At 38.2% G+C, this 72,089-nt stretch overlaps 1 protein-coding gene across 1 annotated transcript; it reads right to left on the bottom strand.

The window, feature by feature from the left end:
• Nucleotides 1–23,321: 23,321 nt before the first annotated feature.
• slco4a1 (solute carrier organic anion transporter family, member 4A1) lies at nt 23,322–60,006 on the bottom strand. The gene is made up of 13 exons (XM_046869953.1): nt 59,835–60,006; nt 43,343–43,948; nt 41,933–42,308; nt 39,718–39,808; nt 38,992–39,113; nt 37,515–37,626; nt 35,415–35,569; nt 32,619–32,844; nt 30,973–31,135; nt 30,601–30,776; nt 30,422–30,486; nt 29,802–29,950; nt 23,322–25,583 (listed from the first exon to the last, which is right to left on the bottom strand). The coding sequence occupies exons 2-13, from the start codon at nt 43,754–43,756 to the stop codon at nt 25,404–25,406; spliced, it is 2,229 nt and encodes a 742-aa protein (XP_046725909.1). The 5' UTR covers nt 43,757–43,948; nt 59,835–60,006; the 3' UTR covers nt 23,322–25,403.
• Nucleotides 60,007–72,089: the final 12,083 nt, after the last annotated feature.

Genomic DNA, 72,089 nt, shown 5'->3' with positions numbered 1-72,089 from the left:
ATTTTGATTAACCCCCAATAAAAGATCATTTGTTTCTGTAAGACATCATCCTGGTTGTTGGTGACTGCTGAAGAAACAGTGCACAAAGCTTACAAAGCATGTTAAGGATATCACTGTTGAAAGGTATCAATCAGGAGAGGGGTACAAAATAATTTCTTAAGGATTAGATGCATCATGGGACACATTAAAGGCCATCATCAACAAGTGGAGAAAAGCACCACACTGACATCACTAAGAATAAGCCACCCCTCCAAATTTGACTAAAGGGCTTATCAGGGAGGCTGCCAGGAGAACTATGGCAGGAATATCTGGTACTAGAAATTCCTTGCATGTGACAAAACCTGCTTGCATTTTTCACAGGTGTGGGATTAAAGTAGAACATTGAGGCATAGATCTAAAAGATATGTATGAATAAGTATGTATTATAAGTTCATCCAAAGGACACCATGGTGAACATACTGGTGGTAGTATTATTATCTATCAGGGTGGTAGCTCTGTGGTTAAGGCTTTGGGTTACTGATGGAAAAGTCAGGGGTTCAAACCCCAGCACCACTAAACTGTCACTATTGGGTCTTTGAGCAAAACCCTGAACTGCACAGTTGAATTGAAAAAAAGATAGAAATATAAGTTGGTCTGGATAGGGGCATACGGTGTAAATCTTTGGTTTTGCTTCTCCAACTGGGACTTGGGTTAAAATAGAGGGATCTAGCATTTTCAATGTTTTGTAGCATTTTTGCATTGTAGAGTAGAAAAATTTTGATGTGTGAAATTGGTCTCTTAAAGGACTCAAACAAAATCACTGTGTGCTTTATTATGTGAATTTAAATGCAACCTTGGCTACAATGGTTTGAGAACTGTTTGCTCATAATAAAAAATAAACTGCAAAATAAAGTTAATTCAGCAGTTTCGTCAGTATATGAGAGCTATAATATCCCACAACCCGAAATGCCAAGCCATCTTATTGAGGCCACCAGCAGAACCCCCTGCAAGCTTTTCTACTGTCATAAGCAATTTTGACCACAACAGCTTGAGGAAAATTCTCCTCAAACATTTGCTGAAACTTTGCTGAATGCTGAATGCACTATGCATGTTTGACACTACTTTAAACAAAACAAAAAAAGTGCTTACACCTACAGTTAATGCTAATATGTACTATAAAATTGACATATTAACAAACGCCCTGGATATATATACTGTATATATATATATATATATATATATATATATATATATATATATATATATATATATATATATATACACAGTGTATGTATATATATATATATATATATATATATATATATATATATATATATATATATATATATATATATATACACAAAATATGTGATTTTTAAAGTTAATATGATTATTTATGTTACAGACCTCACACACTTTTGTATATGGTTCACTGTTTTTAATGCATTCCAATAATGCTATTTTCTTTGTTTCTTTTAATTCCTATTCTTATTAATTCCTGATTTGTTTCTACAGTTTTTTTCATCAGATGAAATAGCAATTTACCATATCTACATTAAAGTCTCATTAATTCAATCAAATAGGAAACACAAGGCAAAGATGAGACTAATTAGTCTAGTATCTTTATTGTATAGGTTGCAAAGATAAAATGTCATTTTCAATTAGGTTTTTGTACAAGTGTGTAAAGGATTTTTTGGCTAAAAATGTAACCTAATTTATTATTATTATTATTATTATTATTATTATTATTATTATTATTATTATTATTATTATTATTTAGTAGTAGTAGTTGTTGTAATGGTATTTGTATTAGTATTAGTATTGATTTAAAGGAGAATCCCAAGTCATCATCTATAACAAATATTGAACCAGAGATCTGCCCCCAAATGACTGGTATAACACTTAGTTGCAGAAATGATCATCCTTTATTGTTTAACTATCTATGAACTGAACTGCTTATAGTAATGATAGTCCTGGCGGTTACATTAATCATGCAGGCATGTGCCGAGTTCCAGCTAAGCATCTGTTAATGTCACTGATTCAGAAAGGATTGGGCAAATGTTTTTTATATATAATTTAAAAAATATATTAATAAAATATATATATACAGTGAGGAAAATAAGTATTTGAACACCCTGCTATTTTGCAAGTTCTCCCACTTAGAAATCATGGAGGGGTCTGAAATTGTCATCATAGGTGCATGTCCACTGTGAGAGACATAATCTAAAAAAAAAAATCCAGAAATAACAATGTATGATTTTTTAACTATTTATTTATATGATACAGCTGCAAATAAGTATTTGAACACCTGAGAAAGTCAATGTTAATATTTGGTACAGTAGCCTTTGTTTGCAATTACAGAGGTCAAACGTTTCCTGTAGTTTTTCACCAGGTTTGCACACACTGCAGGAGGGATTTTGGCAAACTCATCCACACAGATCTTCCCTAGATCAGTCAGGTTTCTGGCCTGTCGCTGAGAAACAGTTTGAGCTCCCTCCAAAGATTCTCTATTGGGTTTAGGTCTGGAGACTGGCTAGGCCATGCCAGAACCTTGATATGCTTCTTACAGAGCCACTCCTTGGTTATCCTGGCTGTGTGCTCTGGGTCATTGTCATGTTGGAAGACCCAGCCTCGACCCATCTTCAATGCTCTAACTGAGGGAAGTTGGTTGTTCCCCAAAATTTCGCAATACATGGCCCGGTCATCCTCTCCTTAATACAGTGCAGTCACCCTGTCCCATGTGCAGAAAAACACCCCCAAAGCATGATGCTACCACCCCCATGCTTCACAGTAGGGATGGTGTTCTTGGGATGGTACTCATCATTCTTCTTCCTCCAAACACTTTTAGTGGAATTATGACCCAAAAGTTCTATTTTGGTCTTATCTGACCACATGACTTTCTCCCATGACTCCTCTGGATCATCCAAATGGTCACTGGCAAACTCAAGACGTGCCTGGACATGTGCTGGTTTAAGCAGGGGAACCTTCCGTGCCATGCATGATTTCAAACCATGACGTCTTAGTGTATTACCAACAGTAACCTTGGAAACGGTGGTCCCAGCTCTTTTCAGGTCATTGACCAGCTCCCCCCGTGTAGTTCTGGGCTAATTTCTTACCTTCCTTAGGATCATTGAGACCCCACGAGGTGAGATCTTGCATGGCGCCCCAATCCCAGGGAGATTGACAGTCATGTTTAGCTTCTTCCATTTTCTAATGATTGCTCCAACAGAGGACCTTTTTTCACCAAGCTGCTTGGCAATTTCCCCGTAGCCCCTTCCAGCCTTGTGGAGGTGTACAATTTTGTCTCTAGTGTCTTTGGACAGCTCTTTGGTCTTGGCCATGTTAGTAGTAGGATTCTTACTGATTGTATGGGGTGGACAGGTGTCTTTATGCAGCTAACAACCTCAAACAGGTGCATCTAATTTAGGATAATAAATGTACTGGAGGTGGACATTCTAAAGGCAGACTAACAGGTCTTTGAGGGTCAGAATTCAAGCTGATAGACAGGTGTTCAACTACTTATTTGCAGCTGTATCATACAAATAAATAGTTAAAAAATCATATATTGTTATTTCTGGATTTTTTTTTTTTAGATTGTCTCTCACAGTGGACATGCACGTACGATGACAATTTCAGACCCCTCCATGATTTCTAATTGGGAGAACTTGCAAAATAGCAGGGTGTTCAAATACTTATTTTCCTCACTGTATATATATATATATATTTGTACTTCAGTAAATTTTTTGGCCATTTAAACAATTTTAAAAGTAATCATCTGTCCTGTTCATCAATGCATGACTGCTGAATTAATATTATTTTGTAAGTGGACCATACTTAATATGATATGTTTGGTGTTTAGCATTTATATAATATATAATAGTCTTTATATAATAGTCTTTCAGTTGCAGCTCTTTTGCTTCAAATTTCTTGCATACCTCCTATAGCAAAAAATGTGCAGCTAACATTATCAAGTACTAAAAATCTGTTGATCATTATATGGCTCTACACACATGATCTGCAGAATGTATGCACATGTATTCTCTGTTATCAATGTCTAAGAGGATGTAATATCAGTTTCATTGAATGATAATAATAATGACAATAATAATTTTTTTTATTATTTTATTGCAAGAGGTTGATAAAATTAACTGGTCATATCATAACCATTTAACAGATGACATTTTTTTTCTCATTTGGTTCTGTGTTTCTTAATTTGTCTTGAATTGTGTATCTTTCTTTCTAAGATGAGCTACTGCTTCAGACCTGTGCCTCTGTGTTGTTGTTTATACGTATAGATTTGCACTTACTTACCAAGTTGCCTTGGTTTGACACATTCTATTGATGTTAACTACATTGCATACAAAATCTTTTATAAAGAATGAACATGCTTACTACATGTACCCCAGGAAAAGAAAGTGCATCTAAGTTAATTTGGTTACTATACGTTTTTCTTTTACAGCTGCTTAGCTTTTTTATTATCTTTTTCTGATTTCACTAATTTACTGAAAAAAGGAGAAATTAACATTTACTTGGTAAATGTAAAACCATTGTTACACCATCATTACTGTATGTCTTCATAACAGATATCATGTTTACACTTGCAGGAAAACATGAAGAAAAGCAGGTCATTTCTGGATAAGTGGGATGGCAGATGCTGGCTTGAATCAGCTAACCCAGAGTATCCTGTGTGTTTGTGTTTGGCCCTAGGGAATTAAAGGCATGGTTAAATGATCTTTAACTTTAATCACACAGAGTCATGAAGTCTGTTGTATTTCAGACATGACCTTTAGAGCCGGCTTCACAACTACCATAGAGGTCTAACAGCACTTACAAAGAACTGTTCATTCACTCCTATATGTGAGGTGTGTGTGTGTGTGTGTGTGTGTGTGTGTGTGTGTGTGTGTGTGTGTGTGTGTTTTTACATCCTTTAATAGGGACTAAAAACTCTTTTTTAATGATAAGATCTTCTGTCATTTTTGACCTTTCAGGAACATTTAAAAATAAAATTTTTTTGAAGAATCATGCAAAAGAACTCAAATGACAGTTAGAGAGGATAAATGTGATAGGACCCTGAACAGGGTCATGGAAGACCTATATACTTTTACAGGAAACTTTACATTAGTGTGGGAACACTATTTTCATCTTCCAATATAATATTTGCTATCTTTAACTTATACACCTGTATTCATGTGAAAATGTATAAAGTTACCAGATATATATTATACATATGTTTAAATGAATGCACAATTCTGTGTAAATTTTTAATCACCAGTTTTTTGACTTACAGTATAAGTGATGAATTACACCATTATCATTTCATTTTTAAATAATAATATTATTAAATAATATTATACAAAAATCTAGAGACTTTCTAAAATCTAGAGATCTTTGTGTGAAAATCACTGGAGCTCACCGGTTATAGAAATGCTCAAACCAGCCTAGTACTACCAGTGATACCATGTTTGAAATAAATTAGATCACCTTTTTCCTGTATTCTGAGGTTTGTTGTGATTATTACTTGAAGCTACTGCCCCATACCTGCATGATTTTATATAATGCACTACCGCCACATGATTGGCCGATTAGATAATAGCATAAATGAATATCTGGACTGGTGTTTTTAATAAAGTGTTTATACATTTTACATTTATTCATTTGGAAGACATATTTGGTAATAATTTAGGAACCTTTTGCTTTTAGGCCAAAAGTGACAGGTTTCTAATTAGCAGACGAGAGCCAAAAACACTGATTGACCGCTGCCATGTAAAATGTCATCAAGCTAAAAACAGAAAACAAAGTATGCACATGAAATGCCTGCTTAAAACATTGTGTTTATGCCTAGGGGCACTTTTCAGAGAGAAATTCTGAATAAAGTGGCTATTTCCCAACCCTCAATGAACAGGATTGTGCAATCAGTGTACTGAGGCACATCAGACACCTGTGAAACAGGACTTGTATGTAATTGCCATTTTTTTTACAACTTTCATTTTAGTCACAGTTAAGTGCCATCAGAGAATAGATTGAGTAATATTAGTCCCAAGGTTTCCCCTTAAATTGAAATGATATGAAAACACAAAAAGCCATGAATACTGTGTTTGTTTTTTTCCGCATGTTGCTCATGGAAAGTGGCAAAATTATTGCTATCTCCCCTCCAAAGAATTTACATCATGTCTGGATGAATTAAAGAGATAGAACTGTTGTGCTTTTCTCACACTGCCTACTATACTGCAGCAGGTTCTTGCAATGGGTGACCAGAAATAAGTGTGTAAATGTGTGCACATGGTGCCTTGTTATGAATCTGCTTTTTGTTTTTTGTGTCACACCCAGTGTGGGAAAATTATTCCAGAATGCTTTTGGGGCTGAGAGAGTTAGGGAGAACCAGAGGGGACAGTGCGACGTCTATTGAGACGCGAACAGATCCCCCTGGGCTTTGCCGAATCTCTCCCAAATTTGCTCCACCACAAGAAGGTGGAGCAGCCATTCCCCGGATCTCATCCCCTGCCTCAACAGGGTGTCTGCTGCTTCGTTTAACCGACCCGGGATGTAAGCTGTCCTCACTGAGAGGAGCTCAGTGAGGGCATGGGTCCTGAGCCACCACTGAAGGGGACTCATGTACAGAAGGCCAAGTGGGATAACAGTGGGCACAGCTGCCATGAGTCCTAGCAGTTTCTGCTTGACAGTAAGAGGCTGTTCTTCTCTGACCTTCCTGATGGCCACGATGCGGGCAGGGGAATGCTGTGCGCTCAAAGTAGTCGAATTCCATATAATGCCGAAATAGGTGGTTCTCTGTTATGGAGAAAGCACACTCTTCCCGGCATTCAGCTGAAATCCCCAAACCTTCATGTGAGCGAGAACGACATCTTGATGCCGGACCGCTAACTGCTTTGATCAAGCTAATATCAACCAATGGTGATGTAGTTGAGGATGCAGATGCCCTGAAGTCTCAGAGAGACCAGAGCCGCATCGACAGATTTTGTGAAGGCGCGGGGTGAGAGGGCAAGGCCAAACGTGATGTCTGGAGGAAGGAACATCTTGTGAGAAGGAAGGATGGATACATGAAAGTACGCATCCTTTAGATCTACCGTGACAAACCAGTCCTCGGATCTGATTTGAGACACAACCTGCTTGAGGGTCAGCATCCTGAACGTAAGTCTCACGAGTGAGCGCTTCAGCTGACGTAGATCCAAAATAGGATGCAACCCACCATCCTTTATGGGATCTATGAAGTTCCCGGCTGTAGAACCCGGGTTCTCATTCTGATGGATGGACCTCCTCAATGGCCTCCTTCTTCAGGAGAGTGTTTATTTCTCGTTCCATGCCCAGAGCCTGCTCGGTTCCCACAAGAATTGGAAGAACCCTGCCGAAATGGGGCGGACGAGACTCGAAATGAATCGAGTAGCCTCGCTCTACAGTGGGCATGACCCACTGAGACACGTCTGGCAGAGCTTTCCAGGCTGCCAGGAAGTCTCTTAGGGGTGACGGTCTCTCGAGGGAAGTGCCCTGAAGCGACTCTAGGAGGCGGCGAGTTCTCCTGGACCACTACGAGACCGGGTGGAGACCGAGGAGGATGTTAGCTAGGTAACATCCTAGGTAAGGTAAACCTACTCACTATTATCACTACAGGTAGTCGTCGACTTACGACCTATGCAACTTACGACCATTCGACTTTACAACCACAATCGCTAGCCGCGGCATACGACAGTGCGTACCAGCTTCTGGCATTATTTCACAGTACTGTACATATAGCCTACTCTACTTACGACAAAATCATGTTACGATCGATTTGTCGGTCCCAATCGTGGTCATAAGTCGACCACCACCTGTATATTATTAACTAAAACTTGAAAATAGCATGTATGGAATAAAGATGTATTCACAATGAGCCACATGGAGGCAGTCTGAGAAGTTAGAGCTCAGTGCCATCTTTGTGGATAATGTTAAAAGGTAATTGACCTTAGCTGATGGCTAACTCTGACTGGTAATTCTCTAGCACCAGCATTACTCATTCCAAGTACAGTTCAGTTTAACTGTCAATCAACTGTAAACTTCAGTTCCGCTTAACTCTCAATCAACTGTCAGAAATGAAAGGCATACATAAATCTTGCTTCAAAGCATGGTTCTTTCTTTAAAAATAAGTGATAAATTCACCAGAGGAACTAGTAACTGTAAATGAAAATGAGGTTGCTGGGGCTTTTAGACCTCAGTACTGCTCAATTAACACTTAATTATTTCTCTCAGCTGGTTCCTAATCATGCTAATTACTGTTGAAGTATTTCATTAAGTAAGTTTGCTGCTAACAGCTGTAGCAGCAGCCTTGCTCTCATCAGCCTCCCTCTACCAGCTTGGAAAATGTAATGTAAATGAGTCTAGAACACCTTTTCTTAAGTACTGTCATTTCTCATTTCATGTCAAAGTTTTCTTTGCACCTGCTAATTCCCTTTTTTGGGGAGTTACATTATACACATTATCACGTTGGTAATGTGTAAATAGTGAACTACTTCACACCCACAATGGGCATTTCACAAACTTCACATAATTGTGTATAATATTGTGAATGTATAAGATTTCCACTTTACACTCACTGAAACTAGGATTTAAGCCCAAACCATGTTTAAGCATAACAGTGCTTCTGTGCACAAAGTGAGGTTTATAAAGACATCATTGTGCATGAAGTTCTTTTCAAAACACCGACCTCAGCACCACTGAACACCTTTGGGATGATTTGGAACACCGATTGTCTTTTTACCTACATTAGTGCCTGACCACAAATTCTCTTGGGTCTGAATGAGCAGAAATCCCCACAGCCTTCCCTGGAAAGTGAAGGTTTTTACTGTAACAAAGAGAGACTTATTCTGGAAATTAAATATTGATTTACATAGGATTATGGTGGTAAGTTGTCCAAAACATTTGACTACTAATTTGTTTCTTTATTGGGCAGTGTCCTTGCATTATTGAATAAATATTTGTATGATTATAAGTGACTTACAGGGAAACAAAAAATACTGTCTACATAGCAAAAAGTGTATTAAATTAATGCTCAAGCTCAAGCTAGCAGTCATGAATCAAGTAATAAAGTGCAAAACACTGCAAAAAAAAAAAAAAAACACACACAAGCTCACACATAAGAACCAATTATCTGTGTGTATAGACGTGTATGAAAAACTGATACCTTCAAATGGGTATTAATTAGATTACAGATAAAGATGATTTGTCACAATAATTTCTTGCACAGGAATCTCCTTCAGCACAGCTAAAAGGTCATAAAAAGGTTCAGGTTCAAGTGTACAGAGTCTACATGCTTAAACTACAAAATTATTTGTTTAAGATATGGCTAATTAGTATCAATAGTGAAGCAACATTCCATGATTTCTGAAGCTGCCTATATGGGAAAAGTGAATGTAGATATTTTGATATTATATATAAGTTTTTATTAAAGGCTACAATATTTACGATGAGCTCAAATTTCCCCCTCATATATTTTATAGAAAAAACTTTATCCTAGACATCAGTGGACGTTCCTGCAACTAAATTGATCTCTGATCATAACCTCTGTAATCAAACTTACTGGGTCAAACAAACGTGATCTTTTCTTACATAAAAATGCACTTTAAAAAAAAAAAAAATTAGATATTGCCCATAATTCTATCCCCGTGGAAACATTTATTACCGTTTAGATTTAAAGCATTCACCCCAACACATGTTGGCATTTTAAAGAAGTTATTTCACCTTAGTGTATGGTTTAGAGAATGGAAGGCATCAGAGGTGGGAAGTAACGACAAATAAGTAGTACAAATACTTCGTTACTGTACTTAAGTAGATTTTTTCGGTATGAGTACTTTACTCCACTATTTATTTTTCAGACAACTTTTTACTTTTACTCAATACATTTTTACACAAATATCTGAACTTTTTACTTCTTACATTTTCAAAACAGACTCGTTACTTTAGTTTTAATCCATTGATTTGGTGAAATATTGTTTTTTTATTTTCACTGCGCGCCGATTTCAGCCGAACAACCGATTTCCTGTTACTGAGCATCTTTTTCAATCCACTGGTGTATAAAGTACGGACTCTCACTTACCACAGATGTAGACTAGTTTACGAAGCTAAGAATCAGCAGGGCAGAAGGCAGTAAGAAGTTTGGGGTTAATGTGGATGAGACTGAGAACAGACACATTCCTGATCATCATCATCTTTTCTCTGCTTGTGTTCTATATGTGGATCTTCAGCCTGGACACATTCATTAGGTAACAACATTTTTAATTAGTTTTGTATTAATAAATAAATATAAACATATATATATATATATATGTTTATATTTATATTTATATTTAGCTGTCAAAATTAAAATTATTTTAAACGGCACAAAATTTTTTCCTTTCTTTACTTAGATATCAAATAAATAAATTAACTCCAGATAAAAATATTTTTACTTTTGTTTCATTTCTGAGTCTCAAATAAAACACCAAAATCCGCCATGATTCACACAATTTACCCTCTGGGTGGCGTTTTGTGGGTTTTTCCCTCATAATGGCGACAAAAACTTAAATTACTGTCTTTATTGATCGTACAGATAAAAACAATACATCATTCAAATCTGTAAAATGTCTATAATTTAATATTTATAAAAGATTCCTGACTTGACTTGAAGAGGTGCATTTTCTCCGGTATCACCTCATTAACTGTCCGTGTGGAAACATAGCAAAGGCTCTAAATGATGTCCACACGTCTCTGCACTGATATAGCCTTTATATTTATTCACTGTACATATGATTACATATACATCACATGCTGTAAATATGATACATGTTTAACACCTCCAAGCTGCCAGTTTTGGGCACCTGAGCAAGCCCTCTCTACAAACTCACTACTGCTCATTTAGTAAATGAGATCATTAAGAGTCGCTCAGGATAAACACTTCCAACAGGAAGTGGCTATATCTCGCTTTGTCTCTCTATTTTCTCTATCTAATTGTCTCTGTGTCTCTTTTAGTAAATGTCTCTGTCTCACTGTATATGTCTCTCTCTTGCTGTCTCTCTATTTGTTTCTCACTCTTTCTAAAGCTGTGTCTGTGTCTCTTTGTCTTTGTCTCTGTCTTTCCTGCTTATTTACATGTCTAACAAAGTTTTGAGTTTTGAAGTAATACCATTAGTGATCTATGATGAAAGACTTCCCTGGTTTGATTCTCACCTCTAGTTTCATATTGAACATTATAAGAAGTTTTTAAAAAGAGAACAATAAAAGATCATTAAAATTGGTTGCTGGCAAATCATGGTATATCAGTGGTGCAGGTGTTGGAGATGTGGTTCTTGTACCTGAGTCACTTCTTATAGACTTCGAGTTACTGAGAGAATGTACAGGAAGGAGAAGTTTTGACCCTCTACCATCATGATCTAAGAGAAAACGCTGGTCTCCTAACTATAGAAATGCCAAAAGTCCAATAAGCAAAGGCTTGTTTGCCTCTCCTGTGTTGGTGTAATGGTCAGTGAAGTGGTCACTGCTATCTGACTCACCTGGTTCGATTCCACCCCTTAGCTTTCCTTTAAATTGTTTTTAAAAAGTTTTTAAAAAGAACCAAAAAAGGTCCTAAAATCAGGTTCTTGCAGGAGATCCTGTGGCTCAATTGGGAGAGCTTTACCTTTGGGTTGAGAGGTTGCCGGTTCAAACCCTGGCCAGGGCTCAAAGTTAAAAGCGTGGAAGGTTACGTTGGCTGTAGTAAGGAAGGTGTCAGAAATGGCTGCGTGGGAGATTGGATGTGGTTTCGGAGGGTGTATCCTGAAGCAGGGGGGCAATATCTGGGCATCTTCCCCCCCCGGTGTCTGAGAAGCTGAAAACAAGGGGTTATGAAGCAAAAACGTTCAAAAAAGTATCGACTTAGGTTTTTGGCAGAATTTTTCCCTATATATGCAAAACTATCACCCTCACTTTTTCTGAGGCTGTGAAGCAGCAGGTCTTAACAACCTTTGTTTACAGTCAAGTACCTCATTGCTCATCAGACACTTCTTTCCACACAGCTTACCCAGTGTGGGGACAAGCCAGATTCAAACCAGCAACCTCTGAGCTCAGAGGCAAGGCTTTTATCACAAAGCCATCAAGTCCCACAACATACCTTATTTTTTGGGGGGGTTTATCGTTTGTTTCATGCTTCATAGCAAAAAATTCAGACCAGACAGAAACACAGAAAGCAGGATTCGAACCCTGAACCCCACCAACAGCAAAATACCAGTCTTAAACCACTGAACCATCAGGAAGGACTGGCTGCAATGATTGTTTAGAGCAGGTCTATCTTTTCTTTCAAACCATCAACACAAGAATATAATGCTAAAGACAGACATAGGAAGCAAACCCATAACGTGACTAGCAGGGACAAAGCAGGAATCAAACCCTGATTCACACCATTAGCGAGGCACCAGCATTAACCCACTGAACCATCAGGAAGGACAAGCTGGGAAGCTTGTTTAGAGCAGGTCTATCTTTCTTTTTAACCCATCAAAACAAGAATATGAAGATGTAGGAATCAGGAATTTAACCTACATCATGACTAGCAGACAGAAAGCCAGGTTTGAACCCTGACCACCAACATTAGCAAAGTACCAGCCCTTACCCACTAAGGCATCAGAAAAAAACAGGATGGGAAGCTTGATTAGAGCAGGTCTATCATTCTTTTCAAACCATCAACACAAGAATTTAACGGTAAAGAAAGATGTAGGAAGCGAATACAGATGTAAGTAGCACAAGTTGACCCCACATTGTAAATAACAGGAAGAAAGCAGGATTCGAACCATGCTCCCCACCACCAGCGAGATACCAACCTTAACCCATTGACCCATTGGTGAGGACAGGCTAGGAAGCTTATTTAGAGCAGGTCTATCTTTCTTTTCAACCCATTAAAAACAAAAATATATCGCTAAAGAAAGATGTAGGAAGTGTATCCTGATAGTGACTGCCAGACAGAAAGCATGATTTGAACCCTGAACCCCACCAAAAGCAAGAAACCTGCGTTAACCCACTGAACCATCAGGGACGACGGGCCAGGAAGGTTGTTTAGAGCAGGTCTATCTACCTTTAAACCATCAACACAAGAATATAAAGCTAAAGAAAGATTTAGGAAGCAGGAACATAACCTACATCGCAACTAGCAGGATTCAAACCCTGATCCTCACCCTGATCCTCACCATTAGCGAGGTACCAACCTTAACCCACTGAACTATGGAAGAGATCAGACTGGGAAACATGTTTAGATGAGGCACAAGCCTTAAACCACTGAGCGACCACTGCTGAAAAGCATTTTATTTTTAAAGCAATTAATCCAACACAGAAAGGACAGAATTGAAATGTTTTCAGAGGGGACAAGGTCCAGAAGTTTTATTTACCAACACAGCAACCAGCTCGACCAGGAATCAAGCTCTCAAACTTATCCTTGTGGGGATACTGACATTAACCCACTAGGCCAGGGGTGGGCAAACTCACGGGCCACAATGGGTTCTAAAATTTGACAGAGGGGCCGGGTCATATACAGTGCCCTCCACAATTATTGGCACCCCTGTTTAAGATGAGGTCATGGACTTCTAAAAATTCTCCTTTTTTTTAAACAGCATAAAACTCAAATGCAAAAAAAGAGAAAAATCCAACCTTTTATTTAAGTACATTACTTTGGTGGTAAAAAAATCACACATTTAGAAGAAGAAAAAAAAAACTTGAAATCATGTGTGCCACAATTATTGGCACCCCTGATGTTAATACTTTGTACAACCTCCTTTTGCCAACAAGACAGCACTTAATCTCCTCCTATAACATTTCACAAGATTGGAGAACACAGAGAGAGGGATTTTTGACCATTCTTCTTTGCACAATCTTTCTAGATCATCCAGTGTCCTGGGTCCTCTCTTATGCACTCTTCTCTTTAGCTCGCCCCACAGGTTTTCGATTGGGTTGAGGTCTGGGGACTGAGATGGCCATGGGAGGACCTTGAGTTTGTGACTGCTGAACCACTTTTGTGTAGATTTTGCCACATGTTTTGGATCATTATCCTGCTGAAAGACCCAATGACGACCCATCTTCAGCTTTCTGGCAGAGGCCATCAGGTTTTTATTTAGAATATCCTGGTACTTCAAAGCGTTCATAATGCCATGCACCCTAACAAGGTTCCCAGGGCCTTTGGAAGAGAAACAGGCCCACAACATCACAGATCCTCCACCATACTTCACGGTGGGCATGAGGTGCTTTTCGGCATACTCATCTTTTGTTTTACGCCAGACCCACTTAGAGTGTTTGTTGCCAAAAAGCTCAATCTTAGTCTCATCTGACCAAAGCACACGATCCCAGTTGAAGTCCCAGTACCGCTTAGCAAACTCCAGACGTTTACGTTTGTGAGTGTTAGTGAGAAAAGGCTTTTTCCTTGCATGCCTCCCAAACAGCTTGTTGGCATGTAGAGAGCGTCTGATGGTTGTTTTGGAGACTCTGTGACCCCAAGATGCCACTCTTTGATGCAATTCTGTGACGGTGAGCTTGGGAAATTTTTTTACTTCTCTTACCATCCTCCTCACTGTGCGTTGTGGCAAGATAAACTTGGGACCTCTTCCAGCCTTGTTTGTCACTGTTCCAGTTGTTTTAAACTTCTTAATGATTCCTCTGACTGTAGATACCGGCAAGTTAAGGCGAGTGGCTATTTTCTTGTAGCCATTGCCTGACTTATGAAGGTCGACACACATCTGCCTTACTTGAATGGTGTGTTCTCTTGTCTTTGCCATGTTGACAAATGGGTAAGAGAATTAGGCCTCTGTGTCACGTCATATTTATACCCCAGGGAAACAGGAAATCATGAATTACTAATTAAAAGTCCCTAGATACCCTGACCAACCTTGGCAACTACAGAAAAATATATATATAAAAAAAAAACAATTAAATTTTTCAGAGGAATTGTTAGGGGTGCCAATAATTGTGGGACACATGATTTCAAGTTTTTTTTTTCTAAATGTATGATTTTTTTTTACCACCAAAGTTATGTACTTAAATGAAAGGTTGGATTTTTCTCTTTTTTTGCATTTGGGTTTTATGTTGTTTTTAAAAAAAAGGAGAATTTTTAGAAGTCCACGACCACATCTTAAACAGGGGTGCCAATAATTATGGAGGGCACTGTGTATATATATATATATATATATATATATATATATATATATATATATATATATATATATATATATATATTCATCAAGTGGCAAAAGATCAATTTGCTGATCTTTTTATTTGCCAGTGCATCAATAAACACAGCAGAAAAACTCAAGTTCAGTTTCAGTAGGAACAGTGTTGTTGAACTCCTTATTTTGCCAGTTCATCAAAGTCTGGATTAAGTTTTGTTGTGGCAATTCTCAGGATAGATCCGAGGTGTTTGTTAGAAACTGTCGCAGTTTTTAAAGAGTATCAGATTACTGGTAAACTCTCTTAAGAGAAGAAAAAGTATTGCACCCGAACAACGTCAATGGAGCTGAAGTGCGACATCTTTAGGGGAAACATGGGCATTACAGGGGAAAGGTAAATGTTTACCCGTACCTATTTTAATCGAATCTATCTATCTATCTATGATGTGAGGTCCAGTTAACAGCTAAAACAGGTTGCAGTAATAACTACTTTTTACTCAAGTACATGTCAGAGCCAAAACTTCTTTACTTTCACTTAAGTAAAAAAGTTTAATCAGTACTTCAACTTTTACCCGAGTATTTTAAAACATGAGTATCTGTACTTCTACTTAAGTAAAGGATGTGTGTACTTTTGCCACCTCTGTAAGGCATACATGCAGACAGGTAGCATGGAAACCCATATCTTATGGCCCTGAAGCTATGATGCTGCCCTGCTCTTAAAAACCTGTTCATTATTTGATGACTAAAATTATGTGCTTATTATATTATAGCAGAAATCTGAGCTTCATTGTAAATGGAAGAGATCTAAAACTGGACACAGCCATGTAGTTGCGAGCCTCAGCTTTAAGAGATGATGCTTAAGATGCCAAGCAAAACAATTTTTATTATCTGGATGTCACTTCTAATAAGGCTGCAAATTTTAATGAAATGTTTTACATAGATGGCACCGCACTTACCATTCAATTACTTTTGTCACATTCTCCTTTCTCATCACACATATACACAACAGCTTTCACGGACAGGAGCTCTCCGTGTTTAAAACATTTGTTCTCGTTAAAATGACTCCTCTCATGCGTTGTGGTTTAACCTCTGCTGTAGCAAAAAAACATTTGAGGAGAATATAACTTAATCTGAAACATGAGTTTGGTAATGTAATCTTGACACTAGACATTTGTTGTAACTTTTAAGGAACTATTACAGGAAAAAAAAACAGGAAAAAAGGTGAAACGTGCTGAGCTGTAAAATGGGATCCAGTGCAATGAGAGAAACAATGGGAAAATTAGGAACATCTTCTTCTTCTTCTTTCGGCTGCTCCCATTAGGGTTCGCCACAGTGGATCATCCGTCTCCATACCACCCTGTCCTCTACATCTGCCTCTTTCACACCAACTACCTGCATGTCTTCCCTCACCACATCCATGAACCTCCTCCTTCCTCTTTTCCTCCTACCTGGTGGCTCCATCTCCAGCATTCTTCTACCAATATAATTCATGTCCCTTCTCTGCACATGTCCAAACCATCTCAATCTCGCCTCCCTCACCTTGTCACCAAAACATCCTACATGTGCTGTCCCTCTAATAAACTAATTTCTAATCTTGTCCATCCTCGTCACTCCCAACGAAAACCTTAACATCTTTAGCTCTGCTACCTCCAGCTCTGCCTCCTGCCTTTTACTCAATGCCACTGTCTCTAATCCATACAACATGGCAGGTCTCACCACAGTCCTATAAACTTTCCCTTTCATTCTTGCAGATACCCTACTATCACAAATCACTCCTGTCACTCTTCTCCACCCACTCCACCCTGCCTGCACCCTTTTTTTACTTCTCTAACACACTCTCCATTACTTTGCACTGTTGTACTCTGTCTTACTCCTACTGACTTTCATTCCCCTTCTCTCCAGCGCATATCTCCACCTCTCCAGGCTCTTCTCAACCTGCTCTCTACTCTCACCACAAATCATGATATCATCTGCAAACATCATAGTCCAGGGAGACTCCTGTCTGACCTCGTCCGTCAACCTGACCATCACCACTGCAAACAGGAAAGGGCTCAGGGCCGATCCTTGATGCAGTCCAACCTTCACTCTGAACCAGTCTGTCGTACCTACTGCACACTTCACTGCCGTCACACTGTCCTCATACATGTCCTGCACCACCCTTACATACTTCTCTGACACACCTGACTTCCTCATACAATACCACAACTCCTCTCTTGGCACTCTGTCGTACGCTTTCTCTAAATCCACAAATACACAATGCAATTCCTTCTGTCCTTCTCTATACTTTTCCATCAACATCCTCAAAGCAAATAATGTGTCTGTGGTGCTCTTCCTCGGCATGAAACCATACTGTTGCTCACAGATGGTCACCTCTTCTCTCAGCCTGGCTTCCACTACTCTTTCCCATAACTTCATGGTGTGACTGATCAACTTAATTCCCCTGTAGTTACTGCAGGTCTGCACATCTCCCTTATGCTTAAAGATCGGTACCAGCACACTCCTTCTCCATTCCTCAGGCATCCTCTCCCCTTCCAGAATCCTGTTAAACAATCTGGTTAAAAACTCCACTGCCATCTCTTCTAAACATCTCCACGCCTCTACCGGTATGTCATCTGGTCCAACCGACTTTCCATTCTTCATCCTTGTAATTGCTGCTCTCACTTCCTCCTTACTAATCCTATCCACTTCCTGCTTCACCAACTCCACATCATCCAACCTTCTCTCTCTCTGATTTTCCTCATTCATCAGCTGCTCAAAATACTCCCTCCACCTTCTCAACACACTCTCCTCACTAGTCAACACATTTCCCTCTCCATCCTTTATTGCTCTAACTTGCAGCACATCCTTCCCAGCTCAGTCCCTCTGCCTGGCCAATCGGTATAATCCTTTTCTCCTTCCTTAGTGTCCAACCTCTTATACAGCTCCTCATATGCCTTTTCCTTGGCTTTCGCCACATCCCTTTTACCTGCTGCCGCATCTCCTTGTAATCCTGCCTACTTTTCTCATCACTCTGTCGATCCAACTTCTGTTTTGCCAACCTCTTTCCCCTAATGCTCTCCTGCACCTCCTCATTCCACCACCACGTCTCCTTGTCTTGCTTTCTATTTCCAGATGTCACACCAAGTACTTTTCTAGCTGCCTCCTCATCACTCCTGCAGTAGTTCCCCAATCATCCGCACCTCTTTACCACCACCGAGCCCCTGTCTGACCTCTTCCCTGAACCTCACACTACACTCTTCCTCCTTCATTTTCCACCATCTTATTCTTCTTTCAATCCTTACATTCCTCCTCTTCTTCTTCGCCTCCAAAACCATCCTACAGACCACCATCCGATGCTGTCTAGCTACACTGTCCCCCGCCAACACCTTACAGTCTCCAATCTCCTTCAGGTTGCATCTCCTGCATAGCACATAGTCCACCTGTGTGCACTTTCCTCCACTCCTATACGTCACCCTATGATCCTCCTTCTTCTTAAAATACGTGTTCACCACTGCCATTTCCATCCTTTTAGCAAAATCTACCACCATCTGCCCTTCCACATTCCTCTCCTTAAAACCATACCTACCCATCACCTCCTCATCACCTCTGTTCACCTACATGCCCATTAAAGTCTGCCCCAATCACCAATCGTTCTTTCCTAGGAACACCATCTACCACGTCATCTAATTCACTCCAGAATCTTTCCTTTTCCTCCATCTCACAGCCAACTTGTGGAGCATAGGCACTGATGACATTTATCATCATCCCTTCAACTTCCACCTTCACGATCATCACCCTATCAGAAACTCTCTTCACCTCCAACACACTCTTACTGTACTCTTCCTTCAGAATCACCCCTACACCATTTCTCTTCCCATCCACACCATGATAAAACAGTTTAAATCCACCTCCAATGTTCCTGGCCTTACTCCCTTTCCACTTGGTCTCCTGAACACACAGCATATCTACCTTTCTTCTCTCCATCATATCAGCTATCTCTCTCCCTTTACCCTCATAGTACCAACATTTAAAGTACGGCACTAAGAGTGCACTGGCTTGTGCCCCCCTAATGGCTGGGTTGGGAAAATTAAGAACATATTAATGATATTGGGCTACAGAAAATAAGAATCTTATTCACCTAAAATGCTTCATATAATACAAACAATAGATTATATACTTAGTTGAATTAAACTGATTACATGGATTGATTTCATCAAATGAGAATAATATATCCCTCTATTATGCATCAGTGCAGCTGGTCATTTTCATCTAGGTGAATGGCATGTATTATGTGTTCTAGGCTCACAGATCTTATTAATGCTAATTCCTGCACTGATATTTCATCTCCAGTTCTTCATGAAATTCCATAATGTAGAAATCCAAATCCTCCAGAATGATCTCAGGAGAAAATTATGATGGGGTGAAAGTGTTCCAATAAAGAAAGATATCGGACATTTATTTAAAATAAATAAAGAGCTAAAACATTTCCCTATTGGATACAGAAGTCTATGGTTAGATTTAGGTGTCACAAATAATTAGCTGCATTAATATTTATGCCAATGGAAGGTCTTCAGAATAACAGTAAAACAAATGTGAAGATTAGATTCTCCTGATTTACTCCTGGGTTGGTAAGAGCATGAACTCTAGGAGCGGGAACCGAAAAGCAGCTTCTAGTGCCCTCTTGTGGAGAAATAATAAGTAAAAACCATTACAAGTGACGAAACACTTACAAGTCTTACAAGTCCTTTAAGTAGCTCTCAGGTCTTTATGTTGCTTTAGCCAATTTAATAGATTGTCTTCACAGGCAAAACCCCAAAAATGTACACTAAGAGTAAGCATTAAGATCTATTAATTGTTAACATACTCTAATAAGGCACACCTGAGTTACAAGAAAAAGTTGTAAAGTAAAAATGAAACCGGAAATTCTGACCAATTGTCTCATCTATATCTTGTTATTCCAATAGCAATATACAATATTTTGGTGCTCCAATACAAGTGAAGAAGCAGACTTTAGACAATAAACCTGTTGGCCTTGCAACTATATACAGGGAAAATTCAATTTTGAGGTTTTAGTCCAATTGCAAAGTATTGATGTGGTGTGTTATGTATCTCTGTAAAAGATGCCTGCTTTTGTCTAATTTTATATTTTTGAAAAAGAAAAAGATAGACAGAGATGATGATGACAATATTGATGATGATACTGTAACAGAGAATAATTTATTAAGTAGAAGTAAAATTATAGAAGTTAGTATAAGTATAATAAAGTCTCACCACAGTAGGAACATAGTTCAAGAGTTTTCAACACTCAAATATATTTTTTTAGCCACTTGATAATTCAGTGTGCTCTTTTTTTGTTTTGTTTTGTTTTCCTATGATTATTTTCTACATTTTTCTTTTCATCTGCAACCAACCTCATCAACAGTAGCAAGGACCAACATGTCTCTTATCTGCCTCCACTACCACTTACATTACAACATAACTGTAAACCACACACTGATATTTCATATATTAAAACAAACAACCAAGACTACTATGATGCACCCCTGCACCTTTGGACTTGTTTGGAAAATATTATCATTTGTAATTACTCACTTCACATACTCTGCACTAATAGTACAGTCAATGACTGTTTCTTTTTTTATTATCTTTTCCAAGTTTTTATATTTTTTAAAGCATCAGCACACCATGACAATTTCCTTGTACATGTGACCAATAAAACTTGGCAATAAAGGTGATTCTGATTTTCCTCCATCACAGTATAGATGTATTTTTTATTATAATGGGTCTTTTTTTCTCTCTAGATCAATATTATGGATATTTGTGTCTATTCATATATTAAATATTTTGTAATTTTTTTTGTAATCCAAACTATTCATTTAGGTTAACCAGTCCTTGTTGGTTGTGCAGGATGTCAGGATGTTCAAATAAACTCTGCAACAACTTCTTTTTTTTCGGGATTCGCTCATTAGGGGTCGCCACAGTGGATCATCTGTCTCCATACCCCACTGTCCTCTACATCTGCCTCTATCAGCCCAACTACCTGCATGTCTTCCCTCACCACATCCATAAACCTCCTCCTTGGCCTTCCTCTTTTCCTCCTTCCTGGTGGCTCCATCCTCAGCATTCTCCTACCGATATACCCCATGTCCCTCCTCTGCACATGTCTAAACCAGCTCAATCTTGCCTCCCTCACCTTGTCTCCAAAACGTCTTACATGCGCGGTCCCTCTAATAAACTCATTTCTAATCCTGTCCATCCTTGCCACTAACAACGAAAACCTCAACATCTTCAGCTCTGCTACCTCCAGCTCCACCTCCTGTTTTTTACTTGTTGCCACTGTCTCTAAACCATACACCACTGGTCTCACCACTGTCCTTCCTCTCATTCACACACATGTACTCTGTCTTACTCCTATTGATGTTCATTCCCCTTCTCTCCAGTGCATACCTCTACCTCTCCAGGCTCTTCTCAACCTGCTCCCTACTCTCACCACAAATAACAATATCATCCGCAAACATCATATTTCATGGAGACTCCTGTCTAACCTCGTCCGTCAACCTGTCCATCACCACTGCAAACAGGAAAAGGCTCAGAGCCGATCCTTGATGCAGTCCAACCTCCACCTTGAACCAGTCTGTCGTTCCTACTGCACACTTTACTGCTTTCACACTGCCCTCCTACATGTCCTGCACCTCCCTTTTATACTTTTCTGACACACCTGACTTCCTCATACAATACCACAACTCCTCTCTCGGCACCCTTTCGTATGTATTCTCTAAATCCACAAACACACAATGCAACTCCTTCTGACCTTCTCTATACTTCTCTATCAACATTCTCAAAGCAAAAAATGTGTCTGTAGTGCTCTTCCTCAGCATAAAACTATACTGTTGCTTACAGATGGTCACCACTTCCCTCAGCCTGGCTTCCACTACTCTTTTCCATAACTTCATGGTGTGACTGATCAATTTAATTCCCCTGTAGTTACTGCAGGTCTGCACATCTTCCTTGTTCTTAAAGATTGGTACCAGCACACTCCTTCTCCATTCCTCAGGCATCCTCTCACCTTCCAAAATCCTGTTAAACAATCTTGTTAAAAACTCAACTGCCATCTCTCCTAAACATCTCCATGCTTCTACCGGTGTGTCATCTGGTCCAACTGACTTTCAACTCTTCATCCTCCATTTATTGCTGCTCTCACTACCTCCTTACTAATCCTATCCACTTCCTGCTTTACCACCTCCACACTATCCAACCTTCTCTCTCTCTCTCTCATTTTCCTCGTTTATTAGCTGCTCAATATACTCCCTCCACCTTCTCAACAAACTCCCCTCACTAGTTAACACATTTCCATTTTCATCCTTTATTGCTCTAATTTGCAGCACATCCTTCCCAGCTCTGTCCCTCCGCCTGGCCAATTGGTACAAATCCCTTTTTTTCCCTCCTTAGTGTACAACTTCTCATACAGCTCCTCATATGCCTTTTCCTTGGCTTTCGCCACATACCTCTTTACCTGCTGCCGCGTCACATTGTACTCCTGCCTACTTTTCACATCACTCTGTCAATCCCAATTCTGTTTTGCCAACATCTTTCTCCTTATACTTTCCTGTACGTCCTCATTCCACAAAATCTACCACTATCTGCCCTTCAACATTCCTCTCCGTCCTCTGTTCCTTCACCTACATGCCCATTAAAATCTGCCCCAATCACCAATCACAAGCACTGTTGACATTTATCATCGCCCCTTCAACTTCTAGCTTCACATTCATCACCCTATCAGAAACATTCTTCACCTCCACTACACTCTTACTATACTCTTCCTTCAGAATCACCCCTACACCATTTATTTTCGTCCACACCATGAAAGAACAGTTTAAACCCACCTACAATGTTCCTAGCCTTACTCCATTTCCACTTGGTCTCCTGAACACACAACATATCTACCATTCTTCTCTCCATCATATCAGCTATCTCTCTCCCTTTACCAGTCATAGTACCAACATTTAAAGTACTAACCCTAACCTCCACTCTCCTACACTTTTACTTCCATGCTGTCTGTTTAGTCGTCTTTCTCCTCTCCTTCTCCTCCTTCGGCCAACAGTAGCCCAATTTCAACCGGTACCCTCTTGGCTAACGATACCTTTGGCGGTTGTTGGTAACCCGGTATGAATAAATAAACTCAACAACAACAACAATACTAATAAACATGACTCGGACACACGTTTGTGGATTTAGACTTCTTAAGAAAAAAATTTACTGAAACATTTGCATCAAAATAGTGATATTAAACAAAAGTCATCAAAACAAAACAGTCCCTTCTTACCCTCACCCGCATTGTGAATGGATTGTGATGGTTGTCGCTACTCAAATCTACAACTAACATCGAGAGAATTACATGAATTTATCACACACAAATGTTTACTGGGAAAAACATGATGGCATATTGAGGCATTGTTGCTTGCAGTTATTAGGGCAAACATTATAAATACAGAAAAGATAAACAATACAAACAAAAAAATCTGCTTTTATCAACCATCAAATTTTTTTTTCAATTTCATTTGTGCAAATCTTCGAAGAGTTTCTTGAGTGCATTTTTTTGGAGGATGAACCCAGTGAAGGTGTTCAATACTTTTTAAAAAATGTTTAAATGTTTGTTTGATATATATAAAATAGGATTATAACACAAATAAGTAAAAAAGTATATATATATATATATATATATGCTAATCATAAAACATTAAAAGTGCCACCTAATGCATTTGGTAGTTCGCAAATTTAAATGAAATGCATTTGTGAAATGGTACAGCGTAAAGGGATGTAGAAGGTCACAATGTGAAATAAAAAAATGATGACTTACTGAACTGCTGCTGTAAATTATAAATCAGCACAGTTCATATAGTTTATAATTCAAACAGGTAAGTTGATAACCAACAGGTTTTTGCTGCCACCTTTATTCTTTTCGTAAGCTGCAACATACACCAAATCCATAAGGCGATTCTCACCTGCATAGTCCTAAAAGACATATTTTGGCACTATAATTGTTTAAAACTGTAGGTCCTGTTTATACTTTTAGTTAGCCATTAAAAAACACATATATCGAGTCATGTGCTGAACACAGATAAGGGCTTGCATATGATACTAATATTGCAGCCTATATAACCAGACATGGTGTTCAGTGAATCAGTGATTTAGTTTTAGGACGTTAAAGTGCAAACAGAGTTGCAGGTTAGAAGAGTAAAGGCTCAGCAAGATCGGCACATAATCATCTGGACTGTTTGTTTCTTAAATAGTAGTCTAGCAAGACTCCTAAAAATACCAATAAATAGATGATCCATTGCAAGTACAGTAAGTCCATTTAAGGAGCTGTTGATTTAATTACTTTGGTGTCAATCATTTTAGCCAAATCTTATTTGTATAATTTATAGTGAATTAATAACTACTTTGAAATTTCTATGTGCTTTTAAATAGAATAAGTATTTATAGTAGAATGTCAATGTACTGTATATCTGATATACAGTATATAAAAAATGATGTGCAGCACTGTGGCGCAGTAGGTATCATTGCTGCCTCACAGTTGTAGGATAGATTATAACTTTGGGTTCTTCTGGGTTGTCTGTTTTCCCTCCACCTGTTAAGAGGTGGATTAGTTCATCTATATTGCCCCTATGTGTAAATAAGTGTGTGGATGTGTGTGCATGATAAACCCTGGATTCGCCATGACATTGACCAGATAACTGATAAATCAATTAATGAAGAGAAAAAATGAGCATAATACTGCCTATAATATTTGCACCGAATCAAAAATGACATTGCATACATTCTAGAAAAAAAAAGGTATTTTTGGCTGGGTGCCATGCAGTGTCCTCATGCTCCAAACACACTCAGTCCAGCTCATAAACAGTTAATTTTGCCTTGCATAAGATGGACTGGTTGTGTTAGGTGTTGGGCCTCTAGGATTAATCTTTGGATTTAATCTCTGATCTATGATAACTTGGGCTGGTTAAAAAGAATCTAAATATCCGAAATATACTGATCACACAGGGCTATTCAAACAGAAACATGAACTTCTTTCTGCATCTTTCATTATTCACCATTAATTCATTAAGAACAAATGTGATCCATCCGTTTGCAGCATCAGATGATCTTCATGTATCAGATGTATCAGATTTGTGCGAGGCATGTTCGGGCCAATTCGTGTGCAACTGAAGAAAAGACATAATAACCACAGTGCAGGTTTATATGCCATAAAGTTGATGGACGTGCACATATTCACACACACTCATGCAGGTGTGCGTTTGGAGTCGGAGGTCAAAACTTGGCATCTACGTTGACTATGATCTCAGGTGGGAGGTCCGTAACTGGCAGGTGTCCAACCGCTACACCTTTGTCTGCAGCACTGTGGTCTGTGTTCTCACAGCTGTTCTGTGAAGAATCTGGAGGAGGCTTGTATAGCACACTTGCCAACATGAAGAATACAGTGCCTAAAAACTGGGAGAGAAAAAAGAGAGAGAAGGAAAGAGAGCAATTATTACATTTCTCAGTAATTCATCAAAATTTATTCTATTCCCTGTATGACAGTGTATTTACTTCTAGTTCTAGTACTAATTCTTTACTTTTCAATTCATAGCAATAAAAGATAAACATTTGGCAGCCTGTAGAGCCCTGCCCGAACTTCCAAGGAAGTTGCTGAAATCTAAAAGAGATTCTAAATTATAATAGTAAATTACAAATGTACTAATATTATAAATTAATGACTGTGAAAATAAAAATATTTTGCAGAAAATGCATACATTTTTTAATTTAGGCATTGCTTTAAACCTGTCTTAGGTTTTTAGCTCTAAAGTCTAAAAGCTTGATATCTAAGTGTTTTGTAATCAAGCTCAGTTTGATCAGTTTGATTAAGCTCCTAGCAAAATGGATTTAAGATAAATAAATAATTTATTTTAATCAGGTGCTGGATATAAAATTAAGGAGATGCACATGTGCCATTACATCATAAAAACAGTGACAAAGTTTGTATAGTTCATGGTGGATCTTCTTCTTCTTCTTCTTTCGGCTGCTCCCATTAGGGGTCGCCACAGCGGATCATCCGTCTCCACACCACCCTGTCCTCTACATCTGCCTCTTTCACACCAACTACCTGCATGTCTTCCCTCACCACATCCATGAACCTCCTCCTTGGCCTTCCTCTTTTCCTCCTACCTGGTGGCTCCATCCTCAGCATTCTTCTACCAATATAATTCATGTCCCTCCTCTGCACATGTCCAAACCATCTTAATCTCGCCTCCTCACCTTGTCACCAAAACATCCTACATGTGTCCCTCTAATAAACTCATTTCTAATCTTGTCCATCCTTGTCACTCCCAACGAAAACCTTAACATCTTCAGCTCTGCTACCTCCAGCTCCACTTCCTGTCTTTTACTCAATGCCACTGTCTCTAAACCATACAACATCGCAGGTCTCACCACAGTCCTATAAACTTTCCCTTTCATTCTTGCAGATACCCTACTATCACAAATCACTCCTGTCACTCTTCTCCACCACTCCACCCTGCCTGCACTCTTTTCTTTACTTCTCTAACACAATCTCCATTACTTTGCACTGTTGACCCCAGGTACCTGAACTCCTCCACCTTCTCCACCTCTTCTCCTGCAACCGCATCACTCAACTGCCCTCCCTCTCATTCACACACATGTACTCTGTCTTACTCCTACTGACTTTCATTCCCCTTCTCTCCAGCGCATATCTCCACCTCTCCAGGCTCTTCTCAACCTGCTCCCTACTCTCACCACAAATCACAATATCATCCGCAAACATCATAGTCCAGGAGACTCCTGTCTGACCTCGTCCGTCAACCTGTCCATCACCACTGCAAACAGGAAAGGACTCAGGGCCGATCCTTGATGCAGTCCAACCTTCACCCTGAACCAGTCTGTCGTACCTACTGCACACTTCACTGCCGTCACACTGTCCTCATACATGTCCTGCACCACCCTCACATACTTCTCTGACACACCTGACTTCCTCATACAATACCACAACTCCTCTCTTGGCACTCTGTCGACGCTTTCTCTAAATCCACAAATACACAATGCAATTCCTTCTGTCCTTCTCTATACTTCTCCATCAACATCCTCAAAGCAAATAAGGCATCTGTGGTGCTCTTCCTCGGCATGAAACCATACTGTTGCTCACAGATGGTCACCTCTTCTCTCAGCCTGGCTTCCACTACTCTTTCCCATAACTTCATGGTGTGACTGATCAACTTAATTCCCCTGTAGTTACTGCAGGTCTGCACATCTCCTTTATGCTTAAAGATCGGTACCAGCACACTTCTTCTCCATTCCTCAGGCATCTTCTCACCTTCCAAAATCCTGTTAAACAATCTGGTTAAAACTCCACTGCCATCTCTCTAAACATCTCCACGCTTCTACCGGTATGTCATCTGGTCCAACCGACTTTCCACTCTTCATCCTCTTAATCGCTGCTCTCACTTCCTCCTTACTAATCCTATCCACTTCCTGCTTCACCAACTCCACATCATCCAACCTTCTCTCTCTCTGATTTTCCTCATTCATCAGCTGCTCAAAATACTCCCTCCACCTTCTCAACACACTCTCCTCACTAGTCAACACATTTCCTCTCCATCCTTTACTGCTCTAACTTGCAGTACATCCTTCCAGCTCGGTCCCTCTGCCTGGCCAATCGGTATAAATCCTTTTCTCCTTCCTTAGTGTCCAACCTCTCATACAGCTCCTCATATGCCTTTTCCTTGGCTTTCGCCACATCCCTCTTACCTGCTGCCGCATCTTCTTGTACTCCTGCCTACTTTTCTCATCACTCTGTCTATCCCACTTCTGTTTTGCCAACCTCTTTCTCCTTATGCTCTCCTGCACTTCCTCATTCCACCACCACGTCTCCTTGTCTTGCTTTCTATTTCCAGATGTCACACCAAGTACTTTTCTAGCTGCCTCCTCATCACTCCTGCAGTAGTTGCCCAATCATCCAACACCTCTTCAACACCACTGAGCCTCTGTCTGACCTCTTCCCTGAACCTCACACTACACTCTTCCTCCTTCAGTTTCCACCATCTTATTCTTCTTTCAGTCCTCACTCTCCTCCTCTTCTTCTTCGCCTCCAAAACCATCCTACAGACCACCATCCGATGCTGTCTAGCTACACTGTCCCCTGCCAACACCTTACAGTCTCCAATCTCCTTCAGGTTGCATCTCCTGCATAGCACATAGTCCACCTGTGTGCACCTTCCTCCACTCTTATACGCCACCCTATGATCCTCCTTCTTCTTAAAATAAGTGTTCACCACTGCCATTTCCATCCTTTTAGCAAAATCTACCACCATCTGCCCTTCCACATTCCTCTCCTTAAAACCATACCTACCCATCACCTCCTCATCACCTCTGTTCCTTCACCTACATGCCCATTAAAGTCTGCCCCAATCACCAATCGTTCTTTCCTAGGTACACCATCTACCACTTCATCTAATTCACTCCAGAATCTTTCCTTCTCCTCCATCTCACAGCCAACTTGTGGAGCATAGGCACTGATGACATTTATCATCATCCTTCAACTTCCACCTTCACGATCATCACCCTATCAGAAACTCTCTTCACCTCCACTACACTCTTACTGTACTCTTCCTTCAGAATCACCCCTACACCATTTCTCTTTCCATCCACACCATGATAAAACAGTTTAAATCCACCTCCAATGTTCCTGGCCTTACTCCCTTTCCACTTGGTCTCCTGAACACACAGCATATCTACCTTTCTCCTCTCCATCATATCAGCTACCTCTCCCTTTACCGTCATAGTACCAACATTTAAAGTACCAACCCGAACCTCCACTCTTCTACACTGCTCCTTTCCTGCCGTCTCTGTAGCGTCTTCCTCCTCTCCTTCTCCTCCTTGACCAACAGTAGCCCAATTTCCACGGTACCCTGTCGGCTAACGATACCTGTGGCGGTCGTTGTTAACCCGGGCCTCGACCGATCCGGTATGAAATTCTTATTTGTGATCCGCATATTTGATTTGGCACATGTTTTACGCTGGATGCCCTTCCTAACGCAACCCTCCCCATTTACCCGGGCTTGGGACCGGCACTAAGAGTGCACTGGCTTGTGCATCCATAATGGCTGGGTTTGTATAGTTCATGGTGGATAAAATGTAAAAATGTAAAAATTGTTTTAAAAACCTAATAAAAACAAAAAAACAAGTATGAAGAAATGTAATCAAATAAACAGACCTAACTAAATAATTTACCACCAATATTAGTGGGCAGTCATCAGTCAAATGTGTTAGTAAAGTTACTCAGGTAAGGAAACTAATGTGTTTAATGATATCTGAGTAAAGACCTGGTAAGCCTTTAATTGAAAAAAATAGAAAAAAACATGCTGCTATATTATAAGTAGCATAGCCATTATCTAATAAAAAGCAGACTGACTTTCAGTGGAGTCTGTTACAATCAAACTTTAAAATGTTGTAACTTTACTTACTGTTTGAGATACAGTACATGCAAAATAATAAACATTGCAGGTCAGAAATGCTTTTCAGGACTATAATTAATAGAAAATATCAGACTTTTCTGATACATAGATGCTAGTCAGGCTTGTTATCTTACCAAGCCTAAAAAGAGTGATAGCCAATGGTAAATTGGTCTAAATCAAGTGTCAAAATACATTGTGTTACCTTGTAGATGATGCCAGCAATAAGTGTGTACTGGCTCATGGCAGAATTCTGGTAAAGATAGCATGACCCACGTTCTCCACACCTTTCTTGCCATAGCAGACAAGAGATGTCAATCACTGAACCAAAAGCTATTGGACCGGGAATGCCACCTGCAATGATGTGGGAATAAGATACAAACCAGTAAGCTTAATCCTCACACACAGCATTAAAAGCATAAAAAAAAAAAAAAGAAATGAGCCATAGACTGTTTAACATTAACAATTATTTTAATGCTGCTTCTCTTATATTTGGTTCTTTATCTTTTATATCAAGTTAAATATTAAAAAGACAATGTGACTGCATGTGAGCACAGATAAACAAACCCAAAACATTGTAAGTTATGATAAATATCATACTATTGCCTTTTTACTTTCGGTCAATCTCAAATCAAAAGCCATTGTTATTTATCTTTATGTTGCTTTTCATATTCCAAAAGATTAAACTGTGCTTCATCAATCACAACATTTCCCCTTACCTTTCATAAAAATGCATTATTTTCCGACCCTTTAATATCTTCTGATATCACCATGTAGAAAGTACTATTAATGATATTATTGCAATTTCATGAGAGTTGAACGTACCCAGTGTTCGCACCACAATCCACTGAATGCCCAGTCCAAATGACCTCTGGCTGTCAGGAACACACCTTAAAGATTGATGAGACAAGCTCAGTGTGTGTGTGTGTGTGTGTGTGTGTGTGTGTGTGTGTGTGTGCACTAAAAAAGAAATGGTCTCTGTGGCCATGTGTTTTTTTTTTTACCTTAGAGTAGCTGTGAGTGCAGGAATACTGCACAGAAAGGTGAAGAAGATGATGACGAAGAAGAAGGTGAGGAAGGTTGGCATGTGGTTACAGGACGAGCTACACTTTCCTGCAATGGCCTGTCCTTTTAGGCCACTCGACATATTACCCATAATGCAGTTACAATCTGTAAACACCTGTGAACACACATGCACGTAGCTAATGATAAAACTGAGGCGATGCTTTTTGAAGAGCTCCTTTATTTTTGAAAAAAAAAAAAATCTTTATTCACTGTTATTTACACAATTTATTAAGTACGACTTATAAGAGTATAATATTAACTGAATTGCTCCATCAAGGTTAGTAAATGAGAGGGTGCATTGTATGCAGTACCTGTCGTTCTGCCTGCTTGTGTGTGTTGTTGAGAGCACTACAGCCAGCATGGCAGGGAGAGTAGTACATCACTCCATCAGCTCCACACACTGGGTTATACAGTGCCTCGACACAGTGACATTCTGCATTGCAGTGTGTGGTCAAGTTCTTATCTAGAACAAAACTGGACAGAAAGAAAGTGACAGTAAGAGAATAATGGAAGAGATAAGAGGGATTAAACTTGAAATGCTGGAAATGCACCACAACTACCGCTGATTGTACAACTAAGCTAATGTACGTATAATACATTTATGTTTTTTTTTTAGGAAGCCAACATAAACCAATAAGTAATCATTTTTGCATATATACATAATGCTTATAAGCACAATGCTTATATACAGTGCATCCAGAAATTAACTCTCTGCAGCACTCCACTAATTGGGCCTATATGAGAGAGTAGCCAGATGGAAGCCACTTCTCAGTAAAAGGCACAAGGCAGCCTGGCTGGAGCGTCATGTCGGGGGAAAACAAGGCATTGCTCATCACCTGGCCAATACCATTCCAATAGTAAGGCATGGTGGTGGCATCATGATTCTGTGGGGAGGTTTTTCAGCCGGAGGAACTGGGGGACTAATAAGGATTTAGGGAAAGATGAATGCAACAATGTACAGAGACATCCTTGATGAAAACTTGCTCCAGAGCGATCTGGACGTCAAACTGCAGCGACGCTACATCTAACAGGACAACAACCCTAAGCACACAGCCAATATAACAAAGGAATGGCTATGGGACAACTCTGTGAATGTCCTAGAGTGGCCCAGCCAGAGCCCAGACTTGTAACCTAATTAAACATCTCTGGAGAGATCTGAAAATGGCTGTGGACCGAAGCTCCCCATCGAACCTGATGGAGCTTGAGAGGTTCTGCAAAGAAGAATGGGAGAACCTGCCCAAAAAAAGGATGCCAAGCTTGTAGCATCATACTCAAAAAGAGTTGAGGCTGTAATTGGTGCCAAAGGTGTTTCAACAAAATATTGAGCAAAGTCTGTGAATATTTTTAATATATTGTGAATGTGAATACATTTAATTTATCTTTAATAAATGTGCAAAGATTTTAAACACACTTCTTTCACGATATCAATATGGGGTTTTGTTTGTAGTATTTTGAGGAAAATAATTAATTGAATCTATTTTGGAATAAGGCTGTAACATAAAATGTAGAAAAGTGAAGCGCTGTGAATACTTTCTGGATGCACTGTATTGTATTTAACATAAAGGAATCAACAAAGTGATTCAATACATTTTAAGCTCTATTTTTCCACCAAAATGCATTTTAATCAGCATATTATTGTCCATATTACAAAACTCTACATGCTGCTTTGTTACCTCTAATTTGAAAAATTAGGTTTTAGACATTTTTTTCCAAATCTGTAAATAAGGCTATTTAGATTCCATATTATTTGTGTAGTTATTTATATATCGTGCCCACTAATATTAACCACCCAGCTGTTTATATATTTCACAAACTGATGCTGTATTATGTTAGGGTAACACAATTAAAACTATTTATTTATTCATTTTATAAAATGATGTTAATAAAAGGCTAAATGATACAAAGTACATATTATGCTGTAGTACCTCAGATGGCCTGATGCTAAATGGTTGTGTACCTGTTGTCTGCATAGATGAAGCTTTGAGAGCTTCTCTGGTATGGTGTGGTTACTCCAGCCATGGGCACGTTGGGGCAGTGCAACAGAAAGATGAAGACGGCTGCAAGGCTCACCAGGGCACACAGCATGCAAAAGCGAATGATGCCACGGCAACGTAGGTTCATCTTCTTTACAATGTAGCCACCTAGAAAGGTACCGCCCCCTCCAGCGGGTACCACCATGTAACCTTTGGACAGAAATTGGTTTGTTACACACAGACATAGATTTAACATGGACATAGGCTTCACAACTACTGTAGACATGGGCTTTACAACAAAATGTCAAATAGTATCAACATGTCTTCGTAGTATCTTACCGTCAATTTATTACAATGGCTGTTTTTGGTGGACAGTCCAGCCTGTGTCTATGGGTTTAAGCCCATAGACACATCAGATTCACTTTTAACAACTTAAATCGGCTTTTAACACTTCAACATTTTAATGGACAGTGCTTTATTCACTCATTCGGCCTGTACCCATTGCTTCTCCATGTCTTTCAAAGGTGCAACCAACTGCTAGTCAACAAAACAATAATGAACATGAATTACATCCCAAACTTAAACATACATACATAGGGCTGAAACGATTCCAACGAGTAACTTGAGTAATTCAATTACAAAAAATAATCAAGGCAAATTATTAATTTTGTCCATTTAACTACACACAAAGTATTGTGTTTTCCACAGACCATTATTACTAAAGCACCACCCACTAAACTCTGAAGCACTCTGAATAGGTAAACACAGAAGACGCTGCAGAATGAAAAAATGAAGGAACAGGAAGAAAACAGTAAGGGGCGAGGAGAAGATTCGGGCTATAGAAAATGGCAGAATGTTTCCAATGTTTAGGACTATTTTAAACTAAAACATAAAGAAAAACACTGTACAGTGTGGGTACCATTTTTACAGCAATTGAAATGTATTTTTATGATTTTATTTTTATACAGTGCGTTCAAAGCTGGCAAAAAAATAATCGGATTTAGTTTGTGAGAATTTTTAAACAGCTTTCCAGAGACAAGTAAGCCAGATCATGAGTGTGCGAGATTTAATAAAATACATAAGTAAGAATAATTATGAGTTTAATTAAAAAAATAAACTTTCTTTTGGGTTTCTCCCATTAGGGGTCACCACAGCGGATCATCCGTATTCATGATCCGCATGTTTGATTTGCCAAATGTTTTTATGCTGGATGCCCTTCCTAATGCAACCCTCCCCATTTATCCGGGTTTTGGACCGGCACTAAGAGTGCACTGGTTTGTGCAACCCTAATGGCTGGGGTAGGTTCCGTGACCGAAATATTTTCTTAAAACTTACTCTACATGGCCACTGCAGAAGGACTTTTTAAACACAACTGTATTCGTATTTTTATGCAATATGGCAATTAAATACACTAAATGGGTTTAGATGGGTTCACTTAAACCCATTTATGCAGGTAACAAATAAAGGGAACAAATTATTTGTTTATTTTAAGAGACCGGACTTATTTTCTCTTTCTTTTTTAGGATTGCTCTTTAATAACGAAAGGTACTTCTTATCCAATTTCTCGATTAATCGATGGCATAATCGTTAGAATACTTGATTACAAAAACAATCGATAGCAGCAGCCCTAAACATATGAGAACCATTCTAAGTTATATTTATTTCTGTTTTTATTTTTGTCTTAATTTCGGTTTGTTTTTATTTAGGGCTAGCTAGCTAGCCATCACTATCTTCTATATTCTCAACATAGTAGACCAGAAAGAAGAGACTGTATGTTAAAGGCCGACATTCACTTTACCCTACACTGTTAAAACTTTTCAGGACAAAATTTACATAAGTCAATATGAACACTCCACTGCCTGTCTAGGAATGTTTATGTGTAATCCTGCTAGTCATTAACTACAGGCAAGTTTATAAATAATTACACATAGGATTTTTCAGATTAGATAAGTACAGAAGTGTAAAAAAAATACAAATAAAAAAGCAAACAAAAGTTAAATCTTTATATTCTTTTCTGGGTGTTATTCAGGAAATAAATGTTTGCCTTTATTTTTCATTTCTGACTAAACTGGCTAAAGCTGTTTGTTGAACTACAGGAAGAATTTAGCAGAATAAAACAGACTTGGTGAATGTGAAAATGGTGAAAAGGTGAAATTTGACCAAACTGGAGACAAAATGTGAAAGAAACTCTATTAATAACTTTTTGGAATACTTCACATGGGGGAGTGAAAATTTTGGAAAGTAAAAAGATAGCAGCTGATTATTCAAAGCAGAACTGACAAATGGGAATTTCTTTATTGTGTTGTCCATTTGTCTGAAAAATTAAGGAATAAAAAAATAAAGTCTACTTTACAGTTGGTTCTCTTAAACACCAATAATATAAATTATGTGAAAACATAAGTGGGGAGTTGTGTGGCGCTCGCCCTTATGATGACTCCTTATGATTTAAAGTTTGCTTATAAAAACTAAGCTTACTATAAATAATGAATCAAAATCACTAAATTTTGCTAAAATTAAAACTAGATAAAAAAATTTTATAAAAAAAAATGCCAGCATGAAGAATCAGGAGCAGCAGGCATAATGGTTAAGGTAATAATAATATATATTAAAAAAAAAAGGTTAATTATTTTAGCTACAGTAGTTTCGGAAACTATACTGGCTGGCTGTCAAATTCACCCAAAGGAGACTCTTTCCCTCTCTCATAGATGAAAACACTTCAACTAGGGTTATGTGAGAGTCACTGAAATAAAGCCTGTGGTAGTTCAGCATGGCTCTCTTACCAAACCAGGTGGCTGCCTCGGAGGCACTAAGACTGAACTGAGACTCCAGGAACTTGGGCCCAAAAGTGGACATTCCAGCAATAAGAGTGGCCTCTGTAGCACCGGCCAGACATAGAAAAATAAACGTAGGGTTCTTTAGCAGGAGCAGCACAGACCTGGAGAGAGTTGTGGAAACACAGAGAGAGAAACTGAGTGAGTTAGGCAGAGGAAAAACAACATGAAAGAATGGCTACTAGTATACAGTGTGGTGTTTTGTAATGCATATACATGCAAATACATGAAGAGAAATGTTTTCTTTAGCATTCATAAAAAATGGGACCTAAGTGACTAATATAGGCGTCGGACAGAAGGGTTAAGTATTTTAGAAACTGTTGATCTCTTGACACAGAATAAAAACACCATATGAGAGGCAGTTCTGTATAACCTTGTTCATGAGAGAGGCTGGGGAGAACTGTTAAACTGTTTTGAGTTGACAGTAACGGAAATATCCACCTTTGCATATATAATGACCACTAAAGCATCACAGAAGGCATCATTCACCAAACGATGAGGTGGATGCTCTACAATACTAGTAGACCACAATGTGTTTTACATCTGTCAGCAGGAACTGTGGCTACAGAGAGCCTCTCTCATCATCAAGCTGCTTCTATCTGTAGAACTGCGGCTCATTGAAAGTTCTTTATTTCCATGCTGTACTTTGCAAACTCTACATTGTGGTGAGGGATATCTTAAAAGATCAGCACTTTCTCAAATACTTGTCTATCTAGCAGATGACAACAAAGTACAACACTCCTGTACTGGAGTAAATGTACAAATATCCTGCTAAAATATTACCATATTGAAAGTGAAAGTAATCCTTTTACATTCTTAATTTGAATAAATGTACAAACATTCTTGCTTTTGTCATACTTAAGTATTTAAAGCACTTTATACAACTCCAAAAGTGTTTCAATCTCCTGCACATCACACCTTTAGGAGCATTTTGTATTGTTACAGCAAGTGAAACTACCTCATAGGAACTCTCACGAGAACCGTGGGGTTACTGTGGGGTTGTGGTCTTGTTATCATATAACGGTAATTATGTATATAAAGAGCGTGTGTTTCTAAAATGTAGTGGGGAAAAAAGTAAGCTATTATGCAATAAAATGTACTGAAGTAAAAGTCTAAAATAATGTACAAAAACTGTGTAAAAATCTGCTTAAGTATAGTAAGGAAGTAAACATAATTGTCTACCACTGTCTGGCACCAACAACCATGCTATGGCCAGCGTCACCAAAATTAAGCATATGCATGGTTGATCCTAATACAGTGGCCAGTGAGTGTATATTACATTTTTTTAAACCCTGTTCTAGAACTAGTAAAGGTATAAAGGAAATATGAAAGAATTTCATGCAAAAATTAACCTAAATATAAAAATGCACATATCATCAAAATGGTATAAAATAAAATACATGATATAATATAATATAATATAATATAATATAATATAATATAATATAATATAAGAATAATAGAATAGAATAGAATGTGTCCCCATATATTTAAGTTCAGTTTTAATTATTTTGGCTAATTAAATGAATAGAGAATAATATATGAAGTCAATGTAAGGCATAAAATATTAACATAGCAATCAATGCAGTTAAATAATGAACTATGAACACTTGAATATATTGTAAAATTTTCTCTATTTTCTGACAGTTATATTGTCTGATTTTTAAAGTTCATGCTTTGCTCCTCCTTTGACTATAAAGATGACAATGAAGACTCATCTTTTGTGCTAATCATGCTTTCATGAATCAGTCATTGTGCTTGGTTGCAGAACAAAGCACACTCTATTACAATACTTCACATTAATGCCCAAAACAGAAGTTCAGAGAAACTACATCCCACACATTTGGCCAAAAACACTATTTAGGCTTGACCACATGTTTGCTCCTTTTCCTAAATGCTCCTATTGTGTATCATCATCTGCATTATCTGTGTGTGGTATAACCCTCTGCTGTCCTTTTTTATTTAGCTTGTCTTCTTAATGTTGTTGTTTGCAATTTTTTTAGTGTCACATGGATTTTGTCTAATGCAGTCTTGAGAAGGTGCTTGCACCTAGGCATGTCTTTTACTGTCTTGCCAAACTGGGGATCAGAGGCTGTCACTTGACTTCCATCCTTTAACTGATGAGCCTCAGACACACGCATGGCTATAAAGCGCTGAGAACCTGTGAGTGTATGAGAGAGAATGAGAAATAGAAAATCTAGTTACATTATATACATATAACAACATATAGATAGTCATACAGTACAGACCAAAAGTTTGGACACAACTTCTCATTCAAAGAGTTTTCTTTATTTTCATGACTATGAAAATTGTAGAGTCACACTGAAGGCATCAAAACTATGAATTAACACATGTGGAAATATATACATAACAAAAAAGTGAACTGAAAATATGTCATATTGGTGTGTCCAAACTTTTGGTCTGTACTGTATGTATTTACTTTTCTTCATTGTTAGTCATAAAAACTAAATAAAGAACTACAGTGGATACAAAAAAGGCCTACACATCTAAACTGAAATTGTAGATTTTTGTGATGTAAAAAATGTAAATAATGTGCACATGAAGAAAAGATGCAAAATGATAATCATTTTAGGATTTTTTTACACTAACTTGCTTGTATAAATATGCACAGCCCATTTACTGGTAGTAAAGAGTGGTATTATATCCACACTGCTTTGCAAAAATGTTTATCTGAAATGTCCTTGGATTTGTGCTTTGAGCCGCTATCAGCTGTTTAACAGGTTTTTTGCTAAAAAAAAAAAAAAAAGTTATTTGGAATTCTCTCTTCGTTTTTCTTGACAGGAGCCCAGTCCCAGCTGAGAAGAAACAGCATAATAGCAATATGCTGCCACCACTATGCTTCACTCCATTTGGTGTTCGCTTCATGATAAAATGCTGATCAAACATATTTTATAGAATTACAGTATGTCTGCACTGTTCTTTCTTTGTCTCGTGAACCATAACACATTTGCCAATATTTTGGCAAAATTCAAACAGGCTTATATGTTGTATTTTTTAATTAGAAGTAGAGCCTCCTAGCCAGCCTACCCACAACCCAGGTATGTGAGGAAAAAAATAATAAGAAATGCAAGTATTTGTCGCATATTCCTGCAGCTTGTTTAATATTGCTGTAGGACTCCTGGCAGCCTTCCTGGTAAGCTTTTGTTTCGTTCTTTCATCAATTGTAAAGTGATGTCCAGTTCCTGGACTGTTCCTAATGATGGGCTTCTGTGTTTTCCATGGTACATTAAATGCTTTGTAAAAATTATGCTGTTGATCAATATTTTTCAACAGTGAAATCCTGTGCATTCTTTGTAAGCTCTTTTTGTACCATCGTTTCAAAGGTCAGTCAATGACCTTTTTCTACTTTGTTGTTTGCTACATAATATTATATTATTGGTAGAAATATATTCAGTATTATTTATTTTGATTACAAAATTCAGCAGTTGTAACAGAGGTGTGTTTTTCCTTCTACTTTGAATGTTTAATGTTAATGGACTGTTTGCAGTGGACTGATGGATTATACCTGGCAGCTGGCGAGGGTAACCCAAAATGGGTAGAGCTGTGACAAGAGCAGCAGCTCCTCCGGCCAAGAAACCGATCCACCATGCCCCCACCCACAGGGGGCTTTCTGGGGTCAGTAGAGTACTGAGGAAACAGTGAAGTATTTTTTTTAATATGTATTTTTAACTGATAAAATCAAATAAGGAAAAATATCTACAAATATTAGACATGGTTAAAAAAAATTCAAACTTGCTAAATAGACCTGCCCTGCTGTTGAAGGAGTGCTAACATGCTCTTTTGCTCCATGACACATGCTGCTCATGCTGTTTCACAGGGCAACATAATACGATTGGAGAACAACATTATCTGCCCTCTTACACAAACATGAGTCAGGTCAGAGATAGCTACGGCATCCTGGGAATTTCATGTCCACAAACTAGGGCGTTCTCGTTAATATGAAATAAAAAAGAGCAGTGTATGTTCAGCTCATAGTAGGCAAGTACTGTAAAATGTTAAGCTATTTTTTATTTCAGGCATTTTGAAATTTGTAAAGAGAAATTTATTCATCGACCAGATAAAACTGTTTAAAAATAATAATAATAATCAATAATTTGAGTTTTTTTTGCAAAAAAAATTTTCCGATATACCTTTATTGTTACCTCAGAATAAACTTAAATACCTCATGACCTCGTTCACCTCAGAGCCCCTCCATTGACCCTTGGCAGGAATAATAAAAAAAACAACTCACATTTGGCCAATTTCTGTGTATATGTTGAGGAAGAAGCCACCCAGCAGGTATCCAGCTGCCGGGCCTATAATAGCTGCTGTGTAGAAGATGCCTAGGGAAAATAGTTCATGTTAGTTTACTAGTTTAGCATATTAGTACTAGATCTTTCAAGGTTCACCTCCTGAGTGTTAAAAAAAACTCCATTGTTCCATTTCACAGAATGTATGTTGGATTTTTGATCTTTACTAAGGCTGGACAGTGTTTATAAATGGAAACTCAAAACCAGAGATGCAATTGTCTTTGAATGCCTTTGAAATGCGGATGGTGGGGACTGGGGAAACAGTACAATTGTAGCATGCTTTGTTGATGTTGCCAATAAAGGTCAATAATTATGCTGCTGGCTACAGTGGTGTTGGACAGGAACAAAAATTGCAAGGATCAAATGGAAAAAAATCTAATGCAAATACATGCGGATGTTTGTTTTACCTGCAACATCCCAAATTAAATTATTCACAGTCTTAACATTTCAAAGGCCTAAAGTACTTAATACATTGAAAGCATATATATATGTATCCACAAAAATATAAACAGGCCTTCAGTACATGACAGCATGATGTCACACTGCTCAATATTTGTGGTTCAATATTATTTTCTACTTGTTTTTCATGGCCTTTAAAACATAATTTACAAGAAATGCACTTTTGGAGGACTGAATTGTGAATGAGTGCTTTTAGAGTCCACACACACATACACACATAGCCCATGTTTGGACTTAAATTAGATGACTGAATCATGTTATAACCCTTCCTTTCGTTTCACATCACTTCACAACTTAAACCAGAAGTTAAACACGAAAGTCTTTTATATAAGCTCCACCACAAAAAGACACTTATACATATTACAAAACAAGTTCCTTATTTTCTCTTCACATTAACCACACTGACCTTCAAAAAGTGTTGGTAACTCACGCTTTTACTGAAGTCAGATACTTTGACTTGTTTCTGTTCAAAGTTTGACACTATTTGAACAAATGTTTGTTAACACATGACCATAAAATTCTAACACTATGTGCTTTTTAAATATCCAAATCCACATATAGTCCCTATTTGCCATTACAATAACCTCCACCACCTTTTTTGGTAATATGTTCTACTAAATCTTGTGTGATTTTGGAGATTTGGGCTGAATGAGTACTGTACACAATTGTGTACAGTACTTTTAAATTGTATGGGGAAGAACAACATATGGTTGGAAATATCAGGTGTGCCAATTCTTCTGTCTACATAGTGTAACAAATCTACACACTCTATATTTTGTTGCTGAATGACAATTTTCATTCAGCAACCTGAAACATACTGTTTCTAATAAACGAGCCGATGAATGTCACAAGCCTCAACTGACCTTTGATTTGAAAGTCCTTTAACATTTGTGGTTTGGTCTACTCACAATACCGGCAACGTCTGTGGTCATGTGAAACACACTCTAATTCCATACAAATACAGTGATACCTGTTTTAAATACATTTACCAAATAATCTCTCAAACAATAAATGTACGTTTTACTGTCAAGTGAAATGCTTTTATAATGGCTATATTTAAATGATGATAAGTCATCCGGGTTTTTGGATGGTTTACGACATATTCCTTGCTATGGTATTTTTAGTAGTACTGCAAAACAATTTTCCAAACACCAGACTTTATTTATCTGTTATCAGCAACTTGTGTGTTTAAAGGTCAAACAAAACAATTAGCAAAAAATTAACTAAAATATTCTTCATACATGTGTTTATGCTGATGGATGTCAAATGCCAGTGAATTCCCCAGCATGTTCATAACATGGCAGATTATCATTTTTTTTAACACCCACAAAACACCATAGGAGGACAAAGATCAGAGGAAGACAAAATGATAACTAAACGAAAAAAGGGGGCCTCCTAAGCCCAAAATGCTAAAAAATTACCCAATAAAGCTAAACTGTTCCTTATATGATATAGTTTTAGTTTAGTCTTTTTTGTCTATATTTAAAGATTTCTTTTGGATTGCTTTCTTTCAAAAAATCAACACAAACCACGGTGTTCTAGAAAAGTTCTAAGAACTTTTAATAAACGTGTACAACTGAAAGAAATAAGTGGTTTATTATTTGTAGTTGCATTCATTTTTTTTTTTTTTACCGCAAAACTAGGCCCATTGTATTCATGCAATGTAATGTTTTTATAACATCCAGGCAAAGCACTTACTTATGTAGACAGGTGCATAATTGGACTTGACATTCTCGTCGAGGTAAGTGACACCAAGCGTGTAGAGCGGTGTGGCACCAACACCATGTAGAAACTGGCCCAGCATGAAGATGTAGCGGTACGATGAGAGTCCAGTTCCTTTGCTGTCCCCACACTTCTCCGTGTGATTGGTTGAGCACAGACTTGTTTGCTCCAGTACTTGTGGTTGGTAAGCTGGTGTAGTGAAATGTGGCAGTGCAAACACGAGTGACCCGAGAGCCATTACAAAAACTCCCCAGCCCAGCCAGCGGGGCTTGTGCCCTGTGCCACCAAAATAGCTCACGAACGTTAGGCAAACGCAGGCAGCAATGTCGTAGGAGCTAGCAATGAGTCCAGCCTGTAATCACAGTAATTGCAAAACAGTATATACCATTTACTTCTTAGCTGAGCTCACTAAACAATCTTTACTAGAAATCGGTCCCTTTAGTATACTACTACTACTACTACTACTAACAATAATAATAATAATAATAATAATAATAATAATAATAATAATAATAATAATAATTAGGGATGCACCGAATATTCGGCCACCGAAAATTTTTACCGACTTTGATCACCGAAAAAACACGGCCGAAACAGTTTGTTGTGATGACGCAAACAGAAACCGCGGCCTGCACGTGTATGCCTGAAACAACATGTCTGCGGTGTGGACGTATTTCAGTATATCTGAGAAAGACCCACGGATAGCGATTTGCAAAACAGGTAATGCCGAAATTTCGTCTGCAAAGACTTTCTCCACGTCGGGTTTAATTTATCACCTGAAATCCAAACATCCCGATCGCTATGCTGAATATGAGAGAAACGCGGCACAGAAAAGCAAAACCCCTCCGAGCAAGCACACTCCGTCTGTGGTGGATGTGTTTTTAAAAGGCAGGAAGTTTCGCAGTGATATTCTTGTATTGTTGTATCTTTAAGCAGTTGCACTTGTTTTGAATGCACTTTGTTTTTATAAAAGAACATATTTAATTTTACAACCTTTCAGCAGGCCAGAGGGCCTGTACATTATTATTTAATGTACACATGAGTGCATTTAAGTTAAACGTTTAAGTTTGAATTTTAATTTATTTTATCCTGTGCATTGTTGCAATGTGCTATAAATAAATATTTTCATAATTTGTAATTGATTTATTCTTTGAAACTTTGATATTAATTTATGCAATTGAAATGCCTTGATTTTAGTAAGTTTAGTACACAGTCATAGCCATAAATGCAATGGTAATAATAATTGGCATAATTTCTTTCGGTGTTTCGGTTTTCGGCCTTGCTTTCCTCTTTTTCGGTTTTCGGTTTCGGCCCAGAATTTTTATTTCGGTGCATCCCTAATAATAATAATAATAATAATAATAATAATAATAATAATAATCAGACCTGATAGCTGCGCAGGTCGAAGCGTCTCTCAATTGACGTGATGACGGTGTTGATAAAACCATTGATTATCATGCCCTGGAGGAATGATGCCACACATAAGAAGAAGAGAACCCATCGTGCTGTGTTGAAGATCTGGATGAAGCGAGGGGTCAGAGCTCCCCATCCACATAGGCTCTCTGGTTCCGAGGAAATAAAATTTATTCCCACTTTTCCCCCAGAGATATTAACAATGTTCTTTGTTGTCTTGATGGGGGCATCTATAGATGGGCGGAAAGAAGTGGAGCCAGTAGGTGTGCTGACCTGTGACTCCAATGGGCTTGGCAAGTCCACAGTGGGGCCAACAGGCCCATCCTGCAGGTCCAGGAGCTCCTGCCTGGAGCTAAAGGAACTGTCATTGTTTAGTAAGTGGGGCATGGCCCGTATTAGAAAACCACTATGACTTTCCTTTCGGTAAAGTCAAGGAATATAGAGTCTAACTTCCTGGTTCTTTGTTTTTTAATGAAGTCTTTTTTCTTCCTGAGCTGAGATGAGACCTGATGTTCAGATATTTGTGCTACAACAAATCATGAGGAGGTACAGAAATGCTTGGGTGTAGAAAACAGCATCCTGAGAAAAAAAAAGATTCAGACTACAAACTTTAAATAAAAGTCTACGATTACCATAACAATAAATGCATAAACATCTCAAAGATTGGATATGATCTGCAAATTCACAATAAACAAATATTTGAATTGAATCTCTTTAATGAAAGCTCTCAAATTATTTTTATTTGAGTTATAGGTAAAAGAAACAGTTATACATAAGAAAAATTAAAATAAGTTATAGAAAAAGAGGACAATTTAATACAGAGAGGCATAGCCTTGGCCAAGAAATGCAGATAGATAAACGTGCCGATAGAGTGACCTTGAGACATGTAAACATATATTGGTACATTTGAGAAAGAAAAATGGTTACGAGACAAATGCCTGTTGAAATAGGAAGCTGTGAAAGAAATCGGTTGTGACAGAACTCTTTCCAATAGAAATGTTGCAGTTTATTTCAATGTCTAAATTCAGCATTTCCAGACTAAGTTCAGGAACCATATGGCATCAGCCCGGATTCAGTCACTCTAAACATTAAATAAACCAAACTACCAAATCACAGTTTTTTTCCCTGAGATTATTTTAAGCATTCAGATTAACTGTTTGTTTATATCTTATTTCATTACTTGCCGCTTTAGCCTTGGCAAACAACAAGAGCAAATTTCCCTCAGCCGGTTAGAAGAAGTGATGAATGCCACTACTATCGTGGCAGTGGCCAGTTTATATAACCAGCTTTTTGAAAGAGGCACTAGGGCTTTATTGCTATTCAAGAGTTTGAATGTATGCAGTATGAGTTTGTTAATATATAAGCACTGTGGTTTACCAAAGACAAGTTACAGATTAAATTGAGAAATCTAATCTACAGTCAAACTCCTATCCACATTCACAGTTACCTGAATACCAGTGACAATCACAACTAATTTGTGCGTTGAAGTAGAAAGTTCGTTGTAACTATGTTGTAATTTCTCAGTATTTTTTACTTAAGTTTTTGTTAAATCACAATTGTACGGTTTAAAAAAACGATCAGTTTAAAAAATTGGAAGGCTGTAAACCAATAAAAAAGTTATGTGCAATCAAAATGAAGTGATTTCCTGCCAAAAAGTCTACACAAGTGCCAAGTGCTTAGTCAGCAGCAGTTGAGACAATGAAGACAGATAAGCATCCTTGGCCCAATTTAACAAGTAATCTTTAGATTTGAAATGCTTCAATGGAAACGACATGATAATGATCTTCAGTTTATGCGAGCCATAAGGAGAGGATATCAGCATTTCACAGTATAGCTAGCTATAGCTATAGATAGATACTGTAGACAGACAGACAGACACACAGACTTCATTCATCCAAGAAGGAAATGAAAAAAAAAGAAAAAAAAAGGGAAATTCCTATTTCTCAATATTAATTCATTGAATATTCATCAGTGTTTGGTTTGGTGTGTTAAACAGTTGCTACATCCTATCACTCCTACAATTAATGTGTTTTTTCCCCCATCAGCTAAGCTTAGATAAACTCACCAATGTAATTAAAATGTTAACTGTTATGCAATGTATTTGGAAGAAGAAGGATAAATTGTGGTTAATATCTCTAGGTCAAATGCAATTTAAAATGCTTATTAACATTGTATTCTGACCACACGGTGTACTGGGATCCACTGTGACCCTGACTAAGATAAAGTGCTTACTGAATATGACCGAAGGCATTGTATATTAAACTAAAACATTATTAAACAAGTAAATAATAATAATTTGAATCTAATAATCTAATATTAATAGACTAATAATAATAATCATAATAATAATCACTTTCCTTGAAGTACACTGTAGACAATATAATAATAATAATAATAATAATAATAATAATAATAATAATAATAATAATAATCACTTTCCTTGAAGTATACTGTAGACATGTTGGTGATGTATATAGAAAGAAATGCTGTAAAGTGCTGAAAAGTGTAAGTATGCTTGTAGAAATTAAAGAAAAATTAAATAAGCTTAATGCAATAGAATGGTTTTTTTTTAAGAGTGAGGAGTAAATCAGGTTTTCGGAACATCAGTTAAGTGGCGTGATCATCGCGTCAGAAGTGGTACTCTGAATCGCTGCACTGTGATTGGTCACTTGTCACTTGCCTTTTTTTAGTTTTCAACCCCTTGTATCATTTGTTTTGTGTTCCGCAAGCCATTCTTTTCTCGATTCAAAGTACAAACAGAGGGAAACTGAACAGTGAGCGGTGTTTAGGGATTTAAGAATAGTCTCAGTATTTGCTTTGGAGTCCTGGCTGTGTCAGGCTCTTTGAAGCATAGCTGGATGCTAACAGGCCAAGGGCATAAACAACAGGCAGGAGGAAGCCAAGCAGGCCATACGCTTTCACTGACAACATCTAGGAAGGAAGTTCAGCAATAATAGCAGCTTTTTGTGTTAACTTTGGAAGAGGGTGCTGGAGTGTAAATCGTAAATCATTTTGTGACTGACTTACAGTATACACTACACATAGAGTACGCATGGTGCAAACAGGGCTACAAATATAAAAGACAAGAAAGTTACATAGCTACATTTTTGCGACATAAAATAATTCCACATGACAGAGCAGGTCATGCATGGAAGTTAAAGCTTAGTCATTACGCATTCGACTGAGAGGAAGGTCATGAGTTCAAATCTAAGCACTGCCAAGCTTGAGCAAGGACCTTAACCAACTAAACTGCTCAGTTCTCTAAATAAGATAATTGCAAGTTGCTCTTGGTAAGAATGTCTACCATATGCCTTAAATGTCACGACACATACTGACCTAGTAAGAAAATATCACGACACATACTGACCTAGTTAGAAAATGACAGTATCTATCTGAGTCTTTATCTGACATGCAGACTGGTCAGAATGGAGAGAGTGCTACTATCCACTTTAATTGGCTGTCATGATCCTGAAACCATTTCTAAATACATTTTGCAGTGTGGAAGGGAGCAATTTCCTTCTAAATAAGGCCACTTAATTGGCCACTGGTTGTGCTTGGTCTGCAACAAGGTTTTTACATAGAGTAGGTTGTATCCTACACCTGAATTCTAGGACCCAAGATTTCACAAGAGAACACTGCCGAAAGCCTTAAACTGTCTACTTTCCATGGTGCATCCTGGCTGTGCACAAAATGAAGGCTGATCAATTTATAGCTGCTTTAACGCAATTAATAACAAGAACTGACTTGTTCTTAAAAACATTAAACACAAAAAAAAATATCGTAATTAACACATTGTAAATGTGGGGTATGAGGAATATAATTCGTCTTACTGGCAACTTCAGGATGCCTTTTTTTATTCCTTTCCTATTACACAACCAAATTTCTGTTTCAACAAATGACACCAAACAATCTCATAGCCTATAAATAGATCTAGGATCAATATATTGCATTGGCATTTTCCAATTGTTCAGAATGCACATTAGCTTAAACCTTTCTGTGATCCAATATATAGTATTATATGTAATTATTTACATTTAAATTAAAGTTTTATTTTGTCACATAAATAACCCTACACAGTACAGAATGCAGTGAAATGCTTTAAATAAAGTACAATAGAATAAAAAAAAAAAAAAAGAATTAAAATACACATAATTGCTGTATTGATGCATTATTTTAATATACACTCACCGGCCACTTTATTAGGTACACCTGTACAACTGCTCGTTAACGCAAATTTCTAATCAGCCAATCACATGGCAGCAACTCAATGCATTTGGGCATGTAGACATGGTCAAGACGATCTGCTGCAGTTCAAACCGAGCATCAGAATGGGAAAGAAAGGTGATTTAAGTTACTTTCAACGTGGCATGGTTGTTGGTGCCAAACGGGCTGGTCTAAGTATTTCAGAAACTGCTGATCTACTGGGATTTTCACGCACAACCATCTCTAGGGTTTACAGAGAATGGTCCGAAAAAGAGAAAATATCCAGTGAGTGGCAGTTCTGTGGGCGCAAATGCCTTGTTGATGCCAGAGGTCAGAGGAGAATGGCCAGACTGGTTCGAGCTGATAGAAAGGCAACAGTAACTTAAATAACCACTCGTTACAACCGAGGTATGCAGAAGAGCATATCTGAACGCACAACACGTCGAACCTAGGGGCGGATGGGCTACAGCAGCAGAAGACCACACCGGGTGCCACTCCTGACAGATAAGAACAGGAAACTGAGGCTACAATTCGCACAGGCTCACCAAAATTGGACAATAGAAGATTGGAAAAACGTTGCCTGGTCTGCTGAGTCTAAATTTCTGCTGCAACATTCGGATGGTAGGGTCAGATTTTGGCATCAACAACATGAAAGCATGGATCCATCCTGCCTTGTATCAACGGTTCAGGCTGGTGGTGGTGGTGTAATGGTGTGGGGGATATTTTCTTGGCACACTTTGGGCCCATTAGTACCAACTGAGCATCGTGTCAACGCCACAGCCTACCTGAGTATTGTTGCTGACCATGTTCATCCCTTTATGAGCACAGTGTACCTATCTTCTGATGGCTACTTCCAGCAGGATAACGCGCCATGTCATAAAGCGCGAATCAACTCAGACTGGTTTCTTGAACATGATAATGAGTTCACTGTACTCAAATGGACTCCACAGTCACCAGATCTCAATCCAATAGAGCACCTTTGGGATGTGGTGGAACGGGAGATTTGCATCATGGATGTGCAGCCGACAAATCTGCAGCAACTGGAATATATGCTATCATGTCAATATGGACCAAAATCTCTGAGGAATATTTCCAGTACCTTGTTGAATCTATGCCACAAAGGATAAAGGCAGTTCTGAAGGCAAAAGGGGGTCCAACCCCGGTACTAGTAAGGTGTACCTAATAAAGTGGCCGGTGAGTGTATATTGTAAGTCTATTTATTGTGTATTATATGCATTTTTTTTTTTTACATTACTGCAGCATTAGAATGCTAAGGGCAGAGTATCCTGCCAAAGTTAAGGAAAAAAATTTAATATTGAATGCTGGCAAACAAATTTTTTGTTCTGCTCTTTTTGCGAGTAGCCTCTTATAAGCCACTTGTGAGTGAAACTGTGTTGATTAAAAAACTTTATGCATAATTTAGAATTTAATATTTAGTACATAATTGGTTTAGGATGAGGAAGCAGGTAGCATATAATAGCTTCACATTTTTTCACTGTGCCTATTTGGGTTTCTTCCAGTTTCCTACCACCTCCCAAAAATGTGTGAGTGGGTGTGATAAGGTTTTCATATATCCTTTTCACTGAAGGAAGGTAAGCACATTTTTTATACCAGTCTAAACTGATTTTTTTCCAGCAGGGAATATTCCAGATTCTGTAAATCATGTAATCATGTATTTCATGTACCTGTATGGACTGTTTGCACAAAATGAATGAGTGGTAGGCCAATAAATAAGGCTATGATAAGAAGTCGCCTTTAACCATTAGCCTCCACTCAAAGCATGCACTGCGATCTTCAAATATGGGTACCACGATCGCCAACTCCCAGAATACACACACTCAAAAAAAAAAGCTTTTTGATTATCCTGTGTACTGCTTTTTTTGTTTCATTAACAGAACACTACTGTAAGTTCCTTACTAGAAAGCCGGAAAATCTTAAAACAATACATACATTTTCTCAGGCTAGGGCAATAGCGCTCGCAGAGAAGTAATATGGTCATATGCATCCTAGACCATCTCCATATGTGTTTTGAGCAATCAGATCAGAATACAACCTAATAGTACAGTATAGAACTATTAGTTAATTGTATTAATATAAGAGATATTTTATGCTTTCTCTCACAAACACACACAAAAACACAACATTTGATTCCAGACTTAAGCAGAAATCTTCAATGATAACTTTTCATGCTACTAAGCACAATTATGACTAAATAACCAATGGCAATGCTAATGATGTTCTACAGTACATTATGTTCAACATTTATTTGTAACTGTCAGCTAAACAAAATATCATGACTGTTACAAACCTTGATAAAAAAAAAAAAGGTTGGACCTAACAAGACCTGGCAATAACTCAGTAGAAAACAAGGATCCCCCTTCACACAAACACACAAACAAAACCCAGTACCCTATTTTGCCAGGGAGCGTGTCATGCCCCTCCATTTGCTAGTGAATTTAACTGGAATGAATGACCTATAACACATACAAATCAGGTTTTCCCCACATATTAACCTAGACATGATTACAGCAACCCTATAGATGACCCTATAGATGAGACTATTGTCATCCTGAAAGAACACACTACTTCAAGGATGTAAAGGTTTAATCATAGAATAGAGGCACCAGCTGTCAGGGCTTCACCGGCTTCACCTCTCCTTGGCGCCTCACACTAACTCTCCTTCTTCTCATTAAAACTCGTTCAAATCGCTACGGCTTCACCATACCTCCAAATAGAGCCACAACCCGGCACTCTCTCAAACACGGTCACCGGCGCTCTCCGGGCTGCCTTCTCTCCAGCCACCGCTAGCCCAGCGGCCGCTTCATCCGTTGGCATCCCGATGGCCTTCCCGGTCACGTTTTCCGGTGATGTGACCGAATGTCACGTCTTCCTGCATCAGGTAAAGCTCTACATCAAACTTCAACCCCACAAATTTCCAACTGACCGCGCTAAGGTGGCGTTTCTCGGCCCGCTGCTTTCTGAAAGAACGCCCGCTGGGCGCAAGCTCTATGGAGCGCGGAAAGCCCCGCTATCAACTCCTTCGTACAATTCAGGAACTACTTTACGGAGCGACCGGAGTGCTCTCAACAGCGGATCAGCTGCTCGGGTTACGCCAGGGATCAGATAGCATTGCCGGCTGCAGCCTCCGTTTCCGCACCTTGGCGGCCGCAAGCGGCTGGAATGAGACTGCACTCCTAAATGTGTATCGCCAAGGACTCAACCTGGAAGTCAGGTATGCCATGGCGATTCATGATGCCACTCTCGGTCTGGAAGCATTTATTCAACAATGTCTCGGGATGTCACAACGCCTCGCTGCCTGCCATCCATCGGAAGTCGAGACCACCACCGTGATGGTGCCCCCACCGCCTTCCAAACCCGAACCTATGCAGGTAGGATTACAAAGGTTGTCACGGAAGGAGCGGAACCACCGCCTGGCGGCTGGAGTATGCCTCTACTGTGAAGACAGTGGTCATCGCATCCCAGAGTGCCCCACTCAGGCTCGACCGGCTCCAGCTTCCCCGGGAGAGAAGCTCCTAAAAGCTAGCCATCCAAACCATCCAAGGACACCCACTGGGTTGGGGTTGGGTGAAGTATTGTGCCCCCCCACCCCCCACTCAGAGTGGGGTTGCTTCACCAAGAGGAGATCCGGTTTCTAGTGTTGGAGAACTCCACGCTCGACATCATCTTGGGCAAACACTAAAGCGGACGCCCTTTCCAGGTTGTACGGCCCCGGAAGAACTGGTCGAACCTGAACCGATCATTCCCCCGAACCTGAATCTCTGTCCAATCGTCTGGAACTCTGGAAGAGAAGCTCCGCAACGCCACTCGCCGAGAACCAGCTACGACAGGGTGCCGTGGGCCGCAAGTATGTCCCAACCACCTGTCGGCAAATCCTCTTTAAGAACGCTCATGAGGGTCCCGGGTCGGGCCATCTGGGGAGAAAGCTGACTATCTGGTTGGTACAGGCACGAATGGTTCAGGAAATAACTGGTAAACTGGTAATAAACTGGTACCCCCACCAACACCGCATCTTCCATGGTCCCACCTCGGGATCGACATAGTGATGGACTTGCCTTGGTTGGAGGGTAATACATGCATCCTGGCAGTGGATCACTTCTCCAAGGCGTGTCGCTTCTTGAAACTGCTGAAGCCCTCTTTCATCATGTGTTTAGAAACTTCGGGCTCCCAGAAAAGATTGTTTCTGACCGAGGACCCCAGTTCATGTCGCACGTCTGGAGGACGTTCTTCCGGCTGTTGGGGATCTTTGTGAATCTATCCTCCGGCTACCATCCACAATCCAATTCAACTCGGTACATACCTGAGGACCTTTTGCCAACAGGACCAGACTGAGTGGTGTCGGTTCTTACCCTAGGCGGAATATGCACACAACTTATTACGTCAGCAAACGAAGGGCCTCACTCCCTTCCCGTGGTCGGATGAGCCTTCCCACGTGCCCTCCGTGGACTATTGGTTTCGGGAGAGCAACCGGGTGTGGGAGTCCGCTTACACCCAACTGCAGAGAGCCCTTCGCGTTACCTGAAGACACGCCGATGCATGTTGGTTGGACGCCCCCTCTTACCGGGGTAGGCCCAGGCACAGAGTTTGGGCATCCTATTCCATCCTATTAACCACCAACACCTGAGCCTTATCTACCTGGTCTACTTAAGGACCTTGGCTCTACTCTCACACTGTCTGCTATTGCACGTTGTGCTAGGAGAGCTACACATACTCCGAACCATGTGTGGACCTCGCCTCTTCCAGGTGCTTTGGGAGCTTTCCCTGTGTTCTACGACTACGTTACTGGACTTTGTGGACCTCGCCCCTCCAGGGCGTACCATGGATACGCTTGCTGTTGCCTGTTTTTTCCTTTTCTCAAACCATTTTTCCTTCTTCTCAATAAAACTCGTTCAAATCGCTATGGCTTCCGCCTCCGTTTCTCCTTGCCTAACACCAGCACTGTTTAGTTTGTAAAACATAATGAACTAGAATGACATGTGAGAGTGTATCCAGCAAGTAGACAGAGAGAAATATTACAGAAGTGCTCTAAACACTTTCAGTAAATACAGTAATGTTGAATGCCACCACATTGAGCTAACCCTGATGACCTCTACTTTGTGATACTGACACAGTATTGTGATTTATGATCTTCTTCTAATGTTAACAATTGGTCATCACAAAAAATAACTGAACATATACTTTAGAAACGGAGCTGACAAAAATGACAATTTAAATACGATTATTCTTAATTATTATATTTTATTTGTATTACAGATCCGAATTTGACAATGCTGGCATGCCAATTCTGAAAGGTGCCAGATCCTGTTTGAATCTTTACGGGGATAAGTAAACCCAAAACCCTGCCAGCAAAATGCTGCACATAGCATAATAGAGCCACTGGCTTATTGGCACCAGGTTACTAATTCAGACCTGAGACAATATTATACTATATAATATATTCATGTGAAAATAAAAGTACACATTCTTTGAATTAAATGGTTTTAAGTATCATGACAATGAAATTCATCAGGTCCCCAAATTAGGTAAATACAACGTCATCTGAACAACACTACATGGCATCGTATCTTCTTCTTCTTCTTTCGGATGCTCTCGTTATGGGTTTCCACAGTGGATCATCTGTCCCCATACTACCCTGTTCTCTACATCTGCCTCTTTCAACCCAAATACCTGCATGTCTTCCCTCACCACATTCATAAACCTTTTCTAACACATTGATTAATTTTTATGTTTTTATATTCTAGATCAGGGGTTTTCAACCAGTGGTCCGCGGCCCCCTGGTGGTCCGCGGCAGCATTGCATGTGGTCTGTGACAGCCTACATAATTTCACTATTAAAATCACTTTTTTTCCATAATTTATTTTTTCAAACATTTCCAGAATATTTGCACATTAGTGGGAAAACTGAATTTAATGAAAATATCTAAAATATTCAAACTGACACAGGATAGGCTAGCTTTCCACCTATCAGGCCTATGCTTTGCTAAAGTTGTGTTTTGCGTCATATACGTACACATTCATCTTGCGCGTGAAATAGACCAGCATCTCGGAGTTAAGAAAACACATTATTCAGGTTTTATTGAATAGACGCTTAATAGTTTTGGTAAATTGAAATTTGGAGTGGAGCTGTTAGCTAACGTTTCTAACTAAGGTGAAGTTTGCTAGTCAGCACCAGCATGGATCGCTTTTTACAATAGTGGGCCGCGGATTACTTGTTAGTCAGAATGGTGGTCCCTGGCACAGAACCAGTTTAAAAACCCTGTTCTAGATGCTTATATCATTCACAACTGAACAAAATGTCTGTGTATTTTTGTATAATTGTCCAAACCATGTTGCATTATATTTTTAAAAAAAATGTAGCATGGTTGTCAATTTGCCATCTGCAATTATCATTAAAACAAGACACATGTAAATTTACACAAATTACTTAACTTTGCATACTTAAATGCTGTATTATTATTAGTTTTGCTGTAGTTTTAAAATGTCTACCTTTAAGTTATTTAAACATAAAATAAAATATTTTTTATTCAATTATTTATGAAAAATAAATGTCCGATTAGTCGATTATAAAAATAATTGTTAGTTCCAGCCTCAGCCATGTCTATAGGATCTTTACGATGTTTGTAAGGAATGTCTTTGTCTGGGCTCGCACATCTCTAGTTACCATGTCTTCTTACCCAATAAGGAACAGTTTTAGCTCAGGTTTTGTCCAGAGTAAGTATACGTCAGTCTGCTTTCTGCAATAAACTAAAGAAGAATGTATGCAACACTTTGTGTGCTGTGTGCTTCTTTTCTGATCAGAAAAGACACCAGGAGCATCGTAGATCGCATGTAAGACCTCTACAAGAATTTATTTTTTTGTTTAGGCATGGTAAAATCTAACAAACATCAAATCTCATAAGTCCAATGCAGAGTTCATGCTGCACCTTTTAGCACATTTGGTCATTTTGAGTAGTGCATCATGTCATATGGGATCTGTAATGCACCATCTGTTTGTCAGGAGTTGATCAAATTTGTCTTGTGTAACATACTGGGAATTTTGTCACTACATATATTAGTGGTATTCTAATTTAGTTCCCCCTCTCTTGAAAGTCATGAGAACATGCTGATCAATTTACTGGAAAAGAGAACTCTAATTTTAATAGTTGCCAGCAAAGAGGTAGTCAAGATGTAATTGACTACAAGACCCAACCCAATGTGACTGTGATCCATGGTCTTCAAAACAGATAGAAACCCCTCTTTCCACTTTTTAGTTCTTATGAAATTGGAGGGCCAACCTGCATATTTTATTAAGCAGATCCTAGAATCACAACATAAATTGTATGATCCAATATTTTATTGACTAGAAAGGTATGGGTCAAAAGAATAGCGTCAAATGCCAATCAAAAATATCAGCAATTTACGATGCTAAAAATTCCACACAACCTTGATCATTCAAGAACATATCCCAGAAGTAGCAAAAAAAAAAGTAGCCAATTTTGCAATCTGCTATTGGAAACCATGGCTTAAATAAGTAGTAATTGTCATGTACAACCACAGGCAATTTACTTTTTTTTTTTTTTATGTTGGGTCAATTTTATTGTTTTAAAAGACTTAAAAACTGTTTTTTGTTAGATATTAGGAATTACAAGCTGGCTGTAAGCAGAAAGTACAGCAGGAAGCACAACAGGAACTAGAATTGCCACACAGTGATGAGGCACAAATGGGCTTTGATGAAACAGTGTGGGCTAGCAGTTGGTCAAACTTAAATTGTTGCAAAAAGGCTGTCACCCAAAAGATTTACACTAGCTTCATAACACATGGATTACAGTTGTTCATTGCAGCACACACACTCAGTTGCCACAAACAACAACAAAAAAACACTTATTTTAGGAGGTTTTTTAATGTATAGGTTTAACAAGAACACAAAACATAGGGATGAACTAGAATGCAGAAAATTACAAAACCACAAAAATAGCAGAAGTAGGCCAATAAAAAGTCACTTGACATTTCAGTCAGCCAACCAGAATTTAATTTTAATGACATGCCATTTGCACATATAAAATCTATAATCATACAGCCAGCCTCTGTGAACTTAAATCATGAGTTTGTAAAGCTTTTCCAGTCAATACAAACAAAAAAAAGTATTTTAACAAGATTTTACCATTAGCCAACATGAACTAATCATGCAATGTGCTGCTCGATTGGCAAGTGTATTTTTCATGCAAATATTTATATTCATCCAAATATTTGACTTGAATGCAAAAATTGTGTCTGCTTTTGAAACTTTTCAGAGACGGTCTTGACTTTGACTTTGACTTAAAAAACGAATTGTAAACAATTGTAGACAGATTAATTAAAAAAGGTTAGCTATGTGCTTGCTGTAAAAGAAGTTCATGTTTATTTATTGAAATCTGCTCCACCTGGCAGCTTCTTGTCCATTGTTCGTTTACAATTAAGGTAATTTAAAAAAAGCTGAACAAAGATGAAGAAAATGGTGACCAATAGCATTGCATGACTATCTAGGTCGTGATTTATTAAATAATATGTTTGACTCGACAAATCAGATCTCTAAACTCATCAAATCAATCTCTAAATAGACCTGGCCACTGGAATTTATTCTTACTCTGCAGATGGCCAATCTTGACCTGCTGCGGTGACAGAGGTAGAGTTTAAGAGGTGTACATTAATTAATTCTTTATATCAGATCAGATCAGTTCTTTTACACATAAAACAACAAAATTCGTCAGATTTTGACTAATCAAAAAAAAAAAAGCCTGCCCTGGTTCCTACGATTAAAAATAATATGTACAATACAACAATATTCAACCTCAAACCTGAATATTTAAGAAAATAAAAGTGAGGTTTCGGCTTTCTTAAGATAATATCTACGTGTGCTTAATTATTTGGCAACTATTAGTGTCCAAAATTATTATGCAACTAAATAAATCTGACTAGTTTCTTTTCATTTGTTAAAGTGAGAATAATTAACAAACGAATTCAGAAATTGTAATAAGAGCTCCTACAAACAACATAAGACTCCCTTGGTGAAGAGGAACAGATAATACAATGATACAAAAGTAGCTAGAAAGTACAATGGTATTTGTGTCACGACTGAACACCGCTAGCAATACTGCTGCCCAAGTAACATCATCATGCCATTGTGTGTGTCATAGATGACTGTTCAAGTTTCTGAACACTTTGTTCAACTTAAAAAGTGGAGGTTATAAAATAAAGTATTACCAACAGACAGGCAGCTACATTACTCTACATCTAAAGGCAAACTAACTGGTCTGGTGATTGGCAAACAGGCATAAACTTGACAAAGCTAAAGTGACAACTGGTACATGGACTACAGCTCCAGTTACAAGAATCAGAAATGAGATGCATCCGATCATCCCAGATACAATACTAAAGTAGAATTTAACAACTTGTTAGTGGGCGAGTGTCATTAATAATCTTGTGAGCATAAATGGGAATTGAGAATTAACTGGAAGTCATTTGAAGGTGTAGGTGAGGGATCATGAGAGTTTAATCTTTAACCTCAGATTGTAATATATTTCTAGTGTTAAATATCCAAAATATTTTTAGATAAATATCTGGGTGCCAAATATTAGGCATCCATATTATTCATGTCACCATAATTACAAATCTAATTTACAACACTGCTATTCATATTACTAGCTGTAGCAGTAGTATTAGCTATAGGAAGAAGTCGTAGTCTAGTGGTGTAATAATTAATCAAAATGCACACCAACCTGACTACATTATTATAAACAAAAACAGCATTTGAATATATCTCTATAGTAGGGTTGCAACTTATTGATAAAATTCGATAATGAATTATGAGGAAATTCATTCAACGAATCCCATTATTAATTATTTGGGCTACTCAGGTTAGGGGTTAGCGTGACGGCAAAATAACAGAGACGTTAGCGAAATGGCAGAGAGTACAGGTCAACTGGCAGCAGGAAAACACACTGGTGTCATGGATGAAGGCGAAACATCTGCATAGTAAGCAAAAACTGTATAATACTCATCATGTAAACATTTTACAGTTTAATGTAGTGCTAATGTGTAAACTATTCGATAACATTGGGACAGCTACACTAGAGCTGTTCTGGCATGAATGGATTTAATTAAAACAGTGCGAACAAACACTAAATGTAAAAGCAGCAAAAAATAGCAGCACTAAACAATTACATTTTTAGTCACTATTGTGGTTTTCAGCAAATGCTTATGCAATTGTGCACTATTGCATATTTATTCCTTTCTTTCGAATAAAGCCTGTTAGCTTGCCGTGTTTCTTCATTTCATTCTCTATTTTATAGAATGTTTACCACACCAGTAACTTATCTGTTTTCAAACGTGATTTACTGCTGCTTTACTACGTTCAAATGCATGTTTTCAATGTTTTTACATTTAATTTATGCATATATTATTGAATTTTTATACAAAATGTTATTTATATTAGATTAGATTAGATTAGATTCAACTTTATTGTCATTACACATGTACAAGTACAAGGCAACATATTCTAGATGCTTATATTTTCACAACTAAACAAAATGTCTGTGTATTTCTTTAAAGCATATTTGTCAACTTGCTATCAGCAATTATCATTAAAAACAATACAAATGTTGCATACTCAAATGTTTTGTTAGGTTTTTTTTTACAGAAAGAAACAATGCAGCATGAGTGAATTTGTTCCAAGGAGAAATCCCCCATGCACTCCTTCTACAAGCAGACACTTTGAAATGTAAAAATTAGAGATGGTTAAACTTAATATCTGGCTTTTGCTTTTATAAAAGTACATTTTTATACATAAATATCCTGAATTAGGTTTCTATATAGGTATAATAAGCAAAACAGCTTTTTATCTGATTAATCGTGAAGAAAAAAAACAAACAGATTATTTGATTATCAAAATATTCGTTAGTTGCAGCCCATCACAGTACAGTAGAAGAGCAGGATAGTTTGTGTACATATTTAGACAAATCCATCTGAGAGCTTACAGCACCTGTAGGCCTGACGCCTAAGGGAAGAGATGTACACTGGACTTTGTATAATCTTAATCGTATTTTGTATCAATGGGCAGTCTCAACACAACACAAACAAAAAAACACTCTGAATCGAAGCCTCTTTTATGTTACAACAAAAACATGCAAAAATCCAGCCTGGTAATCTCAATATCAAACTATGGATAATAATAAAATAATAATAAAATTAATCCAACACTAATAATAATATTAAAAAAGTAATAATAATTATTATTATTATTGTTATACAAGTCTTCATACGTCCCAAGTCCATGGTTTGATATTGAGATTGGGTTACTATCAGGGTGGAGTTTTGTATGTTCCCCATATTCATGTGCTTTCTTCTGGGTTCTGCGATGTCCCACAAATAAAAAATATTGCCAGTAGTGGGACTGAAAATGTGTTCCTAAAGTGTGGGAATCTAAGTGTGTGTGTGTGTGTGTGTGTGTGTGTGTGTGTGCGTGCGTGTGTGCGTGTGTGTGTGTGTGTGTGTAGAGTGCCCTGTGATGGACTGACATCCTATACAAGGTAAATTGGAACTGTCCAAAGCAACCCAGTCAAGAATATTGCAGGATCTTATGATAAATTATGATTATAATGGTGATTAGTAGCAGTATTGTATGCTAATCTTAAAAAATAACTATGTTGAATCTCAGATCTCTGAATTCCACACGTTTCTCCAGTGTAATGAATATTCAGTAGAGAGTCCATGGACAGTACTGTACCTAGCAAAGGCAAGGTCTCCTGCACTGCCTGATAAACGTGTCTGCTCATATTCCAGCACATGCATGTGTTGATTTCAATTCTGCATTTTCAACGACTGTTTTTTAATTAATTCTTGCATTAATCCTTAACAGGCAGGCGATTAACGTAACGCCCTGGATGACAGGACTTGGCCACCTCCTTTCTCCTGCTGTACTAACAGAGAACACGCATGCCACCTGCACGGTCTAACCCACTCTATTGTTCCCTTTAGAATAAATCTAAATAAATCCTGAAATAACCGCCCGAATTCATAACGATTATTTCAGATCGGACAATCTGCTGCATCTTGTTCAACCTAAGCTAGCTTGCTAAGCATCCAGACCTGTCGGCTGTATCACCGGACAGAAGTGATGCTCATATAGGCTCGTCTACTCTGCCATTCACAGCGGTCGAATGTTCGTTCATTGATCGTATTGAAATTATTTTATCTATGAAAACAGAAAAAAAACGTCACCAGACACTCACATTTTCAGAAATCTTCAAAGATGGACAACAACCACGTAAGGCGAGCTCCTCAGGGTCTAGATCTCCACGTCCACGCGTGTCAAGTGCGCCTTCTCTTGTAGTGCACCGCTCCAGAATACGCTTGTGACGTCGCTGCGACTGAAGCCCCGCCCCCGTGGTACCACCGCACCTTTCAACCAACCGCGTGTCAACACAGACCTGCTGTATTACATATATTTTCCGGCAATGCTTTATTTTTGTTTTTATTATGATTATTATGATTATTATAATAATAATAATAATTATTATTATTATTGTTACATTTACATTAAAGCCCGTTTCTGACATGAAGATAAAACATGCAACTGTATTATTAATTGTCCGTCGAAAGTTCTGAAACAACTTAAATTAAAACTAAACTAAATATACATATTAAGTTGTATATTAAGTATATATGTTGTACAATCAATTAAAAATATCATGGACCATCTGTTTAACACTCAAAGAGGGGAGTTATATACATTAGTTTGATCACAACAGGCAGAAATATTCTCATATGGTGCTCCGTGTTGCATTGTGGTTGTATGAGCCTGTTACTGAACATGTCCAAGATGCAATGTACAGCATTCTTCTTTCAGACACTATTGTCTGACAGTCCTGCTCCTTTCGGATCAGTCTGTTTAGTGTGTTGGGTTGAGTGTGGCACTCTCAGCCTGCTTTCCCAGCATGCCACAGTATACAGTAGAGCACAGAAAGAATAAATGTTCCTTTGGGTCAATGCATTGATATGCATATAAAGAGTTATGATTTACCTCAACCAAGCAAATGTGTAAATGATTAACTTTATATCCTTTCCTTAGTACAAATTTACATTTACTGCATTTGGCAGATGTCCTTATAAAGAACGACTTACATTTATCTCATTCCTACTACTGAACAGCTATGGGTTGCCCATGGGCCAAGGAGTGGCACTTTGGTGTGGTTGGGATTTAAATTCACAACCTTTGGAGTTTGCTCAACTACCAGGTCACAACATCGGCCAAGGGCCAAATGGGACTCCATTGTAGAGGACTTCACACCTGTTCCCAACACAGAATACTGGCAGGACATTGCAGCAGAGATCAATAACTTGAACTGGAACTTTCCAAACTATCAATTGATGGAATACATTTGGTGATCCAGTGTCCCAACAACTGGTATGTGAAATATACAGTGCGCCCGGAAAGTATTTACAGTGCTTCGCTTTTTCAACATTTTTATATGTTACAGCTTTATTCCAAAATGGACTAAATTCATTATTTTCCTCAAAATGCTACAACAATACCCCATAATGACAACCTGAAAGAAGTGTGTTTGAAATCTTTGCAAATTTATTACAAATAAAAAACAAAAGAAATCACATGTACTTTAGTATTCACAGGCTTTTTCTCAATTCTTTGTTTAAGCAGCTTTGGCATCAATTACAGCCTTAAGTCTTTTTGAGTATGATGCTACAAGCTTGACACTTTTCTTTGTGCAGTTTCTTCTATTTTACTTTGCATAAACTCTCAAGCTCCATCGGGTTGAATGGGGAGCATCGGTACACAGTCATTTTCAGATTTTTCCTGAGATGTTTAATCGGGGTTATGTCTGGACTCTGGCTTGGCCACTCAAGGACATTTACAGAGTTGTCCCGTAGTCATTCCTTTGTTATCTTGGATGTGTGCATTGGGTAGTTGTCCTGTTGGAAGATTAACCATCACCCCTGTCTGAGGTCCAGAGAGCTCTGGAGCAAGTTTTCATCAAGAATGTCTCTGTACATTGCTGCATTAATAAATCCTGATTCCCTCCTCCAGTTTTTGCCGCTGAAAAACATCCCCACAGCATCATTATGCCACCACTATGCTTCACTGTAGGGATGGTATTTGCCAGGTGATGAGCAGTGAGTGATTCCTCCAGACATGACATTTGGCATTCATACCAAAGAGTTCAGTCTTTGTTTTTCATGGTGCTTTTTGGCAAACTCCAGGTGGGCTGTCCTGTGCCTTTTACTGAGGAGTGGCTTCCGTCTGGTGACTCTACCATACAGGCATGTTTGGAGGAGTGCTGCAAAGATGGTTGTTCTTCTGGAAGGTTCTTCTCTCTCCACAGAGAAATGCTCAAGTTCTTTCAGATCGACCATCAGGTTCTTGGTCACCTCCCTGAGCAAGGCCCTTCTTCCCGATCACTCAGTTTGGCTCTCGGAGGAGTCCTGGTGGGTTCAAACCTGGTGGTTGGGACCTTCACTGCTGCAGAAATGTTTCTTTACCCTCCGCTAGATCTGTGCCCGATACAATCTTGTCTCAGAGGTGCAATTCTTTGAACTTCATGACTTGGTTTCTGCTCTGACATGCAGTGTTGGGCAATAACACGTTACTAGTAATGCAGTTACTTTTGACAGTAAGTAATACTGTAAAGCATTACTTTTTAAATAAAGTAACTCCGTTACTGTTACCGTGTGGTGCGTTGTCCGTTACTTTTTTAAATGAATTAATTTTGGCTAAAGTGTAGCCTACAGTCTAACCTGTTTACAGCAGCGACGCATTGTAGTATTGGTGGATGAACCACTGTAAACACGAAGAAGACGCACTGTGGGCGTGTTTCCGTTTATTCAAGTCTGTGCGGCAGTAATGGTGAGTCAAGGCGAGAGCAAGACGAGTTTCTCAAAGTGGAAATATGCTCATTATTTCACTTTAGTTGAGCATAAAGACAACAACTTTTTAGTCAAATGTAAGCTGTGTCTTTCTGGTTCGAAGGTCGTATCTACTGCGATAGCAGCAACTTTAATCTGTCGAAGCACCTCCAGAAACTCCATGCCTCGACGAAGCTAGAAGCTAACGCGGTGTTATGTTGTACATTGTTGATAGTTCTTTTACTTAAGCTGTGAAAGGAACATATTTAGGAGCTCAACACAACAGCTTTTATGATGCAGAAGCCACTTTAGTTTTTGATTGTGAATATATTATTCAGCTTGTTTTTTTATTTATTTCGGAAATCCTTGTGATATATTGAATGAAGTAACTAGTAACTGTAACTAGTTACTATTTTTTAGTAACTAGCACAACACTGCATAGGACCTTATATAAACAGGTGTGTGTCTTTCTAAATCATGTCCAATCAACTGAATTTACCACAGGTGGACTCCAAGCTGTAGAAACATCTCAAGGATGATCAGTGGAAACAGGATGAACCTGAGCTCAATTTTGACTGCCATTGCAAAGGCCTGTACTGTATATGTCTATTTTTTATGTCTATTTTTTTAAATGTATTTGTAATAAATTAGCAAAGCATTTAAACAAACTTCTTTGATGTTGTCATTATGTGGTATTTGTTTGTAGAATATTGAGGGAAATAATGAATTTAATCCATTTTGGAATAAGGCTGTAACACAACAAAATGTGGAAAAAGTGAAGCGCTGTGAATACTTTCCGGATGCACCTCACCAGTTACTATATTTAATACCAGTCTCATCCTGCAAAGAAGGATGACTGCAAGGAACCACTGCTTGTACTAGTGGTGGGGAACCATATGCACTGCAAAACATCAGGAGAATAGGTATTAACTGCATAACAAAAACACATTTTAAGGTCCACCCACATTTGAAAAGGAGCGCAATGTTTTTTTGTCAATCCATATTTCAATGTTCAGTGAAACTGATATGCAGGCTACACTGATGGACATGCCCATCAAAAAAAAGAAAGCCATCAATGCCAAATACATCAAAGCGTAAATGAAATAAACTTGTTTACAAGCTAAAAAGTAAATGGAGTGATAAGGTCAAATTAATAAACAATAAATAAAATATTAATAAATATAGGTATTCTATACACCAGTTATACATTAATAATATTTACAAAAAGGAATATATGTTGAGGGAGTTATTTAATTAATTACAATAATTTCTAATACATAATCATTCATTTCATTGGCATGGGTGTTTTTGTTACATTGAATAACATTTGTTACATTACATAATATCAATGCTAAATAAAACACTCTAAGACCAAATGGAAAATGAGCTTTATAACACCCCTCATGGTTTTTTTCATTGTAACCCACTGTTACACTGTGTGGGCAAAAAAGCTCAACCAGAATATGAGAAAATGTTAACATGACAAATGTAGGGTATAGCTTACAAGACCACAAAGTTAAATAAGCTTACTAGCACCCCACATGTCCTTGTTGTTAGCTATATCTTCTGAAATCAAAAGTTTACACTACTTTCCTGTTTACAGCATTTTAATTGTTTCAACAGACTTCTTAAAAATGGTGATTAGGGGCCAAAGCCTCATCTTTTGGAGACCCCAACCAAATATATAAAGCATGATATTACAAAATCACATATCTGGACATTTCTGGAATGCTGATGTACTGTGCCAATCCCCTAATTAAATGTATGTGTATAATGATCTTAAGGACTTTTCGATATACAGCCTATGTTATAATGTTTATTTAAATATATTGAATTGTTTGTAGTTTGTATGATGACACTGCATTTATAAAATTAAAACCAGTCAACATGATTAACAATTAAAAGCTTATATTCCATTCTATTGAATAGATACATTTACTTGGAATGGCAACAATGATTAATGGATACATATGTCTATACATAACTTTTTAAATATGTGTCTCTCTATGTGGCCTGAGATGTACTGTAAAAAAAATCTGCTAGAATTTGTTTTACCATCTTTACACTCATCACTAGTTAAATCATATGTGCCTAAACATATTTTAAAATAGGTCTTGCAACAAAGTGTTAAAGGTAACACGTGATATAATGTGTGCGACAAATAATGTTAGTGTTAACAGATAATTGGACAAACAATACAAACATTGCTTGTGTGCTTTGCTGTCCTGCACTTGGACATGTTCCAAAATAAGAACTAATCTTTAATTGGGACTAGGCATTATTATATTATGGAATTGTCAGATTGTCAGAATAAAAGGCAATTTAAAAAGTTTAGATTTGCTGTTATGTGACAAACAGAAATCTGCTCACCCTGCTGCAGCTACTGTGATGTTTATAGTCATCTTCTCTGTGAGAATGAGGAGCTGTCTGTTCAGCTCCCTTTTAGCAGCCATGTGTGAAGCAATCATGCTTGGTATCTACTGAAGGTCCACTGTTCCAGTACTCATCCTTAAAGCTAAACTTACTTCCACAGAATTTGTACCTAGAGTCTGTATCTCCATGGGGGTCTATTAGCATTTCATTGTTGGGCCCCTCAATGTTGCAGTGTATCTACTACAGTGGCGGGCGGTCAGGGCCAGCAAAGCCATCTCTGCTGGCCTAAACACTATCAGACCTACATTTACAACCTAAATTCTAATATTTGTTTGATGAAAATTTATTAATTTATTCTCAACAGTTTATTCTCTTTATTTCGTAGCATTTCTCTTGGCTGCATTGCTTCCAGTACTTGTACGTGGATGTTAGATTTTTTGTCCAGTTAGATTTCATATTCGCCTCACAGCCCCAGCTAGCTGGCCCAGAATAGCGTCAGCATTTTTCTGTTTTTCTGCAATGCTGCAATGCTGCAATGTTATATTGCGTTTTTCGTACAGTATTGATGGTTTCTATAATTGCGAGGTGATAGCGGGGGTATTAAGAGGTGGATTAACTCAGGTAAGTCCCAATTGAAGGCCCAGGTACCAAATGCACGGCCCGCCACTGATTTAGTATGAGAAGTATTGTAATGTGAGCAACCACCAGGGGGCCCTTGGTACTGCTTTAGCATGCTCTGATGGCTCCAGTGGTCAGCTAAGAGGTCTTTAGGGATTCCCAAACAGCTGAAGAGGAGGATGGTGGTTCTTAAGTGATGTTACTGGTGGTTTCTTTTTGGAGTGGTTTCTTTTGGTTATTGAGTGGTCCATGATGACCAAATTTATGTCCCTGGGTGGATTTGGGGCCTTAACAGATGCCCACTCTGCTTATTATGCTGGAGGCTCATTGCTGAGAGTTGACAGGAAGGGCAAAACCAACTAGCATTCAACATTAATCCCATACAAAACAACACTGCGCATTAAAGAATGGAACTGACCCAACAAAATGTTGTATCCTTTATAGTTTTGAAACATCCCAGTAAAATGTGTAGCTTAGTGAGCAAGTCAAATCAAATAGCTTCAGTCATTTCAGTTATAATGTAACAATTAATTAACAAATTATATCCATTAAAGTACTTTTAAAATTAATTAAATTATTAAAATGCAAGTGTTATACTACTTTGCATAGTGTACACAAAAGCTCAAAAACTTAACTCTTTCATTAAAAAAACCCCGCAGAGTCATTTGAGCTTTGATAAAACTGAATTTGACTCTGGTTCACCTGAAACCATCATGCAATGGCAACATATTGCCAGTAGATGGTAATGTTTCCTTATTTACTCAAGTGCAAAAATCATTAGCAGTAATAGCTGCATCATGCTTTTAAACTGTCACTTGTGGTACCGACAGTAAATGTCAACAGTATATGCATTGGGTGTGATTTTGCAAGTGTGAAAACTGTATAGCACTTCTTGTTACACTAAATGACTACACCAATCTCCCAGTAATTGTTTTTAAATATACCAATTCTATTGATTAACTATTATTATAGATTAGAATAAATAGAGATCCATATAGTTAAAGAAGTTCTAACACAAACTATTAAAAGGAATGCCCTATTAGGCATAGGAGCAAATATCTGTTGACTAATCAGGGTTTTAAATACCAAATACAAAACTGTATTTAAATGATTAAAACTATTAAACATTTTTTAAATAAATACACTGAAGCACATCTCACATAGACTTATCTCTGCTAAGAACATATGGTGATTTCAGAAATATTAATAATAATAATAATAATAATAATAATAATAATAATAATAATAATAATAATAATAATAATAATAATAAAAGTGACAGTGAAAATGGTATTTCAGTGCAATATATTAATGTATGTATATATATATATATATATATATATATATATATATATATATATATATATATATATATATATATATATATATATTTAAAATTTTGCCTCTGGAATTTTGTCACTGTACATTTGCGTTTAAATCACAGCAAACCTTTTTTAAAGTCATCCACACACTCATATAGTTAGTTAGACAGGTAAACACACTTTTGAATGGTACTAATGGTATGTTTTCACTTCCATAAATTTTGATTACACAATGCTATTTGCTATTAAAGGAATGAGAGAAAAGTCATGTTTACATAGCAATGCTATCTTGTACGGTATACTGTATGTGGATCAAAGTTTCCTTATAATTACCTTATAATGTGCAGGGTTAAAAATGTGTGTTATCCAATTTCTCTGTTACTACTTATATGTTTTTCTTTCCTATCTTCCTTGACATACTAATAGTAGACATCTTCTGTTATTTATACAGTGGAACCCGGTTATGTCGATGTCCTAGGGGGTCGCCAAAAAGCATCGAGGTAACCGATGATCGAGATAAACGAAAATCAAAATGGCGGCAATATATTAACGTGCTTGAAATTTCTTTATGTACATGATGTGCGTTAATAAATGAGAATGTGCATGCACGTGTTTTTGAAGGGTTTTTTTTACACAACAGCGTTGCCGCGATTTGTTTGATGAAGGCATGCTATAAAAATACATACAGTACATGTTTATCTGTCTGGACTCCACCTGCCACGCCCCCTTCGGCCCCCTTCGGCGGGCAGGTGCTTTTCTCGGCCGCTTTCTCTGAAGCTCCTGCGGCTTCAATCGCGCACATATGGTGCTCGTTTAGCATCATCACCAGCTCCTATTTAAACTTCCACACTCTCACTGTCCGTTATTGTTGGTATATGTTGGTTCACGGCGGTCGTTGTTATCGCTCATTCGTATTCCGGTACGTGTCTTCCCACCGGCACTCTCTCAACGGCTGCGCTTTTCTTCCCAAAGCCGCGCCGCGCCCCTACTAACACTACGAACACTAGCACTAACTAACAGCAGAGATTCACCAGTATACAATACAACACCTGTAGCAGCTGCAAGCCTTGATTTTTCCGCCACTTCGGCGAGTTCTTCTGCGGCTGCACCGAGATAACCGACGTTAAATGGCAAATTTTTCCCCCCTTGTGCTCGAGATATTAGGGTTCGGCGACATAAAAAAAGTCGACCTAAAAAAATGCTTAGAAAAAGCGAGAATTTGGCGGTTCCACTTCAAAAACGTTGACTTAATAGGGTTGTCGAGGTAACCGAGGGCGAGATAACCGGGTTCCACTGTAATTATTTTATGATTTGTTTAAAATCCATACTCAGAATTTTTTGTAAGGTGGGGAAAAGCCTTTGGATGCATCTGGTCACAGTCAACAGTTACCCCGAGCAGTCTCCTTATTTTACTACAAATAATATGGCTGGTGTTCAGCTGGCCTGTGGGTCTTCATTTAATTTCCTGAGAATCAGGACTTTCCAGGCAGGACACTAAATGAAGTTGTCCATGGTGTGAAAATGCCCATTAAAACCACAGATTGTTAAACATAAAGGTCTTTAGTGGTATAGAAACATAATACAGTGTGCAGCTGTACCACTTTAACTGGAATGTCCTCTATAAATTGTATTCTGTTTCACAATTTAATGAACTGCTATCATTAAGTGTTTCATCAGAACTTTAATGATCCTTTTTAGGAGATTCGTTATTCTCCATACATTTCTCAGATGCTTTCTTAGCAATATTTAATTTACTCTTTGTTGGATATTAGCATATAGACATCTTAGACAAGTCAGTCAAAATACATATTATAATGTCCCATCTTCTTGGCTGAGTTTGCAAATGAACCTTTTCAATATGTGTGTCTTACTTGTTAGTTACCTTTACAAAATCTCTCTCTCTCTCTCTCTCTCTCTCTCTCTCTCTCTCTCTCTCTCTCTTTCTCTCTGGGTGTTTTCCCTGTGTTTTACTGTCTAATTATTTAGATAAAACGGGGAAGCAAATTATTTAAAGGTTTAATGATGGTAACCAATATAAATACCATTAGCTAATTATGGTACATAGTGCTAAATAAGTCAGCAGTATAGCAAAATATAATCTTAAAAATGTGGCATAAGTTAAATTTAATGAAATCATGTTTATTTGTATAGCACTTTTAACAATGAACATGGTCTCAAAGCAGCTTTACACAGATAATGTGGCGATTAAGAATGACTAAAATTTCTTTATAAGTGTAAGTTTATAAGAGCGAGCCAGTGGTGACTGTGGCAAGAAAAAACTCCCTGAGATGGCATAAGGAAGAAACATTCAGAGGAACCATACTCGAAAGGAAACTCATGCTCATCTGGGTGCCACAGAATGTCCATTTATTACAGCTAAACGAGGATGAGGTGTGCAATGATGGTGATCAGATGCAAACTGTAGTCCAGAGTCAGTGAAGCAGACTAATGACATTAACTACAGTCCAAATTCATCCTCAACGCTTCTGTTCTTACTCCTTTGCCTCAAATCAAAGAGAACGCCATGCAGAGGCAGGCCAGGAGAAAGCGGGCGGATCCAAGGAGTGGACAAAGGGCAGAAGTAGTGGTCACTGGTACCTCAGCAGAGAGAGAGAGAGAGAGAGAGAGAGAGAGAGAGAGAGAAGGGTGAAAGGGAGAGAAGGAAATGGATTATTAAGTATCCTTATTGTTGTTTTAAAGGTTAGGACACTGTGCAGTTGGGGGCTCCAGCAACACTCACTATGGCAGCATAACTAAAAGAGAGAGCCAGAAGGTAACACAGACATGAGGGATCTCTGGGTTAAGAGACGACTTACCACACCACCATCAACAACCTGAGATTGAGGGGATGACAGCATACAAATATCCAAGTTCACCAAACACTCTATATCCATAATCCCTCCAAATCTGCTCCTTTATCAAAAGAAAAATCTACAGATAAAAGGCTTGACTAAACAAATATGTTTTCAGCCTCGATTTAAACACTGAGACTGTGTCTGAGTCCTGAACATTAATTGAAAGGCTGTTCCATAACTGTGGGGCTTTATAAGAGAAAGATCTGCTGTAGTCTTCATTATTTGAGGTACCAACAAATAGCCTGCACCTTTTGATCTAAGTAGGCGTGGGGTATCATAATGGTAAAGAAGCTTACTCAGATACTGAGGCACGAGACCCTTAACTACATGAGAGTCAAAGAAAAGAGTAGGGTCAATAATCACACCAAGGTCTTTGACTGCTGTAAACACTGAGACAGAAACACCATCCAGAGATGCTTTGTAATCAGAAAGTTTACTTCTGGCTGGATGTGGTCCTAGTAAAAGTACTTCTATCTAATCCGAGTTAAATAGAAGGAAGTTATCAAGCATCTACTGTCTAATGTCCTTTACACATTGAGGACAATGAGTGAGGACAACTCACCATTTACATTAACAAACCAATAGCGATCAGTCAGATAAGACCTAAGCCATGAAAGGGCTTCCTTTATTCCAACATCATTTTCTAGTTTAGCAATGAGGATAGTATGATCAATGGTGTCAAAGGCTGCATTAAGTTCAAGCAAAACAAGTAAGGAGACAAAACCCTGATCAGAGGTCAATAACAGGTCATTACCACTTTAACTAGCGCTGTCTCTGGGCTATGATGAAGCCCAAATCCTGACTGATACATTTGAAAATATATTCCTAAGTGGATGTAAGCATAAATGCTGTGCTATAATCTTCTCTAAAATCTCGGAGATAAAGTGGAGGTTTGATATTGGCCTACAGTGGACAACTGACAAAGGTCAAGGTCAGGTTTCTTAATTACGAGTTTGACAGCCAGTGTTAAGGATTTAGGAATATAACCAGTGCTGATGGAAAAGTTTTTTTCATTTTAGAACAGGTTCAATTACTTCTGAAATTATCTGTTTGAAGAAACTTGTAGGCAAGTGATCGAGAATACAAGTTGATGATTTTGATAAGGAAATTACTTACCCAGCACTCTCCGCACTCCCCCAGCACTCCCCCCACTTAGTTCCCCAGCACTCCCCCCACTCACCATCATGAACAGTGGAGTCATTTAAGTTTCTGGGTTCCACCATCTCTCAGGACATGAAGTGGGAAAATAACATTGACTCCATTGCTAGAAAGGCCCAGCAGAGGTTGAACTTCCTTTGCCAACTGAGGAAATTCTACCTGCCACAGGAGCTGCTGAAACAATTCTCCTCGACCATCATTGAGTCTGTCCTGTGTACATCTACATTGGTTCAGCTACCAAATCAGACATCTTGGGGCTACAGTGGACAGTCAGGGCTGCTGAGAGGATTATAGGTGCCCCACTGCCCAATCTCCAAGATCTTCAATCATCCAGAGTGGAAAAAAGGGTTAAGAAAATCACTTTCACAGTCCACCAGAACAGCCAGGCACAAAAACAGTTTTTTTCCCTGCAGGCTATACTCAGCATGATTAATTATAATATTCATAACTACACATTGTCCATCATAACTGACACATTTGTACATAGAATCCAATGGTCCATTTGTAAACTGCACACTTGTAAATAACACCTGTACATTCATTTAAACAATATTTTTACTCTGTATATTCTGCATTATTTAATTGTCTGGTTTATTATTCTGTTACATTATGTCTGTACTTCTCCTGCACTGGAAGCTTCTGACGCCAAGTCAAATTCCTTGTGTTTAAGCATACTTCGTTAATAAAGCTATCTATGATTCTGATTCTGAAATAAATTAAATTAAGGCATTTTCTTGAATAGGAGTAAAACTTTGTAATTGATTGTCTATTATAATTACACTGTTATCTATATGGTTATTTATAAAATAGTTTGGATTAATTTAAATTTAAATTTAAGATTAATTTTTTTTTTAGGATTTTTTGTTAGTGCAGTGCTACTACTAGGATTGTGCTAGTTATTTTTTATGACTGTAGAGGAATAACAAATATTTCTGTGAATCAGGAGGCTCTCCTTCCATGCTTTTTGAAATACTGTCAATTTGTTTTGATGCCATTTATTTATGTTCACTCTTAACAACAATAGAAAAGAGTAGTGCTTTGCAAGCACTACTAATAAACACCTTCAGCTGGTTTAGATCAATCATCAACAACATAAATCTGGAATATCTTGGCATTACATCTGTATAAATGCTCTTTAAGAGAACATACATTTTGGTAAAAAAAAAACAAACTTAAATCTAGGTATCTTCATTGCATTATATGGATGACAGAGTTGAGCAGTGAAAGAAATGAACTAAAACGAAAATCGATGACTGAGATAAAGTTATTATTTCATTTAATTATTGTATACCCTGTTTTT

This window comes from Silurus meridionalis, chromosome 16 (assembly GCF_014805685.1).
Source record: "Silurus meridionalis isolate SWU-2019-XX chromosome 16, ASM1480568v1, whole genome shotgun sequence".
Classification (NCBI taxonomy): Eukaryota; Metazoa; Chordata; class Actinopteri; order Siluriformes; family Siluridae; genus Silurus; species Silurus meridionalis.
This window is presented reverse-complemented; position numbering and strand designations above follow the sequence as displayed.

Excerpts from the sequence above, each read along its gene's own strand:
- slco4a1 (XM_046869953.1), bottom strand. The coding sequence starts at position 43,756 with ATGCCCCACTTACTAAACAATGACAGTTCCTTTAGCTCCAGGCAGGAG. Across the intron at positions 39,809-41,932 it reads TTATGCACCTGTCTACATAA|GCATCTTCTACACAGCAGCT; the intron begins GTAAGTGCTTTG and ends TATTTTCCCTAG. Across the intron at positions 35,570-37,514 it reads ACAGTAAAAGACATGCCTAG|GTCTGTGCTGCTCCTGCTAA; the intron begins GTGCAAGCACCT and ends AACTCTCTCCAG.